Source organism: Lycium barbarum, chromosome 1 (assembly GCF_019175385.1).
Source record: "Lycium barbarum isolate Lr01 chromosome 1, ASM1917538v2, whole genome shotgun sequence".
Classification (NCBI taxonomy): domain Eukaryota; kingdom Viridiplantae; phylum Streptophyta; class Magnoliopsida; order Solanales; family Solanaceae; genus Lycium; species Lycium barbarum.
The window spans coordinates 107872896-107944984 of record NC_083337.1 but is presented as its reverse complement, the minus strand read 5'-3'; positions in this window follow the sequence as shown (position 1 = coordinate 107944984).

The window sequence follows — 72089 nt, the reverse complement described above, 5'->3', positions numbered from 1 at the left end:
GGCCTTATTCATTACCAGTCAAGTTATCTCAATTTTTTTCGAACATGCAAAAATGCCGGATGTAACACTATAACTCTGTCGTGCTGCATCAACACGCAACCCAACCCAACACCGGAAGTGTCACAATAAATAACATAGCCATCTGGCCCTTCAGGAAGAGTTAGAACTGGAGCTGTAGTCAACTTATCTTTCAATAATTGGAAACTCCGTTCACAAGCATCGGTCCACTGGAATTTAGTTGCTTTCTGTGTTAGCCTTGTTAAAGGCGCTGAAATAGAAGCAAACGTTTCCACAAATCTCCTGTAATACCCTGCCAGCCCCAGAAAGCTACGTACCTCAGTAGGCGTCGTAGGTCTAGGCCAAGTCTTGACTGCCTCAATCTTCTGCGAGTCTACCCGAATACCGTCTGCTCCAACAATATGCCCCAGAAATGCTACAGAAGTCAACCAGAATTCACATTTAGAAAACTTAGCATATAACTTCTGGTGCTGGAGGACCTTAAGTACTGTCCTCAAGTGATCTGCATGCTCTTCTTCCGATCGTGAATAGACCAGAATATCATCAATAAATACAATCACGAACAAGTTGAGGAATGGCTTAAACACCCTGTTCATCAAGTCCATAAATATTGTTGGAGCATTAGTCAACCCAAAAGACATCACTTTAAACTCGTAATGCCCGTATCGGGTCCTGAATGCAGTCTTCGGAATGTCTGCTTCCCTTACCCGTACTTGGTTATAACCTGACCGCAAGTCTATCTTTGAAAAACAGCTAGCACCCTGCAACTGATCAAATAAATCATCAATCCTGGAGAGGGGATATCTGTTCTTTATTGTGACTTTGTTCAGCTTCCTATAATCAATGCACATCCGCAGCGACCCATCCTTCTTTCGTACAAACAATACCAGTGCGCCCCAAGGTGATGTACTGGGTCTAATAAAGCCCTTTTCTAACAAATCTCTCAGTTGCTCCTTCAATTCTTTCAATTCTGCAGGTGCCATTCTGTAAGGAGGAATAGATATGGGCTGAGTGTCTGGCAGTACATCTATAGTGAACTCTATCTCACGCTCAGGAGGAAGGCCTGGAAGTTCCTCTGGAAACACATCTGGAAATTCATTAACTACCGGGACTGACTGAAGAGTCGGTGTTTCTGCTTTCAAGTCATGCACACGAACCAGATGATAAATACAACCCTTTCTAACCATCTTCCTTGCCTTGAGGTATGAAATAAACTTACCCCTCGGCGATGCTGTATTCCCCCTCCATTCTATAATTGGTTCCCCTAGGAACTGAAACCGAACTACTTTGCCTCTGCAATCAACGTTAGCATAAAAAGAAGCTAACCAGTCCATCCCCATAATAACATCGAACTCAGTCATGTCTAGTTCTATCAAATCTGCCTTGGTGCAGCGATTACATATGACCACCGAACAATCCTTATACACTAATCTGGCTAAAACAAAATCCCCTACTGGTGTACCTACCTCAAATGGTTCAATAGATTCAGATTTTATCCCAATTTTACTAGCAACAAAAGGGGAAATATATGATAATGTGGAGCCTGGGTCTATCAATGCATATACGTCTCGGGAGAAAATCGATAGTATACCTGTGACTACATTTGGAGACGCCTCCTGATCCTGTCTGCTGGCTAAAGAATATATGCAGTTTGAAGGACCGCCAGAACTGGAAGCCCCCCCCCCCCACGGCCTCTGCCACGGCCTGCTGGTGTCGGAATACCCTGCCCCATAGGGCGCATAGCCACCGAAGAAGAAGAACCCGCAACTGATCCCGTAGGCTGAGCTGGGCCACCTGCACCACCCCCAAATTGACACTCCCTCATAGTATGGCCCTGATGGCCGCAAGAGAAACAAGCACCAGTAATAAGACGGCATTCCCCTGGATGGCGTCTGCCACATCGAGGACATGGAGGTATAGGTGGTCTCATCTGGCCTGAATTCCTGTGCATCTGATAACCTGAAGTCATGGAGCTTTGACCAGCTCCCGAATGCCCCGTGTTATCAAACCTCCTGCCAGTAAATCGTGAAGGTGCACTCCGTGCTGGCTGGGAAGGGTATCTGCTATACTGCTGTTGTGGCTGCCTACCCCGAAAGTCACCAGAAGAGTACCCCGCTGATCTCGCTCTCTTATGCTGACCCCTATCCTGCTCCCTATCAAATCGATGCCCTATCTGTAGTTCCTCAACCCCTTGTGCATGTGCTTGCACTCGAGCGATATCTATGCCGGGCTGAGAAGACATTGCCATACAACCATCAATCAAGTAATTATCCAGCCTCATTACGTAACGATGCACCCTGTCTGCCATGTCAGCTACAATAGTGGGCGCATACCTAGCCAGTGAATCAAACTCGAGGCTATAATCTCGAACACTTCTGCCATTCTGCCTTAGGTGTAGAAATCTGTCAACTCTGGCTCGCCTCGTCTCCGGAGGTAGGAAATGACCCAGAAAAGCCTCTACGAACTCGTCCCATACTGCTGGTGGAGCATCCTCACCCCTAGACAACTCCCAGGATTCATACCAATTAACTGCCACATCCCGCAACCGATATGAAGCCAATTCGACCGACTCAGTCTCGAAAGATTTAGTCACCCGCAACGTACGCAACATCTGTCGAATAAACTCCTGTGGATCCTCTGCGGGCTTTGACCCATAAAACTGTGGGGGGTTACAAGTCAGAAAATCACAGACCCTCAAACTATCGTGTCTATCCGCATAATCACCTCTTAACCCGCGTCTGCGAGCCTGCCCCGCTACCAACCTGGTCAATAACTGTACTGCATCACGCATAGCCCTATCCTCCGCTCCAGGCTGGGGAGCTGGAGGCTCGGGTGCTGGAGCCTCAGGAGCTGGTGGTAAACCTGTCTCTTGATCTGCAACTGCTGCTGCCCTAGGCTCCTCTGATAATGATGGTGTAGTGGAGCTCGCTGACTGAAGCCTAATCTCAGGTACATATTGGGAATAAGCTCTTGTGACCCTCCGGGTCCCACTGGTCTCTCCAACTACTGCTTTGCCCTTCTGGGCGGCTGTTGCCTTCTTTGGAGGCATCGCTGTAAACATAACAATCTGTTAGGGAAAGATTATCCTGCTAATACAGCTCTATCGCACGATCTAGAACGAGAAGGAAAGATGACATCCTAAATGTCCTGTAGCTTCCTGTTTATAAATGTGGTGCACAACACATCGATAAACAAGACTCTACTAGACACGGTTTGTAGACACTCCGAGGATTTAACCGCTCTGATACCACTTTTGTCACGACCCAACCCCGTAGGCCGTGACTAGTGCCCGAATTGGACACTCATATTGCCTGTTAACTGTAATCATTTATAACTAGCATGTCATGAACTTATTTCTATAAAAAGGCAGGGCGTTATTTTAGAGCTGTCACGATTCTGTATGTCATAAGAACATGTCTCCTGAGGAGTTACCATTTTCAATAACATATATTTATATAGACGCAAGCCGACAAGGCTGCCATTACACGCAACATTCCAAACTGTCACGACCCAGCCCCGTGGGCCGTGACTGGCACCCTACCTGGGTACCCAGACCGAATCGCACATTCATTTTCAAACCCATACTTATTTCATAATTTTTCGAAATCATATCGAACATAATTTATATCAAAATATGTCTTAAGCGGTCGTGCCAAATCAAAATATCATATCAAATACAAACGAAGCGGCGGAGTAGACATTGCCGGCCAAAAGTGCAAACATAAGCATAAGGGCCATTTGGGGCCATCATAACGAACGGACCGCTTTAAGACCAGAAAACAAAATCAGACAACCATACATAGGACCCTCGCCCCACAAATATGACTACAGGCCTCTACAAACTCAAAACAAAGACATATGGCGAGACAGGGCCCCGCCGTACCCAAATAGTCAAACATACCGAATATATACAAAGCAAAAAGAGTCTGTACCAAAAGTGGACTCCGGATCAAATAGGAGTACTCCGGAATAGCAAGAAGTGAAGCCTACTGCGGAGGATCACCGATATCTGCACCTGCGGGCATAAAACGCAGCCCCCGAAGAAAGGGGGTCAGTACGAAATATGTACTGAGTATGTAAAGCACGGAGTACAGAAATATGGATCAAAACCGATAGCAAATCAAATGTCAAAGTGGAGTACAAATGGGTAGGTCAAAATCTATATCGAAATCATATACGTATACATAATGCAAATGAAATCATGCAAACGATTAGGAACGTGGTCGCCACTCCGACGCTGGCGCCACACACAGCATAACACCAGAAGGTTTCAAATCTCCGTACATCCCCGAACACAAGCATAATCATAGGTGAGCGTATCGCATCACGAGCCATATCACAGCATAACTCCAAACGGAACCCGGCCCTATGGCGAAGCCTCGGGAACCGTAACACAGCATACGGCCGAATTATTATAAGGCGCACGAATCATAACCGGCCCGGGAACCGGTGAACGAAGTCATCATAAGGAACGAGCGGAGTCGTGAGCAAACAAATGCAATCCATATTTCAAAATAGCCTTTCAAAACTTAGTAGTCTCATAAGTCATTTCATAGTACAAAATAATCGAATACTTAGTCGATACAAAGTTTCATTTCACAAAACGTTTCCAAAATATTACGTATGGCTCAAAACGTAACTTAGCATATCATAATATTCAAAACATAGCCCATAGCAGAACGTTTCAAAATCAAAGGGTTCATATCAAATCTTATTCCAAAGGAGAGCCCGATAGGACAAATAGGGCGTCTCGGGGTTAGCGGGCCCACCTCGAGTCAAATTGAGGTGGCGAACATAATTCACGAACATTAACAGGCCAAAAGGTCATACATAATCATTACCAGGTGACCCGATCACATTTCGATAGGTTTCGGACGATTGGTGGCATTATAGCCAAAATAGAGCCCTTAGGCTTCAATCGAATTGAATGAATAGTAACTTTTCTGTGAATCGTACGCTCTTCCAAAAGTCCAGTCTCGTTTCGTCAAAAATCTGCAAATGGTCAAAGTTACCAATTGAGATTCTTAGGCTTAAAAATGCCTTTAACTTCATTTTTGCCTACCGAAATTTCGGCAACATTTCCCCTATAAATATAACATCCCCGAGGCGTAGCTCGGCTCAAAATACATCAACCACAACAGCCCACACATCAACAAACAACACAAGCAACAATCAAACCATTCTAGCTTCAAAGATCTACTTTATTACCTAAGTTGGCAACTTCCATTCAAACTTTCAAAACTCCAATTCTACATCTACATAATTGTATTCATTTCCACATTCAAACTTATACAATCACAACCTAACTACAATCCAAGCCATACCCGAAATTGCACCAAAATCCATTATTTTCCATAATTCTTCAAAACAATCAAAAATTCACGACGAACATTCTAACTCACGTCGTTTCATTCCGAATTCATTAACATCATTATAAGTTCATATCTAAAGTCTCTAGCACCCTAAATATACAATGATATACATAATGATACCGAAGGTATACGCTTTCCGATAATATCCAAAATCATTTTCCAACGCCAATTTCATTCATCAATCAATCATTTACGACGTAAGGGTCACAATAACGCATTATACCAACTTAAACAAAATCAATTCACATCATTTTTCCTCCCTATGGCTCACGGCCAATACACACTACACACACACACCCACGGCTTTCTATTTACATCCAAGTTACGGGATTCTCGTCTAGTCTCAATCCTTAACATATTCACATCAATTCTATAACATTAAAGGGGCAAAATTCTTACCTTTTCTTGAAAACCCGACTTGTCGTAAACGTCGTTCTTGCGCCAAACTAATTATACCCCGTTAAAGTATTGGGATAATAACCATATTCAATTCTTTTCAACTCTCATTATAAGTTATAGCAAGGAACGTTTCATCTTTCATGTACATGTATCAATTTCCATGATGTAGTTTTTGAAAGTCAAGTATGCTTCTGGTCATGCCATTCTTTTAAGAGTAAGAACTTCTATACATCATTCATTAGTCAATCATGTAGTAGGCTCGTGACAATAACATTAAGGAAATATAGAATCATAAGTCATGCATGGAGCTAGAGAATAGAATTTACCCCAAGGTTCATATCATTTCATACTTACGTCTAGGACATGCCAAAAGAAAGAAAGAATAGGCTTTACATACCTTTAGCGTTTAGTCGTATTATAAATTGTACTTGCTGCCCAAAAACACTTATCCTATATCAAGATATCAAGAGCTACAATTAGTCTACAAAGGAATCTAATACGTATTTTGACGCTCACAATCCCTTTCTAACATTTAAACGACGTTTCGTTCGCATTCAAACCAACTAGTGCTACAAGCTAACATTGCTAATCATTCTTTCATATATCAATCCAAACTTGTTTAACATGACTTAGGGGACTTTGGACAGCTTGCACATCATTCAAATCAGTCCCAAACTCACGGCCAAACAGCACATACCACAATACCATTTTCACTTAGCAATTGTTCCAGTTTTAACTTACAACGACAACAACACGTTTAATAACATTACTTTCACGATTCTTGGAACTGTTTTAGCATCATTTTTATTCTTACAACAGCCCACAATTCATTTCAATTTCAACTTGAATCATTGCACTTCACTTTCACTATATGTTCAAACAACATTCAACATTCAACATACACTAATTCACTTCTAACTTTAAAACAGTCCACGGTTTTGGACTGCTTGTATACTTCAACGTGATTCGTTTCTTTAACACCTCAATTCACATATTCAATATGCATACAATACACCGCAATGTCCATAACAACAACAATCAAAACTTGGCACAAAACAGTCCACAATCCCCCTAAAATAGTCCCCTTACACGGCTTCAGCACCATTCCAACAACTTTATGATTTTCATCCATTTATGCATACTACAACACATGCAATCCACTTCCAATACATGTACAAGAAGATTAAACATGATTCCATTAAAGCCTACAACACACGGCTCATTTAAATTTTAAGAAAAACAGTCAAATACCAACATGCAACATCATAAACCAACTTCTACAATCTTTGTTCATTTACATATGTTGACACACATTCAATTCATCAATAATAAATGCAAAATGAAACCAACCATGGCTTCACCAAGCTCATGGCTCAGCCCCTACTTCAAACCACAACAACAATCCAACAACAACATGCACGAATTGTACCTTCAAATTATCATACAACACAAGAAAAATGATCATTCTTACCTTGTAACTAACTTCTTCAATCGGCTAGCCCCTCAAACTCTCTTCTTGAATTTTAACACTTGTGCTTGCTATATCAATGGATGCTACACGTTAATATACCTTCAATGGAGTTGAATTGCTTAAGAAAACTGAATTTTTGGAGCAATTTGGAACCCTCACTCTCGGCTAGCTCTAGGCCGAGAGCTTCTCTCTCTAACACTATATTTTTCTACACTTTGTAATGTTGAAATGATGTAGTGAGTTGATGAATAATCAGATTTTTGCCTTATATATTCACTGCATGATTTGGACATGTGTCCCACACTATTTTGGGTCAATAACCATTGACCATCCCACTTAAACTACATGGCCAACAATGTCCATTTTAAATGGACTAATTTTTGTTTCTCCCAATCCCACTAATAATCTAATCATGGTTAATTTAATCCCAATTTTCCATTAATACTTCCATGTCAAACGAAATTTGTAGTTAAATAGTGACTTGAAACGAAACCGGAAGTTAAAGTCTCTACTTCGTATCTTGAGATGGTCTTGTCTTTAACTTGTCGCGTTTATTTTAAAACGTCCCAATGTATGAAATTATGGGTTATAAAAATATGGTAGGAAGTGCAGATCACCTATAGGATGGTTTGATGTTGGTGAGGCTAAGTTGATAGGCCCAGATATGGTTCAGCAGGCTGTCGATAAGGTAAAGCTTATTCAGGAGAGATTACTGGCAGCCTAGAGTCGACAGAAATCATATGCAGATAATCGACGTCGACACTTGAAATTCCAGGTTGGTGACTGGGTGTTCTTGAAGGTGTCACCCATGAAGGGTGTTATGAGATCCTGCAGGAAAGGAAAGTTGAGCCCGAAATACATTGGGCCTTATCAGGTTATCCGTAAGGTAGGCCAAGTTGCCTACGAGTTAGACCTACCAGCTGATTTGGAAGCAGTACATCCGGTCTTCCATGTGTCAATGCTTCGCAAGTATATAGACGATCCTTCCAGGGTGTTTCCTGCAGATGATATCCAGGTAACAGAGGAGTTATCCTACGAGGAGCATCCTATAGCCATACTTGATCGACAGATCAGGAGGTTGCGAACCAAAGACATGGCTTCTGTTAAAGTATTGTGGCGAAACAATAACAGGGAGGAGATGACTTGGGAAGCTGAAGAGGAGATGAAGAAGAAATATCCTCACTTGTTTCCTACGCCTACAGGTAACCTAAACTCCTTGCTTAGTTGTGCTAATTGTCTGATCAATCTATATGTTGGCGATAAAGAGAACCTTTCCCAAGACTCTTATAAAACCCGACGGGATCAATTCAACATTCGAGGACGAATGTTCTAAAGGGGGGAAGGATGTTATACCCCGTATTTTTATACGCCGAGATTTTTCGCAAAAGAATCGACGCGAGTAAAGACGGAACCCTTCCCGGACACGAAATGGAAACTTGTAATTTTTAATTTTCAATTAGAACATAAATTGTTTATAAATTGTATTTCGTGTAAAAATATTATTATTGGAGATTGGGAATTAATTAATTGTGATTAGATTATTAGACAATATTTAGTGAGTAATTAAAAATTAATTAGCTTAATTAGGTTTGGTGGGCCCCACCCGATCATTCTTCAAAAAAATAAATTATGATAAATAAATATAATAATGAAATAAAGCTAAGTTAGTGGGTCAACATTGGGAAAAGCACGTGTAGGGAAATTGGGAACAATATATGTATAGTTAAATGAAAAGTGGATGAACCTTTCATCTCACACTTTGCAAAGCAAGTTTCAGAGAATACAAAAGTGAAGTCAACAAATGCATGCCACCTTAGAAGGGAACGTGTAGGGCCTAAACAATGCATATATATATTGGCAACATGACTCATAGTCAACATATTCAACATTTCAATTAAAAAAAAAGAAGAGAGGAGCAAGTGAAGGGAGGTTCGGCCATGGTTGAGGTTTTTGCAAGCTTGGAATATTGATCCTAATTAATTTGCCAAAGTGTTCTAGCTGAATTAGAAGGACAATTGTGATGTGGAAGTATTCATTAAGGCAACAAGAACAAGTGTTATTGGTATTTCTGTGTCTACAGGATACAATTGGAAATTTGGGATAGGTGAACCTATAGGGGAAGTGCTGCCGAATTTTCGCCAAAATGTTAGATAATAGATAACTTAAGTGAAAATATATATAGACTGGAATGTAGGTCCTATAAAAGAATGAACTATAGAGTTTCGAACTAGAAAATGTAGTTACTAACGATAACGTCACTTTTAAAAAGAGCGACGAGGCAAAAAGGATTCACAGACAGTCGTCGAGAGGTATGTAAAGCCTATCCCTTCTTTCTTTTGGCATGTCCTAGATGTAAGTAAGATATAATATGAGCCTTGGGGAAATTCTACTCTCTAGTTCCAAGCATGATTCATGATTTTTATTCGTTCTTGATGTTAGAACTTTCAGGATAGTCGAACTATTGCCTCGAGTCTATTACATGATTGACTAAAAAATGATGTATAGAAGTTCCTATTCTTAAATAATTCCATAATTAGAGGTGTACTTGGCTTTTGTAAGCTATCTTATGTTAATTTGATACATGTATATGATCCCTGAAACGTTCCTTGTTATAGTTCGTAATAACATTTAGAAAGAACTTAATATGATTGTTATCCCGATACTTGAAAGCTGAGTAGTTTACTTATCTATTGAGTCTCAAAAGATGATTGGTATGTATATGGTTTCTTATTACTCTGCTCGTGCTTACCGTTACATCCTTCACTGAGTCCCGGGCCAGGACATGTTTTCGTGCGCAGATCCACTGCATTATTCACCGAGTCCCTCACTAGAGGGCCGGGACACGTTATATATATATATATATATATATATATATATATATATATATATATATATATATATATATATATATATATATATATAAATATATATATATATATATATGTATATGATGATATGATGACATGATGATATAGGTATGGCGGCCAGGATGGCATATGATCATTTTATTCACCGAGTCCCTCACTAGAGGGCCGGGACACGTTATATATGCTTATGTACAGTATGATTATCTAGTTATGTTGTTAAGTCCTATAATGGTATGGGTATGATGTTGACACATTATTTATGTTCAAAGGTAAGTGTTATGGTTTTCTGGTTGTTGCACTGGGTCCTACACTCTTGTCTCAGTATGATCCTATTTATTATATTTCATGCTTTACATGCTCAGTACATATTCCGTACTGACCCCCTTTCTTCGGGGGGCTGCGTTTCATGCCCGCAGGTACAAACGCTCATTTCGGAGATCCGCCAGCCAAGGATTTCTATTCAGCTATTTTGGAGTGCTCCTTTGTTCCGGAGCCTAGCTTTGTGGTATAGATCCTTTTTATTGTATATATATGTGTTTGTTCAGGGTACGGCGGGGCCCTGTCCCGTCATATGATATTGTCGGTACTTTTAGAGTTCTGTAGACATATGTGTGGGTCTGTATATAGTTGCTATTTCGTTTTGCGAACATGACTTATGTTTGGGGTGTACCCATTCGTAGTGGCAGCCGTGTCGGCTTGCGTATACATATGTTTGGGATGTTGTGTCTAGTGGCAGCCTTGTCGGCTTGCGTAGATATATATATTTGTTGTGGAAGCTGTGTATAATGGTAGCCTTGTTGGCTTATGTATTACTGGGACGTTCCCCTATATATGATAGCCTTGCCGGCTTATGTGCGATATAAACTGTTGAAAGTTGTAACTCCTCAGGAGACAGGTGGCTTTGATATGCATATATGCAACAGCTTTAAAATAACGTCTTGCCTTTATATGTATATGAGTTCTCGTTATGCTAGCTGTAGACGATTATAGTTAACAGGTGTGTACGAGTGTCCAGCTCGGGCACTAGTCACGGCCTACGGGGTTGGGTCATGACATTGGGCAAGTATTTGAACGTGTAAGTATTGATGTTGGCTTGATTATATGTGGTTAAATTGAAAATAAATGAAATACCGTCGAATTATGTAGAAAGGGTTGCTTGTGTTAGAATGCACTTTGAATTGATTGTTGGAGTTGGAAATACGATTGTTGGTATTGTTGATTGATAATTTGGCCGAGTTAGATTCTCAGGGATGGTTGTATTTACAGGGGAAATGTTGCCGAAATTTCGGCAGATTATAAATGAATTTATTTGAAAGACTAAGACAAGTGTGTGACGATGTGTTTGATGATTGTGTAAATCTTCTTGCATGTAGACTAGCGATAGCGAGCTTGGACAATTAAGCGTAGCTAATAGGACATGGAGCAGGTATGTAAGGCTTACCCTTTCTTCCTTTTTGCATGATCCTTGTGAAACAAACGGACAATGTATACGTATGATTTCAAAGAAACTCCTATTCTTAGAGCCACTAGGATGGCTAATGTTCTTGACTTCTGAGAACTGTTTTGCTAAGCTTTGATACATGTGTATGGTTCCGAAAGTTCTATTTTGATTTGATCCACAGCGATATTTGAAAGGTACTTGATATGATTACTGCTTTGATTTTCCAAAGATATCTTCTGAAGCGCTCGTAGAGGTTTCTGTACTAAAATGTTCATAACTTTCTCATACTAACTCGGATTGACCCGAAACGTGTTTGTGATCCCTCAAGTGTCGTTTTGTGTGCTTATCCATCGAGTCTTAAAATTGATTTATGTGCATATATTTGATTTAAAAGTCCTATTTATCGCGTCCCTCACTAGAGGGCTAGGGCACGTTACATGCATGCATAATGATTATATGATTTTACTCACCGCGTCCCTCACTAGAGGGCCGGGGCACGTTATATGTATACATGGCATATGATGTTGACAAGCATGATTTGCATTTCAAAAGGCAAGTGTATCGATATTTTTAAAAGTCGTACTTGTTTTGGTAAATTTTTGTTTCAGCTGTGATCCTCTTTATTGTATTTCATGCCTTACATGCTCAGTACATATTCTGTACTAACCCCCTTTCTTCGGGGGTTGAGTTTCATGCCGCGCAGGTATACCCAGATGAGTAGAGGCCATTATAGAAGATGTTCCAGCGGAGTTGGCAAGCTCCATCTGCCCCTAGAGTGTTGCCAGGTCAGAGTATTATGCTATGATGTCTTGGTCGAAGTTAGAGACTTTGCAGACAGAGTCGTGGGTATAAGATGTCAGTCTTGTAAGCGTCTCCACCAACCGATGTGCCATTATGTATTATGTTACAGATTCCTTATGATTACAGATTCTACTTGATTTGAGCACGATGAAAAGAAAGTTTCTGAAAGCCTTTATTATGTACTTCATTCTTATTTGATTTAAAAGTCCGAAGAGAGTATGTGTGTACTAAGAGTCAGAGGGTTCGCTCAGTCCTAAGTAAGGGTCGGGTGCCCATCACACCCTAGCGATATTAGGGTGTGACACATGAGTACGCTCGGTATGGTTGAGCTTATTGTTTGGTTGAGTAATGAGTAAAGCATAAAGAGTTCATGTCCCTTAAAGGGTTCTGTAAGTATTAATGTCTCTAACTTTTGTATACAGTCTTGGATTGCTTTGAAAACATTCGTAGAGGTTCTGTGGTTAAAATGTCTGTAACTTTCTTATACTAACTCGGATTGACCCGAAACATGTTTGTGATCCTTCAAGTGTCGTCTTGAGTACTTATTCATCGAGTCTTAAAATTTGATTTATGTGCATATAGTTTCTCACTACTCTGCTCGTACATGCCTCAATGCATCTTTCACTGCATCCCGGGCCAGGGTATGTTCTCGTGCGTACTCCATTGCATTGTTCACCGCTGTCACGACCCGTCTAGGGGCCGTGACGAGTACCCGATACTTGTACCGAGCACCCCTTGTCTATCGTTTTACCTTTACCTCTTAGCAAGCCATGTAAACAGAGCCATTTTTTTTAACATTAACATTAGCGGCGTCATTCTGAACATAGACTAATAAACTTCGTTATCACTTATACATCAACATTATGCCAAAACACCATATATCTAACTGTACTTAACTGACTGTACATAACTGTCTACGAGCCTCTAGACGTAGTACACTTATACATAGAAAGGGCCGGGTGCTGCCGTGCCCGAATATACATACACAAAATAGTACCGCAGAAGTGAGGCTCCGGAACAACTGGAGCGCTGTCAACACTGCTGGTAAGGCTCCTAAGGATCAAATCCGCCTATCTGCTGACCTGCGCGGCATGAAACGCAGCGTCCACAAGAAGGGACGTCAGTACAAATAGTGTACCGAGTATGTAAGGCATGAAAGATAACACTAGCAGTAACATAATGTATAATTAATAATGTCATGGAGTCATAGAATATAGAAGATAGAACATATCTCATGTCATATATTATCATCTCGTATCATATCGTATTATATCTTATCTTGCCTTGTCGTAGTATATCACGTCATAGTATATCGTGTCATAGAGTGTCAGGCTATAGTATATCATAACATAGTACCTCATATCGTAGCATGGCATGTTATAGCATGTCGTGTCATAGCATAGTGTGTCATAGCATAGCGTGTCATAGCATGTCTTACCATAGCATAGCATATCATAGCGTATCATAGCATAGCATAGCTTGTCATATCATGTCCTGTCGTAGCAGATCATAGCATATCATGTCATAGTATAGCTTACCATAGCATATCTTATCATAGCATGTCTGGTCATGACATGGTAGGTCATATCATAGCGCCGAACAATGCCGGCTCACCCACATAGCACCGATATACACCGGCTCACCCATATATCCCGCGTCCGGGCACCCCGCGTCCGGGATGATAAGCCAGCTGATCAGGTAGCAATGAAACATGTTTCCCTTCCCATTCCCCCATGTATCCCTTCCCCCCAACCCAGGTTCATATACATAGCTTGCTTACATATACATGTCTTATATACATTTACTTATCTTATATACATATATATCTTTTATATACTTATACATATCTTATATACATATACATGTTTTTTATATATATATACATGTCTTATATACATAGACATGTTTTCTATATGTATATATCCTATAAGCACACAAGGGAGCCCAAGGAAAAATCATATAGCCATCGGAGCGGCGTAAGGCCGGTGACCTCCGATTACATTATGGAATACTCGTGATCGCTCTTGTCTCACCTCGAAGGGACGAATATTTTGAGGTGAGATGGTCAATGGAGAATAGTATTAAAGTAAACGTAGAATGAAATTGTGGGCATCATAGATGACAGTTCATAGACTTTGAAATCTTTAGAAAATAAAGGCATAGCTAGGGAATATAAATAAGATTCAAAAATTAATTTATCATTTTCATATTTACATAAGATACTTAGCTTAGTTATCTTGGTCATAGAGTCGTTCCGGTAGTGCGTATCATAGGCATATCCTCTTATGTAATGTCATTGTTATCATTCTCGTCATGGAAGGGTCCTCGTTGGAGGAGTCATAGTACTTATCATTTGGTAACGAACTCGGGATCAAAAGTTCCCTTTGGATTAACTTCTAATAAGTCAAGCAACACTGTAAGGAAAAATCCGAGAGTAGCGGGCCCACCTCGGGCCGGATGGGGTGGCGTATGTTATTTACATATATTACGTGTCATGTCATTACTTGTGAGGGTTCTAGGGTAATCGGGTCCCACTCGTGCAAGTTCTAAGGGTTTAAGAGGTCTTTCCATCATTCGCACACTTTCTAGTTCAATTCTATTGAACAAAAAGTGGAAAACTTTAGGTGCGGATTCCGGGGGCTAGGGTTGTCCCCGAGGCTCATACCCGACTTATTACATCTAAGACATGCCATAGAAAGAAGAGTGAAGCCTTACATACCTCTTTCCGCTCCTTTTGCTATTCCAAATTCACGTCGCAATCTCGTCAAAATCTGCAAATTGGTCATGTTTACCAAAACTCTTATTAGGGTACTTAGAGTTAGAATCTTAAGGAAACATTTGGCTACCGAAATTTCGGCAGCACTTCCCCTATAAATACTCCATACCACCAAGTTCAACTTGGCTAATTTCAATCAACAACAATCCCGGGAATTCAAACCCGGCCAAAATATCAACCACAATTCCAACAACAACAATACTAACAACTTCCATATTCAATCAACTTACTACTTCTTCCAAAAACTTTCTAACTTTAATGAAAACAATAACAACCTCATAATCTATATTCCAACAATATGATACTAACCACATTACCTTCCATGCATGCAAGAACATTACATTCAATTTACACAACTTCTAAAACAAACCTCCACCTACTTCAACTTCACTAAGGTTCCTAGACATTCATTAGCAACATAGAGTCCACAACATAACAACAAACAAAATACTAAATAAAATGGACTCATTCTCTTCCTTTTTTTTTTCACCATAACCACACGGCCAACACCAACATACACACTACAACTTCTCAAAATTCATTCAACTTCCATTTTCCACATATCATTCACAACAATAACAACCAAACACTAATTAAAATAATTGAAGCATGGCTCCTACACATATATACATACACACGGCCATGTACTATATTTCTCTCCTTCATGAATTTCATCCATTTTAGCATACTACAACACATATAAACCATATATAACACATAAAACGAGATCAAAACTCACCTTTCTTCTTCAACTTCTCACTTGACTACAACTTGACAACTTGTATGATTTTGAATTTTTCTTGCTCCAACAACAACTCCACCTTGTTAATCACCCTTTACTTGGTAGAAAATGATTTTTGAAGAATTTTTATCAATTTTCTTGTTGGTTTTTGATCTTGGCCGAAATGGCCTTCAAGTTTTTCTCCTTCTTTTCTTATTCTTACTTTCTTGAAAATTCTAGAGAGTTTGATGAAAAAGATGACTTGGTCATCTCTTTATTTACTCATTAACCTTGATGTGGGCTTAATCCCACACCAAATGGACGGCCAAACAAGGCCCAAACCTTAGCCCACTTATTTTTTTTGATTTTTTTGGGCCAACTCGGTTTGGTCCCGAGTTGGGCCTAGCCCACTGACCTCTCGACCTTAAAACGTCCATATCTCCTTGTACCGACGTCACCTGGGGACCCACGACCTATGGTTGGAAAGCTAATTCAATTATCTACAACTTCTATTTCTTGGTACCTTTCCAAATTCCAAACTTATAATACCGTTTTTCCCCTTGAAGTCACATCACCCGAAAACGTTTTCTTAAAATATTCGTTTGGAGGACTTCCACTTTGATTTGGCCCAAGGGTCCTTCTTGAGTTGTGTTTAACTTCTCATATGTGATTCATATGAATTTTCAGATGTCCCAAAAAAATCTCGATGTGTGGGTCCCACCTCAGCAATTAATCTGACGTTCAAAAATACGGGATATAACAACCGCGTCCCTCACTAGAGGGCCGGGGCATGTTATATGTATATATATGATATGATGACATGATGATATGATGACGGGGCGGCGGCCAGGATGGCATATGATGATTCTATTCACCGCGTCTCTCACTAGAGGGTCGGGGCATGTTCATGCATATATGATACATGATATTGACATACATGATTTTATTCACCGCGTCCCTCACTAGAGGGCCGGGGCACGTTATATGTATATATGACAAATGATGATGGCATGCATGATTTTCGTTTCAAAAGGCAAGTGTATTGATTATTTTGACAGTCAGATGTGTTCTGGTGAGTTTTATTTTAGTTATTATCCTCTATATTGTACTTCATGCCTTACATACTCAGTACATATTCCGTATTGACCCCCTCTTCTTCGGGGGCTGCGTTTCATGCCCGCAGGTACAGACGCGCACGTGAGTGACCCACCAGCTTAGGATTTTCACTCTGCTGTGTTGAAGTGCTCCTTTGTTCCGGAGCCCATACTTTTGGTACAGATCTTTCTGTTGTACATATTTATGTGTATATGACTATTTAGGGGTACAACGGGGCCCTGTCCCGTCATATGATTCTGTTGTTACTCTTAGAGGCCTGTAGACATGTATGTGGGTCGTGGGTCGTGTTTGTTCAGTGATGTTTATGTGGTTTGTGTTTGACATTCCCCTACACTACGATAGCCTGACCGGCTTATGTGCGATATTATAAGTGACGATTTAAATGATATATTGTCTTGTATGAATGAAAGTACCTAATATGCTAAACGCAAGTAGATTATGGCTAGTAAGTATGTACGAGTGTCCACCTCGGGCACTAGTCACGGCCTACGGGGTTGTGTCGTGACAAAAAATTTCGGCAGAGTCTCCCCTATAATATGGCACTACCATCCTTTCACAACAACACATAATATCGATGCCTCTCAGGGCCATAACATAATAGCAATAGAATTTGGCCACACACGACCAAAAAGCATAAAAGGAAACATACCTACCTCATGATTTTGATATCTCATCTTGATCTCCTCTAAGGGCTGAAACAAATGCGGGTATCGGGATCGCATACTTTCCTCCGCTTCCCATGTCATTTCCTCTCGTTTACTGCTTCTCCATAAAACCTTGATTGAGGCCACTTCTTTGTTTCTAAGCCTTCGTACTTGCCTATCTAGTATGGCAATGGGTACCTCTTCATAAGTAAATTTCTCTGTCACTAGCACATCATTTACTAGGACGATCCTAGTAGGATCTCAAACACATTTTCGAAGCATTGAGACATGAAAAACTGGATGGACTAACTCCAAATCCGGAGGAAGATCTAACTCATAGGCCACTTTGCCCACTTTGCGCACAATCTCATAAGGCCCAATGTATCGGGGACTAAGCTTCCCCTTTTTGCCAAATCTCATAACGCCCTTCATTGGCGATACTTTCAAGAACACCCAATCTTTCACTTGGAACTCTAACTCTCTTCGACGATTATCCGCATAGTACTTTTGACGACTTTGAGCGGCCAACAGCCTATCTTGTATGAGCTTGACTTTTTCTATGGATTGCTAGACCATGTCTGGCCCCATCAATTTAGCCTCTCCTGTTTCGAACCACCCGATTGGGGATCTACACTTTCGCCCATATAAAGCCGCATACAGTGCCATTTGAATGCTAGAATGATAACTATTATTGTAAGCAAATTCAATGAGTGGCAAATGATCATCCCAATTACCTCCAAAGTCTATCATACATGCTCGCAACATATCTTCAAGAGTCTGAATGGTGCGTTCAGCTTGCCCATCGGTCTGCGGATGAAATACCGTGCTAAGGTTCACTTGGGTCCCTAAACCCTCTTGGAAAGACTTCCAGAAATTAGCTGTAAATTGTGTCCCTCTATCAGAGATAATAGATACTAGAACACCATGGAGCCTCACTATCTCCCTAAGATAAAGCTCTGCATAATCTTCTGCCACATAGGTCGTTCTGACCGGTAAGAAATGAGCTGACTTGGTGAGTCTATCCACAATCACCCATATAGAGTCATACATACGTCGAGAACGGGGTAAGCATGAAATGAAGTCCATGTTAATCACTTCCCACTTCTAAGTTGGGATTTCTATGGCTTGCAACAATCCACCCGGTTTTTGGTGCTAGATTTTCACTTGCTGACAATTGGGACATTGAGCTACGAATTCCGCTATATCTTTCTTCATCCCATTCCGCCAATATATAGACTTAAGATCATGATACATCTTCGTCGCTCCGGGGTGGATAGAATAGTGGGAACAATGGGCTTCCCTCATTATTTGGTGGCGTAAGTCTGCCACATCGGGAACACATAATCTGCCTCGACATCGGAGAACTCCGTCTCCTGAAATATCGAATGATGAATCCTCTTTCTGAGGGAGTGAATCTCTGTACTGCATTAGCATGGAATCTCCGTATTGCTGCTCTTTCGCTTCTGCTACTAGTGACGAGACTGCAGAATTCTGAATTGTAGTTCCCCTGCTACCTGAGTCCACTACTCGAACTCCTGGCTAGCTAACTGCTGGAGCTCAAGGGTCATTTCTCTCTTCTTTGGTCGTACATCACATAAGCTTCCCATCGATCTGCGGCTAAGAGCATCAGCCACAACATTCGCCTTTCCAGGGTGATACAAGATATCAACATCGTAATCTTTTAGCAATTCTAACCATCGTCATTGCCGCAAATTCAACTCTCTCTGCTTGAAAATATACTGAAGGCTCTTGTGGTCCGTATAGATATCCACATGGACACCATATAAATAATGTCTCCATATCTTTAATGCATGAACCACTGCAGCCAATTCTAGATCGTGGGTCGGATAGTTCTGTTCATGTTTCCGTAATTGCCTTGAAGCATATGCAATCACCTTACCATGTTGCATCAATACACAACCTAGCCCAACACCTGAAGCATCGCAATATACAACATATCCTTCTAATCCCCCTGGAAGTGTCAAGACTCGGGCAGAAGTCAACCTATCTTTCAACTCTTGGAAGCTATGTTCACAAGCATCTGTCCATTGAAACTTTGCCAATTTCTGGGTCAACTTTGTGAGGGGTGCTGAAATAGAAGAGAAACCTCCAATAAATCTCCGGTAATATCCTACTAAGCCCAGAAAGCTAAGAACCTCCGTAGGAGTCGTGGGCCGTGGCCAAGTCTTCACAGCCTCAATCTTTTGGCTATCTACTCGAATACCATCGGCTGCAACAATGTGCCCTAGAAATGTAACTGATTCAACCAAAACTCACACTTGGAGAATTTTGCAAACAACTCTCGAGTTTGAAGAACTCCAAGGACAGTTCGCAAATGATCCGCATGTTCTGCCTCGGATCTAGAATACACCAAGATGTCATCGATGAATACAATCACAAACAAATCCAGAAAGGGCCTGAACACATCATTCATCAAATCCATCAACACTGCCGGCGCATTTGTTAGCCCAAACGATATTACCCGGAACTCAAAATGACCATATCTTGTCCTGAAGGCCGTCTTAGGGATATGTTTCCCCCTAACTCTCACTTGGTGATACCCATACCTCAAATCTATCTTTGAAAACCATTTGGCACCTTGCAATTGATCAAATAGATCGTCAATCCTCGGAAGAGGATATTTGTTCTTAATCGTCACTTTATTCAACTGCCGATAATCAATGCACATTCGCAAAGAGCCATCTTTCTTTCGGACAGACAATACGGGTGCTCCCCACGGGGACCAACTAGGCCTAATGAAGCCTTTCTCAAGCAAGTCTTTCAATTGCTCTTTCAACTCCTTCAATTCTGCAGGAGCCATTTTATAAGGAGGAATAGATATAGGCTTAGTGCCTGGTAGCACATCAATAGCAAAATCAATTTCCCGCTGCTCGGGAGGAAGGCCTGTAAGTTCTTCCGGGAACACATCCGGAAATTCATTCACCACTGGAACTGACTATAGAGTCGGCGACTCAGCTTCTACATCTTGAACTCGCACTAGATGATAAATGCACCCTTTCGTGATCATTTTCCTTGCCTTTAGATAGGAAATAAACCTACCTTTTAGTGATGCCGTATTCCCTTTCCATTCTAAAACTGGATCTCCCGGAAATTGGAAACGAACCATTTTCATCCTACAATCCACATTGGCATAACAAGAAGCCAACTAATCCATGCCCATAATAACATCAAAATCCACCATTTCTAACTCATGCAAGTCAATCATGGTATGACGATCACAAATCACAATTACACAATTTCTATATACCCGGCTAGCTATTACCGATTCACCCACGGGTGTAGACACCTCAAAAGGTTTGATTGACTCCGGTTCGACTCTAAATCGACCCGCAATATGGAGTAACATAGGACAATGTGGAGCCCGGATCAATCAAAGCATATATATCATGAGAGAATACCGATAATATACCTGTGACCATATCAGGAGAAGACTCCAGATCTTGGCGTCCAGCCAAAGCATAAATACGGTGCTGGGGACCGCTAGAACTGGGAGCTCTCCCTCTGCCTCTACCATGGCCGACTGTTGCCTGTGAACTTGGCCCCGTAGGGCGCATAGGAGATGAAGATCCGGCTACTGACCCTGAAGGCTGAGTCCCACCTCTACCATGAACCGAGGGGCAATCACGCATAATATGGCCTAGCCGACCACATGAATAGCAACCACCTGAACCTGATCGGCATTGACCCCAATGCAACTTCCCACACTGGGAACATCTTGGCATGGGCGGCCTCACCTGACTCGAATCACCTCTAAACTGGGACCCGAAAGAACTCGGACTCGGCCCTGCACGAGTAGATCTATCAAATCTCTGGCCTGAAAACCGTGGAGGTGCACTGGTCATAGAATAGCCCGAATGCCTGGGAAACTGCTGCCTGTGCCTACCTCTGAACTCACTCATCGGACCCGAAGATCTAGCCCTCTTATTATGTCCCCGATCTTGCTCGCGTTCACTTCTTTGCTGTTGCAAGCTTTCTTCTAAGTTCTGAGCATGGGCCTGAATGCGCGCAATATCCATACAGTCCTGAAGGGACACAGTCAACCATCTATCCATCAAGTGTGGCCCTAGGTGTCACACCCCGATCTTGCTAGGGTGTGATGGGCACCCGACCCTTACTTAGGGCCGAGCGAACCCTCAGACTCTTGCTGCACATAAAATCACGTCAAACTTTTTAAAACAAATAAGTTAAAGCACATAATATTTTTTTTTTCAGAAATATTCTTTTTCGTAGCTTCCAAGCCGAACAAATCTAAAGTCATACAAAATTCAATACATAACACAGACCGACATATCGGTTGACGGAGCCGCTTACAGACTGACAACTAATACCCAAGACGCTGTCTGCAAAGTCTCTAACATAAGTCCAGAAAGCATAACATACAAACTCTAACTCGGCAGCACTCCGGGAACAAAAGGGGTTTGCCATCTGCACTGGAATATCTTCTATACTGGCTTCAACTCAGCTGGGAGTACCTGCGCGGCATGGAACGCAGCCCCCGAAGACAGGGGGTCAGTACGGAATATGTACTGAGTATGTAAGGCATGCATTACAAAGAAACAGAACCGTAACTGAGACAGATCGAACTAACAAATAAGTACAGTATTCAGAGTACCAGACGCTTATTATTTTTCAGACACAAAGCATGCATACCTGTTTCACATGTCAGTGGAAGTACAGAAGGTAAGTGTTTTAGCCAAACTACCAAAATACTTATTCTACAATTACAAATCGCTTGTCCGAAGAGGTGCAGAAAATACAGAATACAGAACGGAGTACCGAACGTACCGAATGCTCAGGTGATGTCATATATCGGACAGAATACAGAACGTACAGAATACTCAGATGATGTCATATATCGGACGGAATACAGAACGTACAGAATGCTCAGATAGTGTCATATATCGGACGGAATACAGAATGTACAGAATACTCAGATGATGTCATATATCGGACGAAACACAGAACGTAAAGAACACTCAGAGTGCTTACTTTCCGGACACAAATTATGCATATCGGAATCATGTAACATCTTCACAGATAACAGATCCCGGCCCTGTGATAAGGGACGCGGTAACAGAATCATCATATGTCAAAATCAGGTGTCAATATGTACATATGCAGATAGCAGATAACAGATCTCGGCCCTGTGATAAGGGACGCGGTAACAAAACCTGGCCCTCTGGGAAGAGACGCGGTGAACAGAATCATATGTCAGCCTGGCCGCCATCCCCATATCATCATATACAGATAACAGAACCCGGCTCTCCCACCGAGGGGCGCGGTGAACAATGCACAGGAAACGCACGGTAACAAAACCTGGCCCGGGACGCAATGAAAGAGACATTAAGTCATGCACGAAGCAGAAGAAGGGCACGATAACAGAACCTGGCCCGGGACGCAGTGAAAGAGACATTAAGTCATGCACGAGCAAAGTCATGAGAAACCATATGCACATAAATCCAGACTCAATGAATAGGTACACTTGCCGACATTCGAAGGCTCAGAAACGAGTTTCGGGTTCTTCCTAGTTAGTATCAGGAAGTTATGAGCATTTGAAATACAGAAACCTCTTCGGACTTCTAAGCGATCCGAGATCGTACATAAAAACATTAAGGCTTAAAAAGAATACTCATATCAGAATACTCGGATCAGAAGACTCATATCTAGATCTTCATAGCCGAATACTTATATCGGAATACTTATATCGGAATACCCGTATCAGAACACTTATACTAGACACTCGTACCAGTATACCTAACTCAGAATACTTATATCAGAATATTTATATCGGATTATTTATATATTGGGTGCTTATATCAAAATACTTATATCGGAATATTTACATCAAAATGCTTATATCAAAATATTCGGATCAGAACGTTCGTATCGGAGTGTTCATATCAGGATAGTCGAGTCAGAATACTTATATTTGAGTAACTAGATACTTATACCAAACTCGGAACATTAGCCAAAGTTTCTCTTAATTATCATACGGAAATAGGGCAAATAAAATAATACAAATAGGTCTCGGGGGTTGTGGGCCCACCTTGGGTCAAGTCGAGGTGACATACGTAAAACTATAAACATTTGGTCTTATACGGTCATCTATGAAAGTTTCAGGGTAATCCAGTTCCATTGGTGGAAGTTGCATATGTTCAAACTACCTTTTCACTAAACATAATATAATCAATTCAATTATACTGAATGAAAAAGAGTTAAATATAAGCTCGGATTTCTAAGAGTAGAGTCATCCCCGAGGCTCGAGTCATAGCTTATCACATCTAGGACATGCCAAGAGAAAGAGGGGGTAAGCCTTACATACCTTAGCTGCGCCTTACGCTCGCTCAATTTCAATTCCCGTTTCGCCCAAAATCTACAAATGATCATGTTTACCCATTGTCAATAGTAAGACTTTTAGCATTCAAATCTTTAACTCATCACTTGTCTACAAAAATTTGGGCAGCATCTCCCCTATACATATAACATCCCCGAGAATTAACTCGGCTCCAACATCAATAACCAAACCAACAACAATACCAACAACAATAACAATCACCACAAAACACAACATAGCATAACTAGTCCTCTTTCCAACATAGTACAATAACTTTCATTTCCAACGTCATATTTCCAAACCAACCTCAATGTTTTCAGATTCATTACTAATCAAGATCATTACAATACGATTCGGAAGCATTTCATATCATTTCTACAAGCTATTCACACGATATACAAAATATACAAACTTTCCACCAAAACCATAATCCATACGAAACTTCTAATCTTCAACATACATATTCATAACACATTTCCATCTTCCAATTTCATCAACAATAATCATAATTTGCACCTCAACAATTTCATTTTCATCATTACATAAATCTTCCATAAAATCACAAAATTCCCCATAACAACTTACCAACCAATCTTTCATGAATTCTTTTCCTTTCTACATTCCACAACACAACAACAATCAAAATACTAAATAAAATTAGCTCATCATGCCCCACCAAAACAGCCCCCTATACGGCTACCACATCAACACCGACAAACGAATTTATATCGCTATTTCTTCCGTCCCAATCCGTTAAATCTTTAAATAAACTTGTTAACAATGAAAAGGAACCTTCATATTACCTTAAGTAGGTAGCCACCACGTTATCACTCTCCTCCTTGGTTGATTTTTAGCTCAAATTGAAGACAACGCGACGTACAACACTTTTCTCTTCATGGGCTTCGGAATTCGGGGCTCGGATTTTGGTCAAAAATTGATTTTTCTCTCTAGGATATTTTATCTCTTTTCCTCCAGAAATTTCTGGGTGTTTAGGTGTGAAAAATGAGGGGGGAAACGCTGAAATGTTACTTAAATAAGATGGGTCATGGGCCTAACCCGGTTGGGCCCGAGTTGGGCCTAGCCCACTGACCTTTCGACCTTAAAACGTCCATATCTCCTTGTACCGACGTCACCTGGGAACCCACGACCTATGGTTGGAAAGCTACTTCAATTATCTACAACTTATATTGCTTGGTAATTTTCCAAATTCCGAACTTATAATACCGTTATGGCTCCTCAAAGTCAGGTTACCCGAAAACGTTTTCTTAAAAATATTCGTTTGGAGGGCTTCAACTTTGATTTGGCCCAAGGGTCCTTCTTGAGTTGTGTTTAACTCCACGTATGTGATTCATATGACTTTTCAGATGTTCCAAAAAAAATCTCGATGTGTGGGCCCCACCTTAGCAAATAATCCGACGTTCAAAAATACGGGATATAACACTAGGCCTTTCACAAATCGATGCACTCGGTCACCCATGTACGCCACCATGGCCGGAGCATACCTAGTCAAGGAATTGAAGCGGAGACTGTACTCTAGAGCACTCATACTACCATGCCTCAAATTTAAGAACTTATCGGCTCTAGCTCGCCGAACATCCGGAGGCATATAGTGTCAGATAAAAGCATCAACAACTCTTTCCATACCGGGGGAAGTGCATTGGCTCCCTGTGAAGCCATCCAAATTATATACCATTGGATCGAGACATCTCTCAATCTATATGACGCTAACTCCACCGATTCGGTATCAATCGAAGCGTCCTCAACATACCATCGATGAAATCCTGAGGGTCCTCCTCTGGCTTTGACCCAAAGAATTTCGGAGGGTTTAAGGTAATGAAATCATGGGCCCTTGCACTAACAGCCCTATCACCTTGCCCTGTACTTTTCCTCTGAGTCTGGGCCGCAACCAACTGAGTAAGCAAATGTATGACCTCTTTCACATCCTGGCCTGGAGCGTCTGGTGGAGGAGCCGGAGGTGCTGGAGCTGGGGCTGAGGTGCCCTCACGCTCCTCAGTAATAGGCTATGTCTGGGAGGACTGAGATTGAGCCGCATTCTGGGATTCACTTTCCTCTACTACTGGTGGCGGTGGTCTTTTAGCCCGCATTTCTGCCACTGTCTTGCCCTTTTGGGCTGCTGTAGCTTTTCTCTTTGTAGGCATTTCTGAAATACACAACACACGATTAAGGAACAAGAATTTCTTGTATCATAGCTCTATCGCACGATTCTTATGAAGAAAGAAGGTCACTTATGTTATATCCCGCATTTTGTGCAATCGGATAATTCAAGACAATTGCGGGAAGACAACAAGCAAGGCCATATTTTATTTTGTTTGGCATATGAGTTGCTTATTAAAAATTTAGAAGTGGAAATAATGAGGAAGATCAAGGGCATAAAGGGAAATTTGCAATATGACTCGTGGATATACGGAGGAAGACGAAGGATAAATTTGGAAATTTGAAAAATTAAAATTTGTCATGAAGTGCCAAAACAAATGGGCTAGAGCACTTTGGGCCAAGGTTGGCCATCTAACCTCTTTCTTGATGGGCCAAGCCCATATGGGGGTAAAATTGATAACCCAAAAGATGACTTATAAGTCATCTTATTCACCTAATTTCTCTAGAAAGTTCAAGAAACAAGAACAAGAGAAAAGAAGGAGAAACTTGAAGGACATTTCGGCCAAGAGCAAAAACCAATAAGAAAATTTACAAAAATTCCTTCAAAAATTGTTCTCTACTAATTGGAGGGCCCTTAACAAGGTGGAGTGTTCATTGGAACAAGAATATTTCATATTCTTGTAAGTTACAATTCTAGTCAAGTGGGGAGTCAAGAAGAAAGGTAAGAATCAACTTATCTTTATGTGTTATAGGTGATTATGTATGTTGTAGTATGTAAAGGTTGATGAAATCCATGGAAGTGTGGAAAACATGTTGTGGCCGTGAGTGTGTGGTGTGTATATGTGGCCGTGTATACATGATGTTTAGCCGTGTATATTTGCTAAATTGTAGAGGAATGGTGAGCAAGTTTTATTTAGTGTTTTGGTTGTTGTTGTGTTGTGGATCCTTTGTTGTTAATGAATGCTTAATGACCTTAGTGGAGTTGTAGAAGTTGGAGACTTATTTAGAAGTTTATGTATATTGAATGTGATGTTCTTGCATGTATGAAAGACAATGATATTGGTATGGTGTCGTTGGAATATATATATATATATATATATTATTAGGTTGTTATTGTTTTATTGGAGTTGGAAGGTTTTGAAGAAAGTAGTATATTGATTGAGTTGTTATGATGTATCTTGGGTTGAATATGGAAATTGTTAGTATGGTTGTTGACATTATGTTGATAGTTTGGCCGGGTTGAATTCCCGGATTGTTGTTGATTAAAAATTGGTTAAGTTGAATTTTGGGAATGGTGTATTTACAGAGGAAGTGCTGCTGAAATTTCGATAGCCAAGTGTTACCTTAAGATTCCAACTCTAAGTACCCTAATGAAAGTTTGGGTAAATGTGACCAAATTGCAGATTTTGGCGATTTGCAGCTTGAATTCGGAATAGCAAAAGGAGCGGAAAGAGGTATGTAAGGCTTCACCCTTCTTTCTATGGCATGTCTTAGACGTAATAAGTTTGGTACGAGCCTCGGGGACAACTCTATTCCTCGGAATCCGCACCTAAAGTTTCTCCTTTCTCCTTCAGTAGAATTGAACTAGAAAGTGCGCGAAATGTTGGAAAGACCTCCTAAACCCCTAGAACTTGTATAAATGGGACCCGACTACCCTAAAACCCTCACAAGTAACGCCATGACATGTAACATATGCAAATCGTATACGCTACCTCATTCGGGCCAAGGTGGGCCCATTGCTCTCGGATTTTCCTTATAGTTCCGTTTGACTTACTTGAGGTTGAATCCAAAGGGGTCCTTTGATCCCGATTTCGTACTAAATGATAAGTACTATAACTACTCTAACGAGAATACTTCTATGATGACAATGATAACGACAATGTTAGACAAGAGAATATGCCTATGATAAGTACGACCGGAACGATTCTACGTGAGTATGAAAGTAATAAACTAGTTCTTGAACCTTATTTCCACCTCCTAGCTATGATACTATTTCCTAAGGAATCCAAAGCCTATGAGTTGACGTCTATGATGCCATGATTCCATTCTATGTTACTATTGATACTATTCTCCGTTGGTAGTCTCGCCTTAAAATACTTGTTCCTTCAAGGAGAGACAAAGCGACCACGATTGTTCCATAGTGTAATCGGAGGTCACCGACCTTACGTCACTCCGATGGCTACATGATTTGTCTTTGGCTCTCTTGCGTGCTTATATGACATATGTATATAAGATATGTAAATGTATATAAGACACATATATGTGTATGATAAAGGATCCAGAGCGCTATAGACGCTGATATATGCACATGATACACGTATATGTATATGATGAAAGAGCCAAAGCGCTATAGACGCTGATATACGTACATGATATATGCATATGTATACGGGGAAGATGGAGATAAGGACAGAGCGTTATATACGCATATCCACCTGATCAGCTGGCATTTCATGACATGATATCGTCCCGGACGCGGGATGCCCGGACGCGAGATGTGTATATTTATGGTTAAATGGATCGGTTGCCGACGCCTCGGCAACATGACATGTTCTACTTTTATAGATATATATGAACAAGAAAATATTTTCAAAGGAAAGCTAAGCATGCATGGCATCTGCCCATGGGCACTTATATGTACAGGTTATGTTTCTACCCCAGGACATGTGTTATAACTCTTTTATGTCATTATCCCTGTTTTATATTTTCCGTATATTACTATTCATGCCTTACATACTCGGTACACTATTTGTACTGACGTCCCTTCTTGTGGACGCTGCGTTTCATGCCGCGCAGGTCAGCAGACAGACGGTTTTGGTTCCTAGAAGCCTCACCAGCAGCACTTAGCAGCGCTCCAGTTGTTCCGGAGCCTCACTTCCTTGGTACTATTTTGTGTATATATATATTCGGGCACGGTAGTACTCGGCCCTTTCTATGTATATGTGTACTATGTCTAGAGGCTCGTAGACAGATATGTACAGTTAGATGTCTTGTACTTTTGTTGGTCCTCGTTGTTGTATAAAGTGCAAACCGAGTTTGTTAGCCTATGTTTATAACTATGCTACTAGTGTTAATGGTAAGTAGAACAGAAAAAAAAATATGGTGCAGTTCATACGGCCCACTTAGTAACAAGAATACGATACGAGATAGGGGGTGCTCGGTACAAGTATCGGGTACTCGTCATGGCCCCTAGTCGGGTCGTGACAGAAGTGGTATCAGAGCAGTTCGGTCCTAGGGGTTTGTCTACGAGCCGTGTCCAGTAGAGTCCTGTTTATGGGTGTGTAGCGCGCCACACTTATAGACAGGAGGCTGTAGGGCATTTAGGAAATATGACCATCTTTGTCTTCTAGATCGTGCGATAGAGCTATGTTACCAGGCTTCCTTGTTCTTTTCTTAATTCTATGTTACGATTTCAGTAATGCCGAAGAAGAGGAAGACTACGGCGGCCCAGAAGGGCAAGTTGGCGGCTGGAAGCAGAGTTGAACAGGAGCCAGAAGAAGACGAGTCCTATACTGAAGCTCCCCCTCAGACTCCTCCTGCTTCCCCTGTATCAGCAGAGCAGGAAAGAGTTCCAGCTCCAGCCCCAGCACCTCCAGTTCCACCGCCAGCAGCTCCGGGCCAGCAGATGACAGAGGCCATCCAGTTATTGACTCAGCTAGTTGCCGCACAGGCTCAGCGGCAAGATGCAGACCCGGGAGACCGAGCGGTAAGTGCAAGGGCCCGCGACTTTATCACCCTGAAGCCTCCAGAGTTTTACGGATCAAAACCAGAGGAGGACCCACAGAGTTTTATAGACGAAATGCTGAGGACTCTGGGGATCATACATGCTTCGGATACGGAGTCCGTAGAATTGGCTTCATACAGGCTGCGGGATATGGCAGTTCTGTGGTATAATAGCTGGATATCCTCGAGGGGAGCGAATGCACCTCCCCCGGTTTGGCAGGAGTTTACTGAGGCATTTCTACGGCATTTCCTACCGCCAGAGGTTCGACGAGCTCGAGCCGATATGTTCTTGAACCTTAGACAGGGAAATATGAGTGTTCGAGAATACAACCTTCGTTTCAACTCACTAGCCAGGTATGCCCCAGCCCTGATAGCTAATTGGGGAGATCATGTGCACCGATTCGTGAGTGGGCTAGGGCCACATTTAGTTAAGGAGTGCCTGACGGCTTCACTCCAGGATGGGATGACTATTACCCGCATCCAGGCCCACGCCCAAAATCTGGAAGCGCAGTACCAGTCGCAGAGAGAGGAGCGGTATCCAGATAGGGGTTCCAGAAAAAGGGGCAGATTTTCCAGGGCTAGAAGCGAGTATAGAGGGGGACAGGCACGGGAGCAATTTAGGTATTCAGACCAATCGACGGCCAGTGCACCTCCTCGATTTGCGGATAGGGGATTTGACCGTTCTACTCACTCGAGACCAGATCAGTGTACTAGAGCTTCAGGATCCCAGTATAGAGCTGATTCTAGCAGGATGATGCCACCCCCGCCACGGTGTGCGCGATATGGTAGGCCACACTCTGGAGAGTGTCGCGCAGGTACAGGTGCTTGTTATACTTGTGGGCGGGTTGGCCATTTGATGCGTGATTGCCCACTGAGGTATGAGGGAGACCAAGCCCAGCCCGCCGGGTCCGCGGTTGGTTCATCGTCGACCGTACGCCCTCCTGGACAGACTTCCCAAGCTCCAGTGGGCCGCGGCCGAGGCAGAGGAGGGACACCTAGTTCAGCCGGCCCTCCGCACCGCCTATATGCATTGACAGGACGACAGGTGTCACGACCCAACCCGTACATTCTTACCAACCGAATCACGCTTACACTTACATTTGTTTTCTCGAACCTCGTGCGTACAAATTATAAACATATCCTTTAACCCGTTATTTATATCATACACGTGACCCGATTATGTTAACGTGGTGCAGGGGAGAATCAAACATAAACCAAGTAAGCGTTTCTGAGCAAACATGACCCGTAACCCACATACATGTCTACAGGCCCCTAATACAGACAACAGAACCATATGGAGAGACAGGGCCCCGCCGTAACCCAGAATAATCATAAACACAACAATATGTACAACTGAAGGATCTATACCAAGAAGGTCGGCTCCGGAACAAAGGAGCACTCCAAAAAGCAGACTGTGTACCTAGGCTGGCGGACCACCACAGTAAGCGTCTGTACCTGCGTGGCATGAAGTGCAGCCCCCGAAGAAAGGGAGTCAGTACGGAATATGTACTGAGTATGTAAAGCATGGAATACAGAAAATAGAAACATAACCAGAACAACGGTACCAAAGCAAGTATGCTATCTAAAATACCAGAGTGCTTACCTTCCACACACAAGTCATTTACATATTTATATGTCGATGTCAGAGGCCAGAAGAAATACAATAAATACGTGAATCATCCTGTGTACCAAAAGCTTACCTACCAGACTCAGGGTGTGCATGACAGGATCGTATATCTTATATGTATATGTCAAATAACATGCCCCGGCCCTTTGTGAGGGACGCGGTAAATGGAATCATATATATTAACATCATATATCAAATGTTCATGTATCGTGCCCCGGCCCTTAGTAAGGGACGCGGTGAATCATATATCAAATATGCCAATGTCATGTATCATATATGCAAGTAACGTACCCCGGCCCTCAGGGAGGGGCGCGGTAAATCATATTTCATGTATGTCAATGTCATGTATCATGCATGCATATAACGTGCCCCGACCCTCTTTTGCGGAACGCGGTGAATGGAATCATCATATGCCATCCAGGCCACCTCCCCGTAATCATATCATGTACATATACGTGCCCCGGTCTGCAAGTGAGAGGGACGCGGTGAATAATGCAGAGAAGTACGCACGAGAACATCTCCTGGCCCGGGCTCAGTGAAATCCAAATCAAAGCTTGCACGAATAGAGTAGAGCGAAACCATATGCACACAATCAAGACCCGAGATACACACATTGTCACACCCTAGTTCCCTAGGGTGTGATGGGCACCCGACCCCATATCCGGAGCCGAGCGAACCCACAGAATCTTATTTCATACATGATCTTTCCGGACTTGTTAAGTCAAATAAGCATGACATACATATTAAGGCTCCCAGAATTTTTTTTTCTTTGCTTATCAAATTCAACTAAATCTGTGATTATATAGAATTCATATTATAATACAAACTGTCACATCTCCTGATGGAGCCGCTTACTAAACCGACATACCATACCCACGACTCTTTCTGCAAAGTCTCTAACATTAACCAGAAACCATATCACATATACTTCTGACTCGGCAGTCCTCCAGGAGCAAATGGAGTTTGCCATCTTCGCTGGAACATCTTCTATAATGTCTTCAACTCATCTGGGAGTACCTGCGCGGCATGAAACGCAGCCCCCGAAGAAAGGGGGTCAGTACGGAATATGTACTGAGTATGTAAGGCAGAATACAGTAAGCAAAGTCATAGTCGGAATCAGAAGTACAGAAGTATAACAGACAGAATCACAATCGGAATTTACAGTACAAAGAGAGTGTACACTAGTCAAAATACCGGGGTGCTTATTGCTCAGACTGCCAATCATGTATACTGATGTCATCTGTCAGAAGAAGTGCAGAAAGTACAAAGTACCAAACTGGTTACTTTCCAAACACAGATAACGTCATATGTCAAGGGATACAGAACGTACAGATTTGTCCAAACGCTGACTTTCCAACCACAGATCATGCATGTCGAAATCATGTATCACATATGCATATAACGTGCCCCGGCCCTCCCATGAGGGACGCGGTGAATCATATATCATAAATGCATATAACGTGCCCCGACCCTCAGTAAGGGACGCGGTGAATCATATGTATCATGTATGCATATAACGTGCCCCGGCCCTCAGTGAGGGACGCGGTAAATGGAATCATGTATGCCAATGTCATGTGTCATGTATGCCAATGTCATGTATCATATATGCCAATGTCATGTATCATATATGCATGTAACGTGCCCCGACCATCTTTTGCGGGACGCGGTGATTGTGCCATCCTGGCCACCACCCCGTCATTATATCATAATGTCATCATATCATACATAACATGCCCCGGCCCGCAAGTGAGAGGGACGCGGTGAATAATGCAGAGAAATACGCACGAGAACATGTCCTGGCCCGGGCTCAGTGAAGTCCAAATCAAAGCTTGCACGAACAGAGTAGTGCGAAACCACATGCACACAATCAAGACCCGAGATACAAACATACTTATATGCAAACACATTATCGGCATCTGGAGGTCCAGAAACAGGCTTCGGGTCAATCGGAACTAGCATACGAAAGTTACGAGCGTTCGAAGTACGGAACGCTCCATAAATGTTTCGGAAGTCAATCTTTGCAAAACCGAAGTACTAGTCGTATCGGCTATTTTTCGGATAACGTATATAGCAACTCGGGTACAACTTAGATTCATACGCACACACCACTACATATCAAGGTATTAATTATATCACTTATTTTCTTTATTAACAACTAAGGAACATATCAAATAGGTCTTTAGGTATCGTACTAACCTCATATGGATGAAATTAAATAAACTTCCGAAATCATGTGTACGTATCGTAACATATCAAGCTTCGGTGAAACCATCATTCATGTTATCATACTTACAAAATTTTCTGTAAAACATGCTTCACGAAAGTTGGGGGAAATATTACTCATAATATTCTTTCCGACACAACTTCTTTATACTTATTTCGTTACTCGATCATGTCGTAAAATGGGTCATGTCAAACATACTTCTACCCATATAAGTCAGAATCATAGGCAGACTCGGAACATATTAGATAGCACTTTAGAAGCGAATTCCTTCCGGATATTTTACGGATCAGACCAAATATAACTTATAAGATCGCGTGCACATATCAAAATATAGATTAAGGACTCAATGGGATAATAAAACAACCAAGAGTTTCCTTTAATTATTTTACGAAATTAAGCCAGATAGAACAATAGGGGAAGATTCGGGAGTAGTGGGTCCACCTCGGATCAAGTCGAGGCGACGGACATGAATCATGGACATTAGGGTCTATAGAGTCATCCAAGGAAGTTTCGAGTCGACTTGATTACATTTACAATGGTTTCGGATGTTTGATTTCCTTTCGACCAAAACATGAGATTTATAGTTCAATTAGATTGAATGAATAGTGCTCAAATTCACTTTCGGATTTCTATGAACAGAATTGCCCCCGAGGCTCAAGTATCGACCTAGTATACCTAGGACATGCCAAAAGAAGGAATAGGGTAGCCTTACATACCTTGATTGCGCCTTACGCTCGTCCAAGTTCAATTCCCGTTTTGCTCAAAATATACAAATGGTCATAAGTGCCAAATGTGAGTTGTGAACTTTTTAAGAATTCAATTTAGATTCATATTTGTCTACCGAAATTCCGGCAGCATTTCCCCTATAAATTCAACATCCCCAAAAGTTTAACGTAGCCAAAACAATCCACAACAACCCAACAACAACATCAATAACAACAACAAGTACTACAAAACACATAATATGGCATAACTAGCCATCTTTCCGACATAACACAATATCTTTCATTCCGACTTCACACTTCCAAACCAATCTTACTATTTTCATATTCATCATCAATCACGATCATTACAATGCAAATTGGGAGCATTCCATACCATTTCCGCAAAATATTCATAAGATATACAAAAATGTTCAACTTTCCACCAAAACCGTAATTCACCTAAACTTCCCATTTCTCAACATAAACATTCATAATTCATTCTTACCTTCCAATTTCATTAATGACAATCATAATTTGCACCTTACCACTTTCATTCCCATCATAAAATACATAATGACAACAACCAAAATACTATATAAAATTATTTCATCATTCCTACACACAACACACACACACACGGCTACACATACTAATCTCAACTCCAACTTGAACCATCAAATTCTCATTTTCATCATAGAATACTTATCAACAACAACCAAATCACCATATAAAATTTAGTTCATCTTTTCTACACAACATGCACACACACGGCCAAACTTCCAACTTGAATGGTTTCATGATTTTCTTCCATTTCCACTTACTATAACATAAATGAACCCTTCATAACATATAAAAAGGAATTAAATCATACCTTTTCCTTCTAACTTCTTCAATTGACTAGGGTTGTGATTTTGCAACAAAGGATGATTTTCTTGCTTCAACAATTATACCACGTTGAAGAGGACTCTGGAATTAGTAGGAATACATGAACAAATCAATTTTTGGGACAAAATTTCATAGGGGTAAAACCCCCTCCTCTTGGCCGAAATGGCTATGGTCTTTTCTTCTTCTTTCTCTATTTTCTCCTCTTCAAGTTTCTTGAATTTTCCAAATTCAAATGTGATGAAATTCCATTCATGTGCCATATATTAAGGTCATGTGGGACATGGCCCACATCCATGTGCATGGCACATGTCCCTTATTTTTATTTTCTTTTTCCTTTTTTTTTTTTTCATGAATACATGATTTGCTAATTCCAATTTTGCCCTTAGACTTTCCCAATATCTTCTTGAGTCACTTTGTGAATTTACCTTCTTACCCCTAGCCTTTCCTCATATTTCCACATCCAAAATTTTCATAACCAACTTATGTACCAAACAAGGTCAAATTATAATCTTGTCCTTAACTTATCACAATTATCTCAAACTATCCGAACGCGAAAAATACGGGGTATAACACACATACTTAAATGCAAACACATTATCGACATCTGGAGGTCCAGAAACAAGCTTCGGGTCAATCGGAACTAGCATACGAAAGTTACGAGCGTTCGAAGTACGGAACGCTCCATAAATGTTTCGGAAGTCAATCTTTGCAAAACCGAAGTATTGGTCGTATTAGCTACCTTTCGGATGACGTATAGAGCAAATTAAGTACAACTTAGATTCACACACGCACACACCACTACATATCAAGGTATTAATTATATCACTTGTTTTCTTTATTAACAACTAAGGAATATATCAAATAGGTCTTTAGGTATCGTGCCAACTTCATATGTATGAAATTAAATAAACTTTCGAAGTCATGTGTACGCATCGTAATATATCAAGCTTCGGTGAAACCATCATTCATGTTATCATATTTACAAAATTTTCTTTAAAACATGCTTCACGAAAGTTGGGGACAATATGGCTCATAATATTCTTTCCGACACAAATTCTTTATACTTATTTCGTTACTCGATCATGTCGTAAAAATGGGTCATGTCAAACATAGTTCTATCAATATAAGTCAGAATCATAGGCAGACTCGGAACATATTAGATAGCATTTTAGAAGCGAATTACTTCCGGATATCTTACGGATCAGACCAAGTATAATTTATAGGATCGCGTGTTCATATCAACATATGGATTAAAAAGTCAATGGTACAGTAAGACAACCATCGTTTGGTAATCGGAACAATCACCAAAAGTTACCCTTAATTATTGTACGGAATTAAGTCAAATAGAATAATAGGGGAGGATTCGGGAATAGTGGGTCCACCTCGGGTCAAGTCAAGGCGACGGACATGAATCATGGACATTAAGGGCTATAGAGTCATCCAAGGAAGTTTCGAGTCGACTTGATTACATTTACAAAAGTTTCGAACGTTTGATTACTTTCCAACCAAAACATGAGATTTATAGTTCAATTAGATTGAATGAATAGTGCTCAAATTCAATTTCGGATTTCTATGAACAGAATTTCCCCCGAGGCTCAAGTATCGACCTAGTATACCTAGGACATGCCAAAAGAAGGAATAGGGTAGCCTTACATACCTTTCTCGCGGCTTATGCTCGCGCAAAATCAAATCCCGTTTCGCTCAGAATCTACAAATGGTCAAAGTTACCAATTAGGAATTGCAAGATTTTAAGAATTCATTTAACTTTATATTTGTCTACCGAAATTTCGGCAGCACTTCCCCTATATATATGACACCCCCGACGCTTAGCTCGGCTCATAATATCAACAACAACAACCCAACAATACCAAACGACATCAAAGTCACAACAAAACAAATCTAACGTCAATATTCTTCCTTTCTACATAAAGCGACAACTTTCAACCAAACTTCACACTATCAAACTAATGTCAACATTTTCCATATCCATTAATCAATTCAAGATTATTCAATTACATTCCAATAGCATTCCAAACATTAGTTACGAATTCAAGTATTTCCGCCAATTCCATATTCTATTCAAAGCTTCTACAATGCAACAACACCTCCAAATCACATTGTTTTCCTTCCAAGTTCATTAACAACAATTAATACTCATATTTAGAACCCTAATTCCATACTTACATAAAAATCATGAAAAATTAATATGATTTCTCATAATTGCATACAAGCATTTCCAATGCTAATTCAAGTCATTAAGCCGTTATTTGCAACGCAAAGGTCACAACGACACAACTAACAAATCAAATGAAGTTGAATTCATTCCTCCTCAACTCCCATGTGGCTCACGGCCAAACACACCATTTACACACACACACCATGCACACACACACCATACTTCCATAATCCTCATCTAATTCTAATCATTACAACATATATACTTATTCCATAACATAAAACATAGAATTCATACCTTTCTCTTCAAATTCCAACTTGCCACAAAAGGTAGTTCTTTCGCTTAACTAATTGTATCACGTCGGAGAGCGTCTTGCATACTCTATGAATACAAGAAGAATGAGATTTTTAGACCCAAGATCAAGGCTAGGAAATTTTTGTTGTTGAAGGGGAGGGGTTCGGCCGAGAGCCTTCAACCCTTGCTCTCTATTTTTTTTTTGTGTTGCTTCTTGAATTTTCTTAAAGACTAACACTTCATATATTAATCAAGCACATGATCAATCACATGACTTATTATTTCATGGGCTTGGACTAGCATATGGGTCATGGCCGGCCACCTTATGTGGGTTGGGCCTTAATTTCTCTTTTATTTTGTAAGCCCAAATTCGTTAAAATCTCATTTTGTAATTCCCGATACAAATTTCCGAAATTCCAATTTCGCCCTCGGCCTTCTTCAACATCTCCACAATAATATTTTCCATAGACAACACACACATATATTAATTCAAATCCATATACAACCTTATTCCTTACAAATCAAGGTTACTTCAAATTTTCCCGAATGCGCGAAAATACGGGATATAACATCCTCCCCCCCTTTAGAACATTCATCCTCGAATGTTCAATTAACCTTGGGGGTCGTGTAAAACTTCGGGGAAGTTTCTTTCCTCCCGTCATAACTTTTCAAGCATTATAATTGCTATCTCCTTGTCTCCCATTTACTTACTTTTCCTTCCTTTCCGCGTATCGTCGCATCGGAACCTTCTACCCTTACTGTAGTGAGATTAGTATCAGTTCATTTCATAATATCTATACCCTATCATTTACTTGTCTCTTAACTTTCGTTCAGTTAATATATTTCATATGTCTCTACACTGGCTGCTGGGGACCACCGCCGATCGGTACTGCTATAGACGGGATGTTATTCGCATACTTATACATTTATTACCATTTACTCACCAAACACTTATTCAGACTTACCCTAGTTCCAGAATTGTATTGCGTTTCCTTCTTCTTCACCGACCGAGTCTGCTTTGGTCTACCCGATCTATCTAGGGTTCCTAACCATTTGGTACATTCTTATTTCCCTTAGGTTACCCTTGGTTTCCCATCTGCCTATTGTATTTACATTTATGAAAATTTTGGTGTACTTCCCAGGGGGGTCACCCATCCCAAAATTTCTCCGGCCCTAGCACGCTTAACCCCGAAACTTCCGTGCATTTTGATGCATTAATGTCGGTATAATGGCGTCGACTGCTTCACACGACCTCTGTCACGCACTTTAAGGCAGGTCGGTGTCTTAACAATTTCCGGAAGGTTCTCGTAGCGGGTCCCACTCCGATCTGGAGAGGATCATTTATTATTTAGTTAGCTTATTATTATGAAACTACCGGGCTCGCTTTTTTTTTATTTTGAACATTCACTCTTATCTGTACATATGACTGCCACAGACGGTTTTATCGACTCGGGTCTCATCCTAGCTTTACTAGTAATCAGGGGGGATATATATATCAATACATATTCATTTCGGAAGAAAGTTAATAATATACCTGTAACTGCATCGGGTGGCGCCTCGTGATCCTGTCGGCTGGCCAACGCATACAAGCGGTTCGAAGGACCGCTGGAACTGGGAGCTCCGCCACGACCTCTGCCGCGGCCTGCTGGTATCGGCACACCCTGCCTCGTGGGGCGCATAGCTACAGAAGGGAGAGACGAGCCAGCAACTGACTCAATGGGCTGGGCTGAACCACCTGAACCTCCCCTATACGGGCACTCTCTCATAACATGGCCTTGACGGCCGCAAGTAAAACAAGCACCGGTGGCGCGACGACACTCTCCCAAATGGCGTCTACCGCACTGGGGACACTGAGGCATAAGTGACCTAGTCTGACTGAGCCCGCCACTTACCTGCGAATCGGGAGTCCTAGAGCTCTGGCCAGCTCCTGAATATCTGACACTATCAAATGTCTCACCGGTAGGCCGTGGGGGCGCACTCTGCGCTGGCTGAGAAGACTGTCTGACATACTGTTGAGGCTGTCCGCCTCGAAACTCCCCAGAGTATCCCATGGACCTGGCCCTCTTGGGCGGCCTCCTGTCTCGATCCCTACTAGGATAATCAGCCCTGTGTCGGTCCTCCATACCCTGAGCATAGGCCTGTAGCCGGGCGATATCCATGTCTGTCTGCAATGCCACCGCCATGCAGCCATCAATCAAATTGAGATCTAACCCCATCACATACCGATGCATCCGGTCAGTCATATCTGCTACTATAGCGGGTGCATACCGGGCCAGAGAATCAAACTCCAAATTATACTCACGAACACTCCGACCCCTCTGCTGCAGATGCAAAAATCGATCAACCCGCGCCCGCCGTAACTCTGGTGGCAAAAAGTGGCGGGTAAAAGCAGGCACAAACTCATTACAAGTAGCTGGGGAAGCACCCTCACCCCTGGATAGCTCCTAGGACTCATACCAGTGAGCAGCAACATCCCGCAGTCTATGCGAGGCCAACTCAACAGACTCAGTCTCTGAAGCCCTGACCAAATCTAGTGAGCGCCGCATCCCCCGAATAAAGTCATGGGGGTCCTCGTCGGGCTTAGACCCGAAAAACTCTGGAGGGCCACATAATAGAAACTCTCGAACCCTCAGGCTGTCACTCCTGTCATCATCATCATCATCTCTCCGCCCACGTCTGCTAGCCTGCCCCGCTACCAATGTAGTCAATAACTGCACAGCCTCTCTCAGTGTCTTGTCCTCCGCCCCTGGCTGAGGGGCTGGAGGCTCGGGTGCGGGTACTCTGGCCCCTGGAGCTACTGATGGACCTGCTTCAGGCTCCGCCGGTGGTGTAGCAGATCCCTCTGAGTGGGGTACAACCTCAGGCAAATCCTGAACACGAGCCCGGGTAACTCGCTGCACCTGACCGGTCTCTCCGACCATCACCTTGCCCTTCTGGGCAGCCGTAGCCTTCTTCGGAGGCATCACTGAAAAACACAACAACCGGTCAGAACAGAATCATCCTAATAGCACAGCTCTATGGCACGATCTAAGATCCAAAGAAAGGTAACACTCTAAATGTCCTGTAGCCTCCTGTTTATAGGTGTGGTGCACAACACATCGATAAACAATATTCTACGAGACATGGCCTGTAGACATTCCGAGGACAAACCGCTCTGATACCACTTCTGTCACGACCCAACCCCGTGGGCCGTGACTAGTGCCCGATATGGGCACCCGTACATACTTACCAACCGAATCACGCTTACACTTACATTTTTTTTTCTCGAACCTCGTGCGTACAAATTATAAACATATCCTTTAACCCGTTATTTATATCATACATGTGACCCGATTATGTTAACGTGGTGCAGGGGAGAATCAAATATAAACCAAGTAAGCGTTTCTGAGCAAACATGACCCGTAACCCACATACATGTCTACAGGCCCCTAATACAGACAACAGAACCATATGGCGAGACAGGGCCCCGCCGTACCCCAGAATAATCATAAACACAACAATATGCACAACTGAAGGATCTATACCAAGAAGGTGGGCTCCGGAACAAAGGAGCACTCCCAAAAGCAGACTGTGTACCTAGGCTGGCGGACCACCACAGTAAGCGTCTGTACCTGCGTGGCATGAAGCGCAGCCCCCGAAGAAAGGGGGTCAGTACGGAATATGTACTGAGTATGTAAAGCATGGAATATAGAAAATAGAAACATAACCAGAACAACGGTACCAAAGTAAGTATGCTATCCAAAATACCAGAGTGCTTACCTTCCACACACAAGTCATTTACATATTTATATGTCGATGTCGGAGGCCAGAAGAAATACAATAAATACGTGAATCATCCTGTGTACCAAAAGCTTACCTACCAGACTCAGGGTGTGCATGACAGGATCGTATATCTTATATGTATATGTCAAATAACATGCCCCGGCCCTTTGTAAGGGACGCGGTAAATGGAATCATATATATTAACATCATATATCAAATGTTCATGTATCGTGCCCCGGCACTTGGTAAGGGACGCGGTGAATCATATATCAAATATGCCAATGTCATGTATCATATATGCAAGTAACGTACCCCGGCCCTCACGGAGGGGCGCGGTAAATCATATTTCATGTATGTCAATGTCATGTATCATGCATGCATATAACGTGCCCCGACCCTCTTTTGCGGAACGCGGTGAATGGAATCATCATATGCCATCCTGGCAACCTCCCCGTAATCATATCATGTACATATACGTGCCCCGGTCCGCAAGTGAGAGCGACGCGGGGAATAATGCAGAGAAGTGCGCACGAGAACATATCCTGGCCCGGGCTCAGTGAAATCCAAATCAAAGCTTGCACGAACAGAGTAGAGCGAAACCATATGCACACAATCAAGACCCGAGATACACACATACTTATATGCAAACACATTATCGGCATCTGGAGGTCCAGAAACCAGCTTCGGGTCAATCGGAACTAGCATACGAAAGTTACGAGCGTTCGAAGTACGGAACGCTCCATAAATGTTTCGGAAGTCAATCTTTGCAAATCCGAAGTATTGGTCGTATCAGCTACCTTTCGGATGACGTATAGAGCAAATTTAGTACAACTTAGATTCACACGCGCACACACCAGTACATATCAAGGTATTAACTATATCACTTGTTTTCTTTATTAACAACTAAGGAATATATCAAATAGGTCTTTAGGTATCGTACCAACTTCATATGTATGAAATTAAATAAACTTTCGAAGTCATGTGTACGCATCGTAATATATCAAGCTTCGGTGAAACCATCATTCATGTTATCATACTTACAAAATTTTCTTTAAAACATGCTTCACGAAAGTTGGGGACAATATGGCTCATAATATTCTTTCCGACACAAATTCTTTATACTTATTTCGTTACTCGATCATGTCGTAAAAATGGGTCATGTCAAACATAGTTCTATCAATATGTCAGAATCATAGGCAGACTCGGAACATATTAGATAGCATTTTAGAAGTGAATTACTTCCGGATATCTTACGGATCAGACCAAGTATAATTTATAGGATCGCGCGTTCATATCAACATATGGATTAAGGAGTCAATGGTATAGTAAGACAACCATCGTTTGGTAATCGGAACAATCACCAAAAGTTTCCCTTAATTATTGTACGGAATTAAGTCAAATAGAATAATAGGGGAGGATTCGAGAATAGTGGGTCCACCTTGGGTCAAGTCAAGGCGACGGACATGAATCATGGACATTAAGGGCTATAGAGTCATCCAAGGAAGTTTCGAGTCAACTTGATTACATTTACAAAAGTTTCGGACGTTTGATTACTTTCCAACCAAAATATGAGATTTATAGTTCAATTAGATTAATGAATAGTGCTCAAATTCAATTTCGGATTTCTATGAACAGAATTTCCCCTGAGGCTCAAGAACCGACCTAGTATACCTAGGACATGCCAAAAGAAGGAATAGGGTAGCCTTACATACCTTTCTCGCGGCTTATGCTCGCGCAAAATCAAATCCCGTTTCGCTCAGAATCTACAAATGGTCAAAGTTACCAATTAGGAATTGCAAGATTTTAAGAATTCATTTAACTTTATATTTGTCTACCGAAATTTCGGCAGCACTTCCCCTATATATATGACACCCCCGACGCTTAGCTCGGCTCATAATATCAACAACAACAACCCAACAATACCAAACGACATCAAAGTCACAACAAAACAAATCTAACGTCAATATTCTTCCTTTCTACATAAAGAGACAACTTTCATCCAAACTTCACACTATCAAACTAATGTCAACATTTTCCATATCCATTAATCAATTCAAGATTATTCAATTACATTCCAATAGCATTCCAAACATTATTTACGAATTCAAGTATTTCCGCCAATTCCATATTCTATTCAAAGCTTCTACAATGCAACAACACCTCCAAATCACATTGTTTTCCTTCCAAGTTCATTAACAACAATTAATACTCATATTTAGAACCCTAATTCCATACTTACATAAAAATCATGAAAAATTAATATGATTTCTCATAATTGCATACAAGCATTTCCAATGCTAATTCAAGTCATTAAGCCGTTATTTGCAACGCAAAGGTCACAACGACACAACTAACAAATCAAATGAACTTGAATTCATTCCTCCTCCACTCCCATGTGGCTCACGGCCAAACACACCATTTACACACACACACACCATGCACACACACACCATACTTCCATAATCCTCATCTAATTCTAATCATTACAACATATATACTTATTCCATAACATAAAACATAGAATTCATACCTTTCTCTTCAAATTCCAACTTGCCACAAAAGGTAGTTCTTTCGCTTAACTAATTGTATCACGTCGGAGAGCGTCTTGCATACTCTATGAATACAAGAACAATGAGATTTTTAGACCCAAGATCAAGGCTAGGAAATTTTTGTTGTTGAAGGGGAGGGGTTCGGCCGAGAGCCTTCAACCCTTGCTCTCTATTTTTTTTTTGTGTTGCTTCTTGAATTTTCTTGAAGACTAACACTTCATATATTAATCAAGCACATGATCAATCATATGACTTATTATTTCATGGGCTTGGACTAGCATATGGGTCATGGCCGGCCACCTTATGTGGGTTGGGCCTTAATTTCTCTTTTATTTTGTAAGCCCAAATTCGTTAAAATCTTATTTTGTAATTCCCGAAACAAATTTCCGAAATTCCAATTTCGCCCTCGGCCTTCTTCAACATCTCCACAATAGTATTTTCCATAGACAACACACACACATATATTAATTCAAATCCATATACAACCTTATTCCTTACAAATCAAGGTTACTTCGAATTTTCCCGAATGCGCGAAAATACAGGATATAACAACAGGACCCTGAGCCTTCCGCAGACGCAGCCACATGTACTTTTTCGGGATCTTCTATGATATGTGTGTTAATTGATTCGGATTCTATCTTGTCCTACACTGCCCTTTGTATTGCTGAACATATTAAGAATTCGGAAATTAGGATGAAAAGTAGCCATACGCACAGGTAAAAAGACGAATACTAGAGATTGCGGAGGTTAGAACTGTAAACAAAAGAAAAGACGTGTTACGCGGGCGTTTCGAAAACTGCTAAGACCCCAACTCGTTCCATATTATGTGATATAAGTAGTGCGAGGGAGTGGAGGCGAAAATACTAACGCTAAGACGCTGAAATGCATTAAAGTTTCAAGGTTAAGTGTGCTGGGGTGAGAGCAATTTCACGATGGGTGCCCCCCTGGGAAATATGCTGAAAATTCCATAAATGTGGGAACAAGTGACGAATGTGAAATTAGGTAGCCCAATGTAAATTAGAGTGTGTGGAGTGGTTAGAAACCCTATAAAAGTCATGTAGGCGGAGACAGACTAAACTAGCAGAAGGGGAGAAAGCATGGCAGAACTTCAGGGCTAAAGAAAGTTTGATTAGTGCTTGGAGTGGTTGTACGTAAAACAGTGGTAGGAATGTATATATGTATATGGAATCTTATCTGTGACTATAGAACCCTAACAAATAGTGTCGCGATACATGGAATATGCTAGTCGAACGAATATCCGAAAGACGTGATGAAGGAGATAGGTACGGATGTCACAGGGTAAGACCGATGCCGAACCCATACTAGTTAAGGCTAGAAAACCCTAATATGGTGATATACGGGAATATATATATAGCAAGGGAATAGACGCGACAAACTCTGCGAAGAAAGAATTACAATTGTAAAAGGATCGCAGAAGGCAACCCAAGTTCCTGGAAGGGATATGTTAAGCGACATGTGAGATATCTACGAAGGAGACCTCCCCGAGGTATTATAAAACACTATGAGGCCAGTTTAACATTCGAGGACGAATGTTCTAAAGGGGGGGAGGATGTTTTATCCCGCATTTTGTGCAATCGGATAATTCAAGACAATTGCGGGAAGACAACAAGCAAGGCCATATTTTATTTTGTTTGGCATATGAGTTGCTTATGAAAAATTTAGAAGTGGAAATAATGAGAAAGGTCAAGGGCATAAAGGGAAATTTGCAATATGACTCGTGGATATACGGAGGAAGACGAAGGATAAATTTGGAAATTTGAAAAATTAAAATTTGTCATGAAGTGCCAAAACAAATGGGCTAGAGCACTTTGGGCCAAGGTTGGCCATCTAACCTCTTTCTTGATGGGCCAAGCCCATATGGGGGTAAAATTGATAACCCAAAAGATGACTTATAAGTCATCTTATTCACCTAATTTCTCTAGAAAGTTCAAGAAACAAGAACAAGAGAAAAGGAGGAGAAACTTGAAGACCATTTCGGCCAAGAGCAAAAACCAACAAGAAAATTTAAAAATATTCCTTCAAAAATTGTTCTCTACTAATTGGAGGGCCCTTAACAAGGTGGAGTGTCCATTGGAACAAGAAGATTTCATATTCTTGTAAGTTACAATTCTAGTCTGTCACGACCCCAGCCCCGTGGGCCGCGACTGGCACCCTAGCGGGGTACCCAGACCAAATCACATATTCGTTTCCAAATCCAAACTTATTTCAGAATTTTACAAAGATTAGATCAAACATAATCTATATCGAAATATGTCTTAAGCGGTCGTATCAAATCAAAATATCATATCAAATACAAACTGAGCGGCGGAATAGACATCGCCGGTCGAAAGTGCAAATATAAGCATAAAGGCCATTTGGGGCCATCATAACAAACGGACCGCTTTGAGACCGGATAACAAAATCAGACAAACATGCGTAGGACCCTCGCCCCACATATATGACTACAGGCCTCTACAAATCAAAACAGATACATATGGCGAGATAGGGCCCCGCCGTACCCAAACCGTCAAATATACAAAATATATACAAAGTAAAGGAGTCTGTACCAAGAGTGGACTCCGAATCAAACAAGAGTACTCCGGGATAGCAAGAAGTGAAGCCTACCGAAGAAAGGGGGTCAGTACGAACTATGTACTGAGTATGTAAAGCACGGAGTACAGAAATATAGATCAAAATCGAAAGCAAATCAAATGTCAAAGTGGAGTACCAACTGGTATGTAAAAATCTGGATCGAAATCATATACGTATATATTATGCAAATGAAATCATGCAAACGCTTAAGAACGTGGTCGCCACTCCGACGCTGACGCCACACACAGCATAACACCAAAAGGTTTCAAATCTCCGTACATCCCCGAACACAATCACAATCGTCGGTGAGCGTATCGCATCACGAGCCATATCACAGCATAACTCTAAACGGAACCCGGACTACGAATCTCATGACACCCTTCATGGGAGACACCTTCAGGAATACCCAGTCGCCAATCCGGAACTCTAACGGTCGACGTCGTCTATCAGGATAAGCTTTCTGTCGACTTTGAGCAGCTAACAGTCGTTCCCGAATAAGCTTCACCTTATCTACAGCTTCCTGGATCACATCCGGCCCAATCAACTTAGTCTCGCCCACGTCAAACCAGCCAATAGGAGACCTGCATCTCCTACCATAAAGGGCCTCGTACGGGGCCATCTGAATGCTGGAGTGATAGCTGTTATTGTAAGCAAACTCTATAAGCGGCAAATGATCATCCCAGCTGCCCCTGAAATCAATAACGCAGGCCCGCAACATATCCTCGAGCGTCTGAATAGTGCGCTCGGCCTGCCCGTCGGACTGAGGGTGAAAAGCTGTACTGAGACTCACCTGAGTCCCTAATCCCTCCTGAAATGACCTCCAGAAATTTGCAGTAAACTGGGTACCTCGGTCAGTAATAATAGATATAGGGACTCCGTGAAGTCTGACTATCTCTCTGATATAAAATCTGGCATAGTCCTCAGCCGAATAAGTAGTCCGAACCGGAAGGAAATGGGCTGATTTCGTCAGCCTGTCAACAACAACCCAGATAGAGTCGTACCTGCGTGGAGTGCGCGGTAATCCAACAACGAAATCCATATTAATCATCTCCCATTTCCAGGCTGGAATTTCCATCTCCTGTAATAATCCACCGGGCTTCTGATGCTCGATCTTAACTTGCTGGCAGTTCGGGCACTGACTAACAAACTCAGCAATATCTTTCTTCATGCCGTCCCACCAATACAAACACCTGAGGTCCCGATACATTTTAGTGGAACCAGGATGAACAGAATACCGTGCATTATGGGCCTCGCCCATAATCTGCCGCCGTAAGCCCGCAACGTCCGGTACACAATATCTGCCGTCATATAATAATACTCCGTCAGGCGAGATCTCAAACTGAGTCTTTGCTTTATTAAGGGCCACATCTCTGTACTGAATCAAAAGAGGATCCTCAAACTGGCGCTGCTTTACCTCCTGAATAATAGATGACTCAGCAACTGGACGAACAGAAATCCCAGAATCTCCAGAATCCACCAAACGGACTCCGAGGCTGGCCAGCTGATGAATATCACGAACCAAATCCCTCTTATCAGATGGAACATCAGCCAGACTGCCTACGGACTTGCGGCTAAGCGCATCAGCTACCACGTTGGCTTTCCCTGGATGGTACAGAATATCAACGTCGTAATCCTTTAGTAGCTCAAGCCATCTCCGCTGCCGCAAATTTAGCTCCTTCTGCTTAAAAATATACTGGAGGCTCTTATGGTCCGTATAGATATCAACATGGACCCCATATAAATAATGCCGCCAAATCTTCAAAGCATGAATCACCGCGGCCAACTCAAGATCATGAGCGGGATAGTTCTTCTCGTGCGGTATGAGCTGCCGGGAAGCATAGGCTATGACTCGACCGTGCTGCATCAATACACATCCTATCCCAATACCAGAGGCGTCGCAATATACAACATACCCATCAGATCCCTCTGGAAGAGCCAAAACTGGTGTTGTAATCAATCTCTCCTTCAGCATCTGAAAGCTGCGCTCGCAGGCATCTGACCACTGGAATTTCACTGCTTTCTGGGTAAGCCTCGTCAGTGGTGCCGCAATAGAAGAGAAATCCTCCACGAACCTGCGATAATACCCAGCCAATCCCAGAAAACTGCGCACCTCTGTCGGTGTAGTAGGCCTGGGCCAATTCTGCACAGCCTCAATCTTCTGCGTGTCGACCCGAATACCGTCTGCGCCGACAATATGGCCCAAGAATGCCACAGAAGTCAACCAGAACTCACATTTAGAGAATTTAGCATATAACTTCTGCTGACGGAGGATGCCAAGTACCGTCCTCAAATGATCTGAATGCTCCTCGGCTGATCGCGAGTAAATCAGAATATCATCGATAAACACAATAACAAACATATCCAGAAAAGGCCGAAATACCCGGTTCATCAGATCCATAAAGACTGCTAGAGCATTAGTCCCCGGGATGAGACTTCCCGCAATGAGGACAACGGGGCCTGGGTGGTCTGGCCTGGCTGGAACCCCTAGATGCCTGCGAACCTGCCGCTCTGGAGCTCTGACTGGCCCCAGACGGTCCCGTACTATCGAATCTCCGGCTGTCTGACTGAGTACCCCGGCCGGAGGGAGGAAAATGCCTGTCTGACTGCTGCTGCTGAGGCTGTCCGCCTCGAAAATCTCCAGCATAACCTGCGGACCTAGCCCTCTTGGGCGGCCTCCTATCTCGATCTCTGCCAGCCGGATCAGACCTGCGACGGTCCTCCATACCCATCGCATAGGCCTGAAGTCGGGAAATGTCCATGTCTGCCTGCAATGACACTGCCATACAGCTATCGACCAAATACCGGTCCAATCCCATAACATATCTGTGCATCCGATCGGACATATCTGCTACCACGGCCGGTGCATATCGGGCCAGAGAATCAAACTCAAGGTTATACTCGCGAACACTCCGACCCCTCTGCTGCAGACGTAAGAATCGATCAGCCCGCGCCCGCCGCAACTCTGGGGGCAAAAGGTGGCGGGTGAATGCTGTCACAAACTGATCCCAAGTGGCTGGAGGGGCACCCTCTCCCCTAGACAGCTCCCAAGTCTCGTACCAGTGGGTAGCCACATCTCGAAGCCGGTGCGAAGCCAGCTCAACTGACTCGGTCTCAGAAGCCCTGACCAGGTCCAGTGAGCGTCGCATCCCCCGAATAAAGTCATGGGGGTCCTCATCGGGCTTAGACCCGAAAAACTCTGGAGGGCCACATAACAGAAACTCCCGAACTCTCAGGCTATCCCGTCTGTCATCGTCATCATCATCCCTCCGCCCGCACCTGCGAGCCTGTCCTGCTACCAGTGTAGTCAACAGCTGTACAGCCTCCCTCAGGGTCCTATCCTCCGCCCCTGGCTGAGGAGCTGGAGTCTCAGGTGCGGGTACACGAACCTCTGGAGCTGCTGAAGGTCCTGCTCCAGGCTGTACTAGTGGGGGTGTAGCAGACCCCTCAGAATGAGGCACATCCTCAGGCAAATCATAAACACGAGCCCGGGTAGCTCGCTGTGCCTGGCTAGTCTCTCCAATCCTCGCCTTGCCCTTCTGGGCTGCCGTTGCCTTCTTCGGAGGCATCACTGCAAACACAAAGGCGAGTCAGATCAAAATCATCCTAATAGCACAACTCTATCGTACGATCTAAGATTACAAAGAAAGTAACATCCTAAATGCCCTGTAGCTTCCCGTTTATAGATGTGGTGCACAACACATCGATAAACAAGACTCTACGAGACACGGCCTGTAGACATTCCGAGGACAAACCGCTCTGATACCACTTTTGTCACGACCCCAGCCCCGTGGGCCGCGACTGGCACCCTAGCGGGGTACCCAGACCAAATCGCATATTCGTTTCCAAATCCAAACTTATTTCAGAATTTTACAAAGATTAGATCAAACATAATCTATATCGAAATATGTCTTAAGCGGTCGTATCAAATCAAAATATCATATCAAATACAAACTGAGCGGCGGAATAGACATCGCCGGTCGAAAGTGCAAATATAAGCATAAAGGCCATTTGGGGCCATCATAACAAACGGACCGCTTTGAGACCGGATAACAAAATCAGACAAACATGCGTAGGACCCTCGCCCCACATATATGACTACAGGCCTCTACAAATCAAAACAGATACATATGGCGAGACAGGGCCCCGCCGTACCCAAACCGTCAAATATACAAAATATATACAAAGTAAAGGAGTCTGTACCAAGAGTGGACTCCGAATCAAACAAGAGTACTCCGGGATAGCAAGAAGTGAAGCCTACCGAAGAAAGGGGGTCAGTACGAACTATGTACTGAGTATGTAAAGCACGGAGTACAGAAATATAGATCAAAATCGAAAGCAAATCAAATGTCAAAGTGGAGTACCAACTGGTATGTAACAATCTGGATCGAAATCATATACGTATATATTATGCAAATGAAATCATGCAAACGCTTAAGAACGTGGTCGCCACTCCGACGCTGACGCCACACACAGCATAACACCAGAAGGTTTCAAATCTCCGTACATCCCCGAACACAATCACAATCGTCGGTGAGCGTATCGCATCACGAGCCATATCACAGCATAACTCTAAACGGAACCCGGCCCTATGGCGAAGCCTCGGGAACCGTAACACAGCATATGGTCGAATTATCATAAAGCGCACGAATCAAAACCGGCCCGGGAACCGGTGAACGAAGTCATAATAAGGCACGAGCGGAGTCGTGAGCAAACAAATGCAAATCGTATTTCAAAATAGTCTTTCAAAACAAAGTAAACTCATAAATCATATCATAATACAAAATAGTCGAATACTTAGTCGACACAAGGTTTCCTTTCACAAAACGTTTCCAAAATGGTGCCTAGAGTTCAAAACATAGATTGGCGTATCGAATTGTTCAAAGCGTGTCCCGTAAGAGGACGTTCCAAAGACCATAAGTGGCTTATCCAACCTTATCCTCAAAAGTGGCCCGAAGGGGCAAATCGGGGATTTTGGGGTAGCGGGCCCACCTCGAGTCGAAGTAAGGTGGCGAACATATTTTTACGAGCATTTATATGCCAAAGGTCATACATGATCATTTCTAGGTCACCCGACCACATTTCGATGGGTTTTGGACGAATAGTGGCATTCTAGCCAAAATGGAGCCTTTAGGCTTCAATTGAATTGAATGAATAGTAACTTTTCTGTGGATCGGGTTTCGAGGAGCAGAAATGCTCCGGAAGGTCTCATATTCGACTGACGTACTAAGATATGCCAAATGAAGGAGTGGGAAGCTTTACATACCTCACAGATGTCGTAAGCTCCTCCAAAAGTCCTGTCCCGTTTCGTCAAAAATCTGCAAATGGTCAAAGTTACCAATTGAGATTCTTAGGCTTAAAATTGCCTTTAATTTCATTTTTGCCTACCGAAATTTCGGCAGCATTTCCCCTATAAATCTAACATCCCCGAGGCGTAACTCGGCTCCAAATTCATCAACTACAACAGCCCACACATCAACAACCAAAACAAACAACAATCAAACCATTCTAGCTTTAAAGTTCTACTTTATTACCTAAGTTGGCAACTTTCATTCAAACTTCCAAAATTCCAATTCTATATCTACCTATTTGTATTCATTCCCACATTCAAACTTATACAACCACATTCTAATTACAATTCAAATCATACACGAACTTGCACCAAAATCAATTATTTCCCTAAGTCTTCAAAACATCCAAAAATGCACTACGAACATTCTAACTCGCATTATTTCATTCCGAATTCGTCAACATCGTTATAGATTCATATTTAAAGTCTATAGCACCTAAAATATACATTGCTATACATAAAGATACCAAGGATATACACTTTCCGATAATATCCGAATTCGTTTTCCACCGCCAATTTACTTCAACAATCAATCATTTACGACATAAGGGTCACAACAACACATTATACCAACTTAAACAAGATCAATTCAAATCATTTTGTCTCTCTATGGCTCACGGCCAACAACCAACTTACACACACACCCATAGCTTTCTATTTACATCAAAATTACGGGATTCCCATCTATTCTCAATCCTTAACACATTCATATCAATTCTATAACATAAAAGGGGCAAAATTCTTACCTTTCCTTGAAACCCCGACTTGTCGCAAACGTCGTTCTTACGCCAAACTAATTATACTCCGATGAAGAGGGCCTTGAGTACTTCACAAATATGTGAAAACTTGGATTTTTGGATCACTAATCAAACTTGGAAATTTTTCTTTCTCTCTTCTTTGTGGGTTCGGCCGAAACCCCTTTGGGGTGGTTCTTGAAATTTTTGTTGGTTTTTTAATGATAATTCTAAGTGTTGGCATGGATATATATCCTTTTAAGGGTCATGTGCTATGCACATGACCTCAACTTAATGGGTTTGGGCTTGCCAAGGCCGGCCACCCTTCCAAAACCTTGGGCTTTATTTTGTATTGAATTTTCTTGGCCCAATTCGAGAAAAGTCCCGTTTTGTAATTCCCGAAACTAATTTCCGAAATTCCAAAGTTATCCTCGGCCTTCCCCGAGGTCTTAGCATTAAAGATTCCATAACCAACATGGTCATATTCACAAAAATTTAAATTATGCCCTTCTAACACCCGAGTCATAATTATTTCTCGATTTCCAATTATGCGAAAACGCGGGACATAACATTCTTCCCCCCTTAAGAACATTCGTCCCCGAATGTTAAATAAATCTTATGGAGGCTCACAATCATAACGGGAAAACCATTTTTATATATAGCACACCTGGTCCATCCGTTCGTTAATACAACAAATACAAGAGTCTAGATTACAGGAGGCGTAGGGAATAAATGGGGGAATATCTTCTTCATCTCATCCTCCGCCTCCCAAGTCATCTCTTCCCGATTGTTATTGCGCCACAGAACCTTGACAGAAGGCACCTCCTTAGTGCGCAATCTCCTCACCTGACGATCCAGAATGGATACCGGCTGCTCGTCATAAGACAGCTGCTCCGTCACCTGAAGATCATCTACTGGGAATATCCTGGAAGGATCACCAATACATTTCCGCAACATAGACACATGAAACACCGGGTGTACGGCCTCCAAGTCGGATGGTAAGTCTAGCTCATAGGAGACCTCGCCTATCTTTCGAACGATCTGATACGGCCCAATGTACCGGGGGCTCAACTTACCCTTTCTACCGAATCTCATGACACCCTTCATGGGCGAAACCTTCAGGAATACCCAGTCGCCAATCCGGAACTCTAACGGTCGACGTCGTCTATCAGCATAAGCTTTCTGTCGACTTTGAGCAGCTAACAGTCGTTCCCGAATAAGCTTCACCTTATCTACAGCTTCCTGGATCACATCCGGCCCAATCAACTTAGTCTCGCCCACGTCAAACCAGCCAATAGGAGACCTGCATCTCCTGCCATAAAGGGCCTCGTACGGGGCCATCTGAATGCTGGAGTGATAGCTGTTATTGTAAGCAAACTCTATAAGCGGCAAATGATCATCCCAGCTGCCCCTGAAATCAATAACGCAGGCCCGCAACATATCCTCGAGCGTCTGAATAGTGCGCTCGGCCTGCCCGTCGGACTGAGGGTGAAAAGCTATACTGAGACTCACCTGAGTCCCTAATCCCTCCTGAAATGACCTCCAGAAATTTGCTGTAAACTGGGTACCTCGGTCAGTAATAATAGATATAGGGACTCCGTGAAGTCTGACTATCTCTCTGATATACAATCTGGCATAGTCCTCAGCCGAATAAGTAGTCCGAACCGGAAGGAAATGGGCTGATTTCGTCAGCCTGTCAACAACAACCCAGATAGAGTCGTACCTGCGTGGAGTGCGCGGTAATCCAACAACGAAATCCATATTAATCATCTCCCATTTCCAGGCTGGAATTTCCATCTCCTGTAATAATCCACCGGGCTTCTGATGCTCGATCTTAACTTGCTGGCAGTTCGGGCACTGACTAACAAACTCAACAATATCTTTCTTCATGCCGTCCCACCAATACAAACACCTGAGGTCCCGATACCTTTTAGTGGAACCAGGATGAACAGAATACCGTGCATTATGGGCCTCGCCCATAATCTGCCGACGTAAGCCCGCAACGTCCGGTACACAGAATCTGCCGTCATATAATAATACTCCGTCAGGCGAGATCTCAAACTGAGTCTTTGCTTTATTAAGGGCCACATCTCTGTACTGAATCAAAAGAGGATCCTCAAACTGGCGCTGCTTTACCTCCTGAATAATAGATGACTCAGCAACTGGACGAACAGAAATCCCAGAATCTCCAGAATCCACCAAACGGACTCCGAGGCTGGCCAGCTGATGAATATCACGAACCAAATCCCTCTTATCAGATGGAACATCAGCCAGACTGCCTACGGACTTGTGGCTAAGCGCATCAGCTATCACGTTGGCTTTCCCTGGATGGTACAGAATATCAACGTCGTAATCCTTTAGTAGCTCAAGCCATCTCCGCTGCCGCAAATTTAGCTCCTTCTGCTTAAAAATATACTGGAGGCTCTTATGGTCCGTATAGATATCAACATGGACCCCATATAAATAATGCCGCCAAATCTTCAAAGCATGAATCACCGCGGCCAACTCAAGATCATGAGTGGGATAGTTCTTCTCGTGCGGTCTGAGCTGCCGGGAAGCATAGGCTATGACTCGACCTTGCTGCATCAATACACATCCTATCCCAATACCAGAGGCGTCGCAATATACAACATACCCATCAGATCTCTCTGGAAGAGCCAAAACTGGTTCTGTAATCAATCTCTCCTTCAGCATCTGAAAGCTGCGCTCGCACCATCTGAAAGCTGCGCTCGCAGCATCTGACCACTGGAATTTCGCTGCTTTCTGGGTAAGCCTCGTCAGTGGTGCCGCAATAGAAGAGAAATCCTCCACGAACCTGTGATAATACCCAGCCAAGCCCAGAAAACTACGCACCTCTGTCGGTGTAGTAGGCCTGGGCCAATTCTGCACAGCCTCAATCTTCTGCGTGTCGACCCGAATACCGTCTGCGCCGACAATATGGCCCAAGAATGCCACAGAAGTCAACCAGAACTCACATTTAGAGAATTTAGCATATAACTTCTGCTGACGGAGGATGCCAAGTACCGTCCTCAAATGATCTGAATGCTCCTCGGCTGATCGCGAGTAAATCAGAATATCATCGATAAACACAATAACAAACATATCCAGAAAAGGCCGAAATACCCGGTTCATCAGATCCATAAAGACTGCTGGAGCATTAGTCAGCCCGAAAGACATAACTCTGCACTCATAATGCCCGTACCGGGTCCTGAAAGCAGTCTTCGGGATATCTGACTCTCGTACTCGCACCTGATGATAACCAGAACGCAGATCTATCTTTGAAAAATGTCTAGCACCCTGCAGCTGGTCAAACAAATCATCAATCCGGGGGAGGGGATATTTATTCTTAATAGTCACCTTATTCAGCTGCCGGTAGTCAATACACATCCGCAACGACCCATCCTTCTTTCTGACAAACAATACCGGCGCTCCCCAGGGTGATGTGCTGGGCCTGATAAAACCCTTATCCAGAAAAATCTTTCAGCTGCTCCTTCAACTCCTTCAACTCAGCTGGTGCCATCCTGTACGGAGGAATAGATATAGGCTGCGTATCCGGCATCAACTCAATAGTAAAATCAATCTCCCGCTCAGGCGGAAGGCCAGGAAGCTCGTCCGGAAAAACATCTGGAAACTCGCTGACGACCGGAACAGACTGAAGGGTAGGTACCTCCGCGGCAGTATCGTGCACACGAACCAAATGATAGATATACCCCTTCTGGATCATCTTCTTAGCCTTGAGGTATGAAATAAACTTACCCCTCGGCGATGCAGTAGATCCGAACCACTCTATGACTGGTTCCCCTGGAAACTGAAAACAGACTACCTTTTTCTGGCAGTCGACATTAGCATAACAGGAAGACAACCAGTCCATGCCCATAATGACGTCAAACTCGAGCATGTCTAACTCTACCAAATCAGCCTTAGTGCTACGATCATAAATGGTCACAGAACAATCCCTATAGATCTGTCTCGCTACAATAAAATCCCCAACTGGCGTAGCTACCTCAAATGGCTCTATAGGCTCAGACACTATCCCAATCTTACTAGCAACGAGCGGGGAAATATATGATAAAGTAGAGCCAGGTTCAATCAAAGCATATACAGATCTGGAGAAAACCAGTAATGTACCTGTGACAACGTTTGGCGAAGCCTCCTGATCCTGGCGGCTGGCCAAAGCATATATGCGGTTCGAGGGACCGCTAGAACCTGAAGCGCCACCGCGGCCTCGACCGCGTCCTGCCGGTGCTGGAATACCCCGCCCTCCAGGGCGTGCAACAGATGGAACAGATGAAGAACCGGCAGCTGACCCTGTCTGCTGAGCAGCACTACCAGAACCGCTAGCCAAGGGACAGTCTCTCATAAAGTGGCCCTGACCACCACAAGAAAAGCAAGCTCCGGTCGCTCGGTAACACTCCCCGGGATGAGACTTCCCGCAATGAGGACAACGGGGCCTGGGTGGTCTGGCCTGGCTGGAACCCCTAGATGCCTGCGAACCTGCCGCTCTGGAGCTCTGACCGGCCCCAGACGGTCCCGTACTATCGAATCTCCGGCTGCCTGACTGAGTACCCCGGTCGGAGGGAGGAAAATGCCTGTCTGACTACTGCTGCTGAGGCTGTCCGCCTCGAAAATCTCCAGCATAACCTGCGGACCTAGCCCTCTTGGGCGGCCTCCTATCTCGATCTCTGCCAGCCGGATCAGACCTGCGACGGTCCTCCATACCCATCGCATAGGCCTGAAGTCGGGAAATGTCCATGTCTGCCTGCAATTACACTGCCATACAGCTATCGACCAAATACCGGTCCAATCCCATAACATATCTGTGCATCCGATCGGACATATCTGCTACCACGGCCGGTGCATATCGGGCCAGAGAATCAAACTCAAGGTTATACTCGCGAACACTCCGACCCCTCTGCTGCAGACGTAAGAATCGATCAGCCCGCGCCCGCCGCAACTCTGGGGGCAAAAAGTGGCGGGTGAATGCTGTCACAAACTAATCCCAAGTGGCTGGAGGGGTACCCTCTCCCCTAGATAGCTCCCAAGTCTCGTACCAGTGGGTAGCCACATCTCGAAGCCGGTGCGAAGCCAGCTCAACTGACTCGGTCTCAGAAGCCCTGACCAGGTCCAGTGAGCGTCGCATCCCCCGAATAAAGTCATGGGGGTCCTCATCGGGCTTAGACCCGAAAAACTCTGGAGGGCCACATAACAGAAACTCCCGAACTCTCAGGCTATCCCGCCTGTCATCGTCATCATCATCCCTCCGCCCGCGCCTGCGAGCCTGTCCTGCTACCAGTGTAGTCAACAGCTGTACAGCCTCCCTCAGGGTCCTATCCTCCGCCCCTGGCTGAGGAGCTGGAGTCTCAGGTGCGGGTACACGAACCTCTGGAGCTGCTGAAGGTCCTGCTCCAGGCTGTACTAGTGGGAGTGTAGCAGACCCCTCAGAATGAGGCACATCCTCAGGAAAATCATAAACACGAGCCCGGGTAGCTCGCTGTGCCTGGCTAGTCTCTCCAATCCTCGCCTTGCCCTTCTGGGCCGCCGTTGCCTTCTTCGGAGGCATCACTGCAAACACAAAGGCGAGTCAGATCAAAATCATCCTAATAGCACAGCTCTATCGCACGATCTAAGATTACAAAGAAAGTAACATCCTAAATGCCCTGTAGCTTCCCGTTTATAGATGTGGTGCACAACACATCGATAAACAAGACTCTACGAGACACGGCCTGTAGACATTCCGAGGACAAACCGCTCTGATACCACTTTTGTCATGACCCCAGCCCCGTGGGCCGCGACTGGCACCCTAGCGGGGTACCCAGACCAAATCGCATATTCGTTTCCAAATCCAAACTTATTTCAGAATTTTACAAAGATTAGATCAAACATAATCTATATCGAAATATGTCTTAAGCGGTCGTATCAAATCAAAATATCATATCAAATACAAACTGAGCGGCGGAATAGACATCGCCGGTCGAAAGTGCAAATATAAGCATAAAGGCCATTTGGGGCCATCATAACAAACGGACCGCTTTGAGACCGGATAACAAAATCAGACAAACATGCGTAGGACCCTCGCCCCACATATATGACTACAGGCCTCTACAAATCAAAACAGATACATATGGCGAGACAGGGCCCCGCCGTACCCAAACCGTCAAATATACAAAATATATACAAAGTAAAGGAGTCTGTACCAAGAGTGGACTCCGAATCAAACAAGAGTACTCCGGGATAGCAAGAAGTGAAGCCTACCGAAGAAAGGGGGTCAGTACGAACTATGTACTGAGTATGTAAAGCACGGAGTACAGAAATATAGATCAAAATCGAAAGCAAATCAAATGTCAAAGTGGAGTACCAACTTGTATGTAAAAATCTGGATCGAAATCATATACGTATATATTATGCAAATGAAATCATGCAAACGCTTAAGAACGTGGTCGCCACTCCGACGCTGACGCCACACACAGCATAACACCAGAAGGTTTCAAATCTCCGTACATCCCCGAACACAATCACAATCGTCGGTGAGCGTATCGCATCACGAGCCATATCACAGCATAACTCTAAACGGAACCCGGCCCTATGGCGAAGCCTCGGGAACCGTAACACAGCATACGGCCGAATTATCATAAAGCGCACGAATCAAAACCGGCCCGGGAACCGGTGAACGAAGTCATAATAAGGCACGAGCGGAGTCGTGAGCAAACAAATGCAAATCGTATTTCAAAATAATCTTTCAAAACAAAGTAAACTCATAAATCATATCATAATACAAAATAGTCGAATACTTAGTCGACACAAGGTTTCCTTTCACAAAACGTTTCCAAAATGGTGCCTAGAGTTCAAAACATAGATTGGCGTATCGAATTGTTCAAAGCGTGTCCCGTAAGAGGACGTTCCAAAGACCATAAGTGGCTTATCCAACCTTATCCTCAAAAGTGGCCCGAAGGGGCAAATCGGGGATTTTGGGGTAGCGGGCCCACCTCGAGTCGAAGTAAGGTGGCGAACATATTTTTACGAGCATTTATATGCCAAAGGTCATACATGATCATTTCTAGGTCACCCGACCACATTTCGATGGGTTTTGGTCGAATAGTGGCATTCTAGCCAAAATGGAGCCTTTAGGCTTCAATTGAATTGAATGAATAGTAACTTTTCTGTGGATCGGGTTTCGAGGAGCAGAAATGCTCCGGAAGGTCTCATATTCGACTGACGTACTAAGATATGCCAAATGAAGGAGTGGGAAGCTTTACATACCTCACAGATGTCGTAAGCTCCTCCAAAATTCCTGTCCCGTTTCGTCAAAAATCTGCAAATGGTCAAAGTTACCAATTGAGATTCTTAGGCTTAAAATTGCCTTTAATTTCATTTTTGCCTACCGAAATTTCGGCAGCATTTCCCCTATAAATCTAACATCCCCGAGGCGTAACTCGGCTCCAAATTCATCAACTACAACAGCCCACACATCAACAATCAAAACAAACAACAATCAAACCATTCTAGCTTTAAAGTTCTACTTTATTACCTAAGTTGGCAACTTTCATTCAAACTTCCAAAATTCCAATTCTATATCTACCTATTTGTATTCATTCCCACATTCAAACTTATACAACCACATTCTAATTACAATTCAAATCATACACGAACTTGCACCAAAATCAATTATTTCCCTAAGTCTTCAAAACATCCAAAAATGCACTACGAACATTCTAACTCGCATTATTTCATTCTGAATTCGTCAACATCGTTATAGATTCATATTTAAAGTCTATAGCACCTAAAATATATATTGCTATACATAAAGATACCAAGGATATACACTTTCCGATAATATCCGAATTCGTTTTCCACCGCCAATTTACTTCAACAATCAATCATTTACGACATAAGGGTCACAACAACACATTATACCAACTTAAACAAGATCAATTCAAATCATTTTGTCTCTCTATGGCTCACGGCCAACAACCAACTTACACACACACCCATAGCTTTCTATTTACATCAAAATTACGGGATTCCCATCTATTCTCAATCCTTAACACATTCATATCAATTCTATAACATAAAAGGGGCAAAATTCTTACCTTTCCTTGAAACCCCGACTTGTCGCAAACGTCGTTCTTACGCCAAACTAATTATACTCCGATGAAGAGGGCCTTGAGTACTTCACAAATATGTGAAAACTTGGATTTTTGGATCACTAATCAAACTTGGAAATTTTTCTTTCTCTCTTCTTTGTGGGTTCGGCCGAAACCCCTTTGGGGTGGTTCTTGAAATTTTTGTTGGTTTTTTTAATGATAATTCTAAGTGTTGGCATGGATATATATCCTTTTAAGGGTCATGTGCTATGCACATGACCTCAACTAAATGGGTTTGGGCTTGCCAAGGCCGGCCACCCTTCCAAAACCTTGGGCTTTATTTTGTATTGAATTTTCTTGGCCCAATTCGAGAAAAGTCCCGTTTTGTAATTCCCGAAACTAATTTCCGAAATTCCAAAGTTATCCTCGGCCTTCCCCGAGGTCTTAGCATTAAAGATTCCATAACCAACATGGTCATATTCACAAAAATTTAAATTATGCCCTTCTAACACCCGAGTCATAATTATTTCTCGATTTCCAATTATGCGAAAACGCGGGACATAACATAGTCACGTGGGGAGTCAAGAAGAAAGGTAAGAATCAACTTATCTTTATGTGTTATAGGTGATTATGTATGTTGTAGTATGTAAAGGTTGATGAAATCCATGGAATTGTGGAAAACATGTTGTGGCCGTGAGTGTGTGATGTGTATATGTGGCCGTGTATACATGATGTTTAGCCGTGTATATTTGCTAAATTGTAGAGGAATGGTGAGCAAGTTTTATTTAGTGTTTTGGTTGTTGTTGTGTTGTGGATCCTTTGTTGTTAATGAATGCTTAATGACCTTAGTGGAGTTGTAGAAGTTGGAGACTTATTTAGAAGTTTATGTATATTGAATGTGATGTTCTTGCATGTATGAAAGACAATGATATTGGTATGGTGTCGTTGGAATATATATATATATATATATATATATATATATATATATATTATTAGGTTGTTATTGTTTTATTGGAGTTGGAAGGTTTTGAAGAAAGTAGTATATTGATTGAGTTGTTATGATGTATCTTGGGTTGAATATGGAAATTGTTAGTATGGTTGTTGACATTATGTTGATAGTTTGGCCGGGTTGAATTCCCGGATTGTTGTTGATTAAAAATTGGTTAAGTTGAATTTTGGGAATGGTGTATTTATAGAGGAAGTGCTGCCGAAATTTCGGTAGCCAAGTGTTACCTTAAGATTCCAACTCTAAGTACCCTAATGAAAGTTTGGGTAAATGTGACCAAATTGCAGATTTTGGCGGATTTGCAGCTTGAATTCGGAATAGCAAAAGGAGCGGAAAGAGGTATGTAAGGCTTCACCCTTCTTTCTATGGCATGTCTTAGACGTAATAAGTTGGGTACGAGCCTCGGGGACAATTCTATTCCCCGGAATCCACACCTAAAGTTTCTCCTTTCTCCTTCAGTAGAATTGAACTAGAAAGTGCGCGAAATGTTGGAAAGACCTCCTAAACCCCTAGAACTTGTATAAATGGGACCCGACTACCCTAAAACCCTCACAAGTAACGCCATGACATGTAACATATGCAAATCGTATACGCTACCTCATTCGGGCCAAGGTGGGCCCATTGCTCTCGGATTTTCCTTATAGTTCCGTTTGACTTACTTGAGGTTGAATCCAAAGTGGACCTTTGATCCCGATTTCGTACTAAATGATAAGTACTATAACTACTCTAACGAGAATACTTCTATGATGACAATGATAACGACGATGTTAGACAAGAGAATATGCCTATGATAAGTACGACCGGAACGATTCTACGGCTAAGATTTCTAAGCTAAGGATTCAATGTGAGTATGAAAGTAATAAACTAGTTCTTGAACCTTATTTCCACCTCCTAGCTATGATACTATTTCCTAAGGAATCCAAAGCCTATGAGTTGACGTCTATGATGCCATGATTCCATTCTATGTTACTGTTGATACTATTCTCCATTGGTAGTCTCGCCTTAAAATACTTGTTCTTTCAAGGAGAGACAAAGCGACCACGATTGTTCCATAGTGTAATCGGAGGTCACCGACCTTACGTCACTCCGATGGCTACATGATTTTTCTCTGGCTCTCTTGCGTGCTTATATGACATATGTATATAAGATATGTAAATGTATATAAGACACGTATATGTGTATGATAAAGGATCCAGAGCGTTATAGACGCTGATATATGCACACGATACACGTATATGTATCTGATGAAAGAGCCAGAGCGCTATAGACCTTGATATACGTACATGATATATGCATATGTATACGGGGAAGATGGAGATAAGGACAGAGCGTTATATACGCATATTCACCTGATCAGTTGGCATTTCATGACATGATATCGTCCCGGACGCGGGATGCCCGGACGCGGGGTGTGTATATTTATGGTTAAATGGATCGGCTGCCGACGCCTCGGCAACATGACATGTTCTACTTTTATAGATATATATGAACAAGAAAATATTTTCAAAGGAAAGCTAAGCATGCATGGCATCTGCCCAAGGGCACTTATATGTACAGGTTATGTTTCTACCCCAGGACATGTGTTATAACTCTTTTATGTCATTATCCCTGTTTTATATTTTCTGTATGTTACTATTCATGCCTTACATACTCGGTACACTATTCGTACTGACGTCCCTTCTTGTGGACGCTGCGTTTCATGCCGTGCAGGTCAGCAAACAGACGGTTTTGGTTCCTAGAAGCCTCACCAGCAGCACTTAGCAGCGCTCCAGTTGTTCCAGAGCCTCACTTCCTTGGTACTATTTTGTGTATATATATATTCGGGCACGGCAGTACTCGGCCCTTTCTATGTATATGTGTACTATGTCTAGAGGCTCGTAGACAGATATGTACAGTTAGATGTCTTGTACTTTTGTTGGTCCTCGTTGTTGTATAAAGTGCAAATCGAGTTTGTTAGCCTATGTTTATAACTATGCTACTAGTGTTAATGGTAAGTAGAACAGAAAAAAAAATATGGTGCAGTTCATACGGCCCACTTAGTAACAAGAATACGATATGAGATAGGGGGTGCTCGGTACAAGTATCGGGTACTCCTCACGGCCCCTAGTCGGGTCGTGACAACTTAGTCCTAAAATGTCCGTAGCTTCTTGTTTATAAGTGTGGCGCGGAACACACCCATAACCAAGTCTCTACTAGACACGGCTCGTAGACACACCCTAGGACTGAACTGCTCTGATACCACTTTTTTCACGACCCGACTAGGGGCCGCGACGGGCACCCAGTGCTATCCCACTCGGGCACCCTTTGACGTACTTTCACAAAACATCTAGGTGAGCCACATAGTAAAAAAAATATACATTTCTATTCATCAATCATACTAGTCCCTTTGGACAACAACCTCTTTATATCATCATAGGCATCTATGCCACATCAATGTACATGGGCTGACGAGGCCAACAAAATGGTAAACAAAACATAGGTCGACAAGGCCAAACACATCTAACCACATACACATATCTACGAGCCTCTAAGAAGAGTATAACATATCACATAAGCGGTACAGGACCTTGCTATGCCCATAATTATGTACACAAAAGAATAAGTACCCAAAAGCTATGGCTCCGAAGGAAATGGAGCTTTGCTATGTAGTCTCTGAGAATGTAACTATGGATCGAGCCTGTCTCCCTGTGCACTTGCGGGCATGACGCAGCGTCGACAAACAAAAGGATGTCACTACGAAGAATGTACTGAGTATGTAAAGCATGATCAACAACAATATAGAAGCATAATATACAACATATGATACAACATAGGATGGGAGATAATAATATCATCGTCATGGCACTTACTTGCTTTTCCACAAGGAAAACCCAATTCTATTCTGTATCCATGTACATACATCCATATCTGTACTTATTTACCTTCACATTCATTTTCGTATTCGTATTCATGTTCCTATTCATATTCATATTCCTAGCGTCTACATCTCATATACATTGCTTATACATAGCCTTTGCATAACATTTACATATCCTTAGCATATTCGTACTCATATTGATATCATATATATATATATAGCTTTTGAATAGACATACTTGGCCAACCAAGGCTCAAGGTCATACATACCTGGCCCTACCAAGGCTTCAGGGTTATCCGTACCTTCTGCAGAAGTGTGCGCGCGTTACGTAATCATATACATACTCTATACATATTCATATGCATACATTCTACCCGACATGATAAGCTCGAGGTCTTATTATAGCCCTTCATAGGCATACATACATACAATAGCCCGTAGGCATCTTTAACATCATATTATTCTCATCATCATTACTATCATTATCACTATCTTCGTTGTTATCATTACATCTATCTTATAGGCCTACTTGTCATATGAGGAACTTGGTACAGCCGTAACGTATCAAGCATCGTGAGCTTACTAGCTCGGAAGATCAAATCATTTGAAGAAATCATAATCTTATAGGAGGTTTAGACGTTTGGCCAAAGAACCACGCCTTATGAAAGAAGGGTTAGCCTTACATACCTTTTCGTTCGACTATTTACCACTTGCACGTTCTCTTTCAACGGTTGCATTTATACCTTCATTAAAGTCATACTATCGTTAGAATCGACAACTAGCACACATGGCTAAAGCTAGAGAAAATAGCAAAACATCTCCTTTATTTATACAACATTCCTCCATATCATAATTCAACTCCCAAACGTCAATAATACATTCACAATACCATAACAATGGCCATTAATCATTTACGTTAAGCACATTATCTTGATTTCTCAATTCGCTCCCAATTCACCCATATTAATGGTCATATCTCCCGACTTCGTCCATTCATATACAATGCCCATTTTCATGATCTTAACATCATTTATAACACATTCATATCACAACACAACAAGAATCATGGTTAAATTCAAACTATCTCTCAAAATCTCACTATTTGTCATTCATGACCCATTTTTCTATACTCATTTAATGTCCAAGCATTTTAACTCTCAAATACCTTAAACAACATATAAATACCATAAATCTTACCTTAGATGTTGTAGGAACGAGCCTTGGTCGAAATACTTCACTTGAGCAGAAACCCTAGTATTCCTTCAATAAGATTTTCTTGACTTGAATAATCTTAATGGGTTTCCTTACACTTGATTCACTTTATTTGTGTTGTTGATGACTAATAATCCTTGAAATCTTGTGGCATAAATGTAGAGAGATGTTTTAGAGAGAGGGGATGAAATGTGGAAATGAAATAATAAACTTGGGTCCCTTATTAATGACTTAAAATCTGGTCTGGAGTGAATAGCACAGTGGTCGTAAACTTGGTTTACGGTCCGTATTCTAGTTTACAGACCGTCCTTCATGGTCGTATTTAGTCATAATAGAACCAGAAACTCCGGCTGAGACGTGGTGATTTACGGACACAGTTTACGGGCCGTAAACCACTTTACAGTCCGTATTTTAGGTCGTATTTAACCATTTGATCATTTGGCAGAAAGTTAAAGTTTTGGAAGCCAAAATACGACATGGCAGTTTACGGGCCGTATACCACTTTACGGCCCGTATTTCATTTTACGTGCAACTAGCCAAAATGCAGATCTGCAACACTCCATATTTTCAGAACCTATAATTATTCGTTATGGAGCGTAACCTATCTCTTATTGTAGTTATCTTCGGAATCTTACTTAGGGTCGTCAAATGTTATTTCTTACTCATGAAAATATCGGATACTCGTACTCCTCCCGGGTACATTCACTTGGGCAACAATGGAGGATTTTGTTTTCCGAGGTGTAACACCTAGCACATGGGTATCTTGATTCTTGCTTATTGATAATTAATCTCTCTTGGATTTTGGCTTAGATTAGTTTATGGAGTGGAAGAGAGGGTTTTTAGGGAGCTTTTGGATCTGATTTGGTAAGATGAAATGTCCAAATGAAGTGGAGTAAATTATATAAAGTGGAACTTAAAATCCCATTGGGCAATTCTGTGCCAATTTTGACGGGCCGTCAAAATTTCTACGGACCGTCAAAATGGTCCGTAGAACTGCCCAGTCAAATATGGGTCACTGTGACCATTTGACGCTAGGCTGTGTCAATTTGACGGACCGCAGAATTTTCTGCGGGGAGTCAAAATTCCTGCGGGCCGTCAAATGGTCCGCAAAAATTTTCTACTCAGACAGTCTGTCGTAGAATGGCCATAACCTTTGATCCCGATATTGTGTGAGGGCCCACGACCTAAGGTGGGAAATCTCTTTCAATTATCTACAACTTTCATTCTTAGTATTTTTCCAAATTTCAAACTTATAATGGCGGTTTGGCCCCTCCGAGTCAGATCATCCGAAAATGTTTCCTTAAATCGTCATTTTGGATGGCTTATGGGTCCTTCTTAGGACTTGCTAAACTTTTCATGTACTACTCATATATCTCTTCATATGTCCTTTATAAAACTTCGACGTGTGGGCCCCACTTAGCTTACAGCAACAAGGGCTTTTCGGTAAGTGACATATGAACCAATTCAACCCATATGGTCTCCAGATGTCATATGTATACCATTATTACACTCTTATAATATGACCTTTCTCCTTAATCGTCACATAACTTTGCTCTTCCTCAGGCCCATACTAAGCTGGCTACGACCTTGATAGCGCGAAATTTTCCATGGTGTAACAAGAGGTGTCATGGTGTATATTATTTGTGGATGATATAGTCCTGATTGATGAGTCTCGCAGCGGAGATAACGCTAAGCTGGAGGTTTGGAGACAAACTCTGAAGTCTAAAGGGTTCAAGTTGAGTAAGACCAAGACAGAGTACCCGGAGTGCAATTTCAGTGATATAGTGCATGAGGCTCACTTGTAAGTGAAGCTTGGCACCCAGATTATACAGAAGAAAGATAGTTTAAAGTATCTTGGGTCTATTATATAAGGAAATGGGGAGATTGATGATGATGTCACACAACGTATTAGGGCAGGGCGGATGAAATGGAGGCTTGCCTTCGGAGTGTTGTGTGACAAGAAGGTGCCACCAAAACTTAAAGGCAAGTTCTATAAAGTGGTGGTTAGACAAACTGTATTGTATGGAGCGGAGTGTTGGCCAGTCAAGAAATCTCATGTTCAGAAGATGAAAGTGGCGGAAATAAGAATGTTGCAATGGATGTGTGGGCACACTAGGAGCGATAAGATTAGGAATGAAGTAGCCTCAGCGGAAGACAAGATGCGGGAAGCAAGGCTGAGGTGGTTTGGGCATGTGATGCGGAGAGATGCAAATGCCCTAGTGCGAAGGTGCGTGAGGCTGGCGAGCGATAGTTTAAGAAGAGGTAGAGCTAGTCCGAAGAAGTATTGGGGAGAGGTGATTAGACCGGACATGGCGTATTTCCTTCTTACCGAGGACATGACCTTAGATAGCAGGGTATGGAGGACTCATATTAGGGTAGAAGGCTAGTAGGTAGTCGCGTTTATCCTTTCTTACGAGTAGTTATATTGCTCTATAGTTTCTTGTCTCTTGATTTCTGCGAGTATCTGTTGGTTTATAATGGCTTATTTACTTTCATTATTTTCATTTTCTTAATTGCTTTAATTTTTTTAACCGTATCTGACGTTTCCTATGCTTTTTCTTGAGAAAGAGAGATTGATTTCGCTATCGATGTGTTGCCGGACACCATGCCTATTTCTATTCCTCCGTATCGAATGGATCCAGCAGAATTGAAAGAGCTAAAGGCACAGTTGAAAGATTTGCTTGAAAAGGGGTTTATTAGACCCAGTTCATCACCGTGGGGAGCACCACTCTTGTTCGTGAGAAATAAAGATGGTTCCCTACGAATGTGCATCGATTATAGGCAATTGAACAAGGTGACGATAAAGAACAAATATCCTCTTCCAAGGATTGATGATTTATTTGATCAACTACAGGGTGCCAAGTGGTTTTCTAAAATAGATTTGAGGTCGGGTTATCATCAAGTGAGGGTTAAAGAAGGAGAAATGAATTCCGAGTGATGTCTGTTATATCCCGTGTTTTGTACATTCGGATATCTCAAGATAGTCGTGGTAAGTTAAGGGCAAGAATATGTCCCAAAGTTATTTTAATATCGAAGTTGTTTATTAGTATGGAAATATTGAGAAAGGCTAAGGGTAAAAAGGGAAATTCACAAGGTGGCTCATGGAAATATTAAGGAAAGTTTGGGGCTAAAAGTGATTTATGGAAAACTTAAAATTCTTGAACAATTGGGCCAAGTGGCCGTGTAGTATGGTGTGGGCCATGGCCCACATGGATGCATAATATATGAGTATAAAAAGATGACTAATTTATCTCATTTTTCATCTTCATCTTTTGGAACCTTGAAGAAACTTGGAGAGAAAAACCAAAGAGAAGCCATTCGGCCATGGTGTGGCCGAACAACACTTTGGAAAAATTGATCACAAAAAAATATTTTCTTCTAGTAATCCCACCAAGTGGAACGTCCCTAACAACATGGAGTGATTGTTGGAGTAAGTAAAGCATTTGTTGTGCAAGTTGTAAATCTAGCCGAGAAAGAAGATGAGTGGGAAAAAGGTATGTGTTCAATCTTCTTTTATATGTGTTATGGATGATTTGTGAGTGTTGTAGTATGTAGAAATGGATGAAATTCATGGAACTATGTATGTTGAAGTGAGGCCGTGTAGGTGTGTGTATCGTGTAGAAGTGATGAACTAATTCCACTTAGTATTTTGATTGTTGTTGTTGTGGATTCCATAATAAAAAAAATGAAGGTTTGATGGTTTGAAATGAAGTTTTAATTATTGTGGGATTGTTGAAGAAGTTAATGTAACATTAGTGTGGTTTCTTAAAATTATGAGAATGAAGTTGTTGATAAGTAGATTGTTGGTGTAGTTCATGAATTTGGAAGAAAGGAAATGTGTTGTTATTGTTCTTGTTGAATTTGGAAGGTTTCGGGTGAAGTGGTATGTTGGTTGGGTTGTTTTGAATATTGTGTGTGAATTGTTTGAAGTGTTCTTGAGTCATGTTAGAATGATTTCGAGTTATTGTTGATAATTGGCCGAGTTGAATTCTCGGATTGTTAATTGATAATTTGGCCGAGTTAGATTCTCGGGGACGGATGTATTTACAGGGGAAATGCTGCTGAAATTTCGACAGATTGTAAATGAATTCATTTGAAGGACTAAGACAAGTATATGAAAATGAGTCTAATGATTGTGTCAATTCTCTTGAATGTAGACTAGCAAGCTTGGATGAATAAGCGTAGCCAATAGGACGTGGAACAGGTATGTAAGCCTTACCCTTTCTTTCTTTTGGCATGATCTTTATGAAACGAACAGACAATGTATATGTATGATTTCAAAGAAACTCCTATTCTTAGAGCCACTAGGATGGCTAATGTTCTTGACTTCCGAAAACTGTTTTGCTATGTCTTGATATGTGTGTGTAGTTCCAAAAGTTCTATTTTGATTTGATCCATAGCGATATTCGAAAGGTACTTGATATGACTATTGCTTTGATTTTCCAAAAATAGCTTCTGAAACGTTCGTGGAGGTTTCTGTACTAAAATGTCCATAACTTTCTTATACTAACACGGATTGACTCAAAACGTGTTTATGATCCTCAAATGTCGTTTTGAGTACTTATTCATCCAGTCTTAAAATTTGATTTATGTGCATATAGTTTCTCACTACTCTGCTCGTGCATGCCTCAATGCATCTTTCACTGAGTCCCGGGCCAGGATCTGTTATCGTGCGCCTTCCTCTGCATTGTTCACCGCGTCCCTCACTAGAGGGCGGGGATCTGTTATATGTATATATGTATATGATGATATGATGATATGATGATATGGGGGTGGTGGCCAGGATGACATATGATGATTCTGTTCACCACGTCCCTCACTAGAGGGCCGGGATCTGTCATATGCATATATGATATATGATGTCGGCATACATGAATTGTGTCTGGAAAACAAGCATTTTGATATTCTGGATGATTTACTTACTTTCTGTACTTCTTCTGACATATGACATCGGCATATACGATTTGCGTTTTGAAAAATAAGCATTTTGGTATTCTGAATAATGTACTTACTTTTTGTACTGCTTGTTTCGATTATGGTTTTGTTTTCTGTATTCTATGCCTTACATACTCAGTACATATTCCGTACTGACCCCCTTTCTTCGGGGGCTGCGTTTCATGCCACGCAGGTACACCCAGATGAGTAGAAGACATTGCTAGAAGATGTTCCAGTGGGATTGGCGAGCTCCATTTCCTTCCGGAGTGTTGCCGAGTCTGAGTATATATGTTATGAATTCTGATTGATGTTAGAGACTTTGTAGACAGAGTCGTGGGTATAGAATGTCAGTCTTGTAAGCGGCTCCACTAGCCGATGTGTCATTTTGCGTTATGTTATAAATTCCATATGATTACAGATTTTGTTTGACTTGAGAACGACAAAAAGAATGTTTCTGAAAAGCTCTTATTATGTATTTCGTTTTATCCGATTTAGGAGTCCAAGCGAGTATGTGTGTAATAAGAGTCAGCGGGTTCGCTCGGCTCTGAATATAGGGTCGGGTGCCCATCACACCCTAGCGAGGTTAGGGTGTGACAAAGTCGTTTGGGTTGACTAATCCGGCAATGTTCATGAACATGATAAATAATGTATTCAAGCCATTCTTGGACCTATTCGTGATAGTATTCATTGATGATATTCTGGTATACTCTCGCACAGAATCAGAACATGCGGATCACTTACGTATTGTTCTTGGAATTCTTCGAGCCCGAGAATTATATGCAAAATTTTCAAAGTGCGAGTTTTGGCCGAATTCTGTAACATTTCTGGGCCATGTTATTTCAGACGATGGCATTCGAGTCGACACTTAGAAAATTGAAGTTATGAAGACTTAGCCAAGGCCTACGACGCCTACAGAAGTCCGTAGTTTCCTGGGTTTGGCAGGTTACTATAGAAGGTTTGTAGAAGGGTTTTCCTCTATTTCAGCCCCATTGACGAAGTTAACCCAGAAGTCGGCTAAATTTCAATGGAATGATGCTTGTGAATACAGCTTCCAAGAGTTGAAGGATAGATAAACCACAGCTCCGATCTTAACACTTCCAGAAGGGTCAGATGGTTATGTTGTATACTGTGATGCTTCCGGCGTTGGATTAGGATGTGTGTTAATGCAGCATGGTAGAGTCATTGCTTATGCTTCGAGACAGCTGCGGAAACATGAAAAGAACTATCCAACTTATGATCTCGAATTGGCTACGGTTATTCATGCATTGGAAATGTGGAGACATTA